Source organism: Anopheles marshallii, chromosome X, assembly GCF_943734725.1.
Source record: "Anopheles marshallii chromosome X, idAnoMarsDA_429_01, whole genome shotgun sequence".
Taxonomy (NCBI): Eukaryota; Metazoa; Arthropoda; class Insecta; order Diptera; family Culicidae; genus Anopheles; species Anopheles marshallii.
The window spans coordinates 17521858-17593637 of NC_071325.1; the positions used below are offsets into that span (position 1 = coordinate 17521858).

Sequence of the window (71780 nt, forward strand, 5' to 3'; positions counted from 1 at the left end):
GAGTTGAAAGTACCATTTACTGCGGAAAGTCTGAATTTAAGTGTTATCCAGTTTTCTCTTAACTTTTACCCTCTGAGCAGGAGAAAGCGGTTGATCTCAAGAATAAGCAAAGGTGTGCTAAGCTTGAATCCTTTAATTTGTCACAGGCCTTTGATTGAGTAGTCCAGAACTAGTGCTTTGCGTTTGCTTAAAATTGGTGAACAGTCCACTTCCCTCATTCTGACAAGCGGATAATTTTCCTCCCATTTCTGATCCACTGTAACGCGAGACTGGACGATCTCTCATGCATGCACCTGTTTGTCCTCAATCTAAATCCTCTCATCATCAGATTCGAAGTTTTTGCTGCGAGCAGAATGACCTGATCAAGGAGGACCGCTTATACTCAGGACAGATCGAACATCCGCGGACTACTCAGTATGCTCGCAAATAGAGTACTGGAGTGTTGTTGTTAAAAATATTAAAGAGACTTTGAAACATGAGAGTTTCTTTCGTCTCTAGAGTACTGGAGTGGAAGTTTGCAAAGTGCTATAGGACATTTTATGTTTGGAACTTATTGCTGCCAGTAATCGTTCTTGGCCATCATGTAAATTAGAAGCTCGTTTGAATCATGTCGTATATTTGTAAATATAGTGAAATAGATTTGCTAAAGTTAGCCAAAAGCCTTGAATGACTTCAAATTTTGTAACACGTGATTTCTTGAATCGATTGAAAATGACTCATTGTTCGAAATATCTGAGCGAATGTTCATGACACGTGTCCATTATGTTGGATGCTTATGTCCGAGAAGGTACCAAGGCCAACGGTTGATAATAAAACAATAAATATCGAAACATGACTAATTTTGTAGTAGCATCTATTGCATTTCCTAGAACTACCTTGTGACGTATGATTGCGTTGCGATCCCGAGCAAAAGTTATCAGAGTGCAGTTCTTTGTTCGATCGACGTAATGAATCAGAGATGTTTGTAAACAAGTCATATTTCATCTACCTGAAATAGACTTGTTTGGAATGTTTGAGTTGAAAGTACCATTTACTGCGGAAAGTCTGAATTTAAGTGTTATCCAGTTTTCTCTTAACTTTTACCCTCTGTGCAGGAGAAAGCGGTTGATCTCAAGAATAAGCAAAGGTGTGTTAAGCTAGAATGCTTTAATTTGTCACAGGCCTTTGATTGAGTAGTCCAGAACTAGTGCTTTGCGTTTGCTTAAAATTGGTGAACAGTCCGCTTCCCTCATCCTGATAAGCGGACAATTTTCCTCCCATTTCCGATCCACTGTAACGCGAGACCGGACGATCTCTCATGCATGCACCTGTTTGCCCTCAATCTAAATCCTCTCATCATCAGATTCGAAGTTTTTGCTGCGAGCAGAATTACCTGATCAAGGAGGACCGCTTATGCTCAGGACAGATCGAACATCCGCGGACTGCTCAGTATGGTCGCAAGTAGAGTCCTGGAGTGGAAGTTTGCAAAGTGCTATAGGACATTTTATGTTTGGAACTTATTGCTGCCAGTAATCGTTCTTGGCCATCCTGTAAATTATAAGGTCGTTTAAATCATTTTGTATATTTGTAAATATAGTGAAACAGATTTGCTAAAGTTAGCCAAAAGCCTTGAATGACTTCAAATTTTGTAACACGTGATTTCTTGAATCGATTGAATATGACTCATTGTTCGAAATATCTGAGCGAATGTTCATGACACGTGTCCATCATGTTGGATGCTTATGTCCGAGAAGGTACCAAGGCCAACGGTTGATAATAAAACAATAAATATCGAAACATGACTAATTTTGTAGTAGCATCTATTGCATTTCCCAGAACTACCTTGTGACGTATGATTGCGTTGCGATCCCGAGCAAGAGCTATCAGACTGCAGTTCTTTGTTCGATCGACGTAATGAATCAGAGATGTTTGTAAACAAGTCATATTTCATCTACCTGAAATAGACTTTTTTGGAATGTTTGAGTTGAAAGTACCATTTACTGCGGAAAGTCTGAATTTAAGTGTTATCCAGTTTTCTCTTAGCTTTTACCCTCTGAGCAGGAGAAAGCGGTTGATCTCAAGAATAAGCAAAGGTGTGCTAAGCTTGAATCCTTTAATTTTTCACAGGCCTTTGATTGAGTAGTCCAGAACTAGTGCTTTGCGTTTGCTTAAAATTGGTGAACAGTCCGCTTCCCTCATTCTGATAAGCGGATAATTTTCCTCCCATTTCCGATCCACTGTAACGCGAGACCGGACGATCTCTCATGCATGCACCTGTTTGCCCTCAATCTAAATCCTCTCATCATCAGATTCGTTTTTGCTGCGAGCAGAATGACCTGATCAACGAGGACCGCTTATGCTCAGGACAGATCGAACATCCGCGGACTGCTCAGTATGCTCGCAAGTAGAGTACTGGAGTGGAAGTTTGCAAAGTGCTATAGGACATTTTATGTTTGGAACTTATTGCTGCCAGTAATCGTTCTTGGCCATCATGTAAATTGGAAGGTCGTTTCAATCATGTCGTATATTTGTAAATATAGTGAAACAGAGTTGTTAAAATTAGCCAAAAGTCTTGAATGACTTAAAATTTGTAACACGTGATTTCTTGAATCGATTGAATATGACTCATTGTTCGAAATATCTGAGCGAATGTTCATGACACGTGTCCATCATGTTGGATGCTTATGTCCGAGAAGGTACCAAGGCCAACGGTTGATAATAAAACAATAAATACCTAAACATGACTAATTTTGTAGTAGCATCTACTGCATTTCCCAGAACTACCTTGTGACGTATGATTGCGTTGCGATCCCGAGCAAGAGCTATCAGAGTGCAGTTCTTTGTTCGATCGACGTAATGAATCAGAGATGTTTGTAAACAAGTCTTATTTCATCTACCTGAAATAGACTTTTTTGGAATGTTTGAGTTGAAAGTACCATTTATTGCGGAAAGTCTGAATTCAAGTGTTATCCAGTTTTCTCTTAACTTTTACCTTCTGAGCAGGAGAAAGCGGTTGATCTCAAGAATAAGCAAAGGTGTGTCAAGCTTGAATCCTTTAATTTGTCACAGGCCTTTGATTGAGTAGTCCAGAACTAGTGCTTTGCGTTTGCCTACAATTGGTGAACAGTCCGTTTCCCTCATCCTGATAAGCGGACAATTTTCCTCCCATTTCCGATCCACTGTAACGCGAGACCGGACGATCTCTCATGCATGCACCTGTTTGCCCTCAATCTAAATCCTCTCATCATCAGATTCGAAGTTTTTGCTGCGAGCAGAATGACCTGATCAAGGAGGACCGCTTATGCTCAGGACAGATCGAACATCCGCGGACTACTCAGTATGCTCGCAAATAGAGTACTGGAGTGTTGTTGTTAAAAATATTAAAGAGACTTTGAAACATGAGAGTTTCTTTCGTCTCTAGAGTACTGGAGTGGAAGTTTGCAAAGTGCTATAGGACATTTTATGTTTGGAACTTATTGCTGCCAGTAATCGTTCTTGGCCATCCTGTAAATTAGAAGGTCGTTTGAATCATGTCGTATATTTGTAAATATAGTGAAACAGAGTTGTTAAAATTAGCCAAAAGTCTTGAATGACTTAAAATTTGTAACACGTGATTTCTTGAATCGATTGAATATGACTCATTGTTCGAAATATCTGAGCGAATGTTCATGACACGTGTCCATCATGTTGGATGCTTATGTCCGAGAAGGTACCAAGGCCAACGGTTGATAATAAAACAATAAATATCGAAACATGACTAATTTTGTAGTAGCATCTACTGCATTTCCTAGAACTACCTTGTGACGTATGATTGCGTTGCGATCCCGAGCAAAAGTTATCAGAGTGCAGTTCTTTGTTCGATCAACGTAATGAATCAGAGATGTTTGTAAACAAGTCATATTTCATCTACCTGAAATAGACTTTTTTGGAATGTTTGAGTTGAAAGTACCATTAACTGCGGAAAGTCTGAATTTAAGTGTTATCCAGTTTTCTCTTAACTTTTACGCTCTGTGCAGGAGAAAGCGGTTGATCTCAAGAATAAGCAAAGGTGTGCTAAGCTTGAATCCTTTAATTCGTCACAGGCCTTTGATTGAGTAGTCCAGAACTAGTGCTTTGCGTTTGCTTACAATTGGTGAACAGTCCGCTTCCCTCATTCTGATAAGCGGACAATTTTCCTCCCATTTCCGATCCACTGTAACGCGAGACCGGACGATCTCTCATGCATGCACCTGTTTGCCCTCAATCTAAATCCTCTCATCATCAGATTCGTTTTTGCTGCGAGCAGAATGACCTGATCAACGAGGACCGCTTATGCTCAGGACAGATCGAACATCCGCGGACTGCTCAGTATGCTCGCAAGTAGAGTACTGGAGTGGAAGTTTGCAAAGTGCTATAGGACATTTTATGTTTGGAACTTATTGCTGCCAGTAATCGTTCTTGGCCATCCTGTAAATTAGAAGGTCGTTTGAATCATGTCGTATATTTGTAAATATAGTGAAACAGATTTGCTAAAGTTAGCCAAAAGCCTTGAATGACTTCAAATTTTGTAATACGTGATTTCTTGAATCGATTGAAAATGACTCATTGTTCGAAATATCTGAGCGAATGTTCATGACACGTGTCCATCATGTCGAATGCTTATGTCCGAGAAGGTACCAAGGCCAACGGTTGATAATAAAACAATAAATATCGAAACATGACTAATTTTGTAGTAGCATCTACTGCATTTCCTAGAACTACCTTGTGACGTATGATTGCGTTGCGATCCCGAGCAAAAGTTATCAGAGTGCAGTTCTTTGTTCGATCGACGTAATGAATCAGAGATGTTTGTAAACAAGTCATATTTCATCTACCTGAAAGAGACTTGTTTGGAATGTTTGAGTTGAAAGTACCATTTACTGCGGAAAGTCTGAATTTAAGTGTTATCCAGTTTTCTCTTAACTTTTACCCTCTGTGCAGGAGAAAGCGGTTGATCTCAAGAATAAGCAAAGGTGTGCTAAGCTTAAATCCTTTAATTTGTCACAGGCCTTTGATAGAGTAGTCCAGAACTAGTGCTTTGCGTTTGCTTACAATTGGTGAACAGTCCGCTTCCCTCATTCTGACAAGCGGATAATTTTCCTCCCATTTCTGATCCACTGTAACGCGAGACTGGACGATCTCTCATGCATGCACCTGTTTGTCCTCAATCTAAATCCTCTCATCATCAGATTCGAAGTTTTTGCTGCGAGCAGAATGACCTGATCAACGAGGACCGCTTATGCTCAGGACAGATCGAACATCCGCGGACTGCTCAGTATGCTCGCAAGTAGAGTACTGAAGTGGAAGTTTGCAAAGTGCTATAGGACATTTTATGTTTGGAACTTATTGCTGCCAGTAATCGTTCTTGGCCATCCTGTAAATTAGAAGGTCGTTTGAATCATGTCGTATATTTGTAAATATAGTGAAACAGAGTTGTTAAAATTAGCCAAAAGTCTTGAATGACTTAAAATTTGTAACACGTGATTTCTTGAATCGATTGAATATGACTCATTGTTCGAAATATCTGAGCGAATGTTCATGACACGTGTCCATCATGTTGGATGCTTATGTCCGAGAAGGTACCAAGGCCAACGGTTGATAATAAAACAATAAATATCGAAACATGACTAATTTTGTAGTAGCATCTACTGCATTTCCTAGAACTACCTTGTGACGTATGATTGCGTTGCGATCCCGAGCAAAAGTTATCAGAGTGCAGTTCTTTGTTCGATCGACGTAATGAATCAGAGATGTTTGTAAACAAGTCATATTTCATCTACCTGTAATAGACTTGTTTGGAATGTTTGAGTTGAAAGTACCATTTACTGCGGAAAGTCTGAATTTAAGTGTTATCCAGTTTTCTCTTAACTTTTACCCTCTGAGCAGGAGAAAGCGGTTGATCTCAAGAATAAGCAAAGGTGTGCTAAGCTTGAATCCTTTAATTCGTCACAGGCCTTTGATTGAGTAGTCCAGAACTAGTGCTTTGCGTTTGCTTAAAATTGGTGAACAGTCCGCTTCCCTCATTCTGACAAGCGGATAATTTTCCTCCCATTTCTGATCCACTGTAACGCGAGACTGGACGATCTCTCATGCATGCACCTGTTTGTCCTCAATCTAAATCCTCTCATCATCAGATTCGAAGTTTTTGCTGCGAGCAGAATGACCTGATCAAGGAGGACCGCTTATGCTCAGGACAGATCGAACATCCGCGGACTGCTCAGTATGCTCGCAAGTAGAGTACTGGAGTGGAAGTTTGCAAAGTGCTATAGGACATTTTATGTTTGGAACTTATTGCTGCCAGTAATCGTTCTTGGCCATCCTGTAAATTGGAAGGTCGTTTGAATCATGTCGTATATTTGTAAATATAGTGAAACAGAGTTGTTAAAATTAGCCAAAAGCCTTGAATGACTTCAAATTTTGTAACACGTGATTTCTTGAATCGATTGAATATGACTCATTGTTCGAAATATCTGAGCGAATGTTCATGACACGTGTCCATCATGTTGGATGCTTATGTCCGAGAAGGTACCAAGGCCAACGGTTGATAATAAAACAATAAATATCGAAACATGACTAATTTTGTAGTAGCATCTACTGCATTTCCTAGAACTACCTTGTGACGTATGATTGCGTTGCGATCCCGAGCAAAAGTTATCAGAGTGCAGTTCTTTGTTCGATCGACGTAATGAATCAGAGATGTTTGTAAACAAGTCATATTTCATCTACCTGAAATAGACTTGTTTGGAATGTTTGAGTTGAAAGTACCATTTACTGCGGAAAGTCTGAATTTAAGTGTTATCCAGTTTTCTCTTAACTTTTACCCTCTGAGCAGGAGAAAGCGGTTGATCTCAAGAATAAGCAAAGGTGTGCTAAGCTTGAATCCTTTAATTCGTCACAGGCCTTTGATTGAGTAGTCCAGAACTAGTGCTTTGCGTTTGCTTACAATTGGTGAACAGTCCGCTTCCCTCATACTGATAAGCGGACAATTTTCCTCCCATTTCCGATCCACTGTAACGCGAGACCGGACGATCTCTCATGCATGCACCTGTTTGCCCTCAATCTAAATCCTCTCATCATCAGATTCGTTTTTGCTGCGAGCAGAATGACCTGATCAACGAGGACCGCTTATGCTCAGGACAGATCGAACATCCGCGGACTGCTCAGTATGCTCGCAAGTAGAGTCCTGGAGTGGAAGTTTGCAAAGTGCTATAGGACATTTTATGTTTGGAACTTATTGCTGCCAGTAATCGTTCTTGGCCATCCTGTAAATTATAAGGTCGTTTAAATCATGTCGTATATTTGTAAATATAGTGAAATAGATTTGCTAAAGTTAGCCAAAAGCCTTGAATGACTTCAAATTTTGTAATACGTGATTTCTTGAATCGATTGAATATGACTCATTGTTCGAAATATCTGAGCGAATGTTCATGACACGTGTCCATCATGTTGGATGCTTATGTCCGAGAAGGTACCAAGGCCAACGGTTGATAATAAAACAATAAATATCGAAACATGACTAATTTTGTAGTAGCATCTATTGCATTTCCCAGAACTACCTTGTGACGTATGATTGCGTTGCGATCCCGAGCAAAAGTTATCAGAGTGCAGTTCTTTGTTCGATCGACGTAATGAATCAGAGATGTTTGTAAACAAGTCATATTTCATCTACATGAAATAGACTTGTTTGGAATGTTTGAGTTGAATGTACCATTTACTGCGGAAAGTCTGAATTTAAGTGTTATCCAGTTTTCTCTTAACTTTTACCCTCTGAGCAGGAGAAAGCGGTTGATCTCAAGAATAAGCAAAGGTGTGCTAAGCTTGAATCCTTTCATTTGTCACAGGCCTTTGATTGAGTAGTCCAGAACTAGTGCTTTGCGTTTGCTTAAAATTGGTGAACAGTCCGCTTCCCTCATTCTGATAAGCGAATAATTTTCCTCCCATTTCCGATCCACTGTAACGCGAGACCGGACGATCTCTCATGCATGCACCTGTTTGCCCTCAATCTAAATCCTCTCATCATCAGATTCGTTTTTGCTGCGAGCAGAATGACCTGATCAACGAGGACCGCTTTTGCTCAGGACAGATCGAACATCCGCGGACTGCTCAGTATGCTCGCAAGTAGAGTACTGGAGTGGAAGTTTGCAAAGTGCTATAGGACATTTTATGTTTGGAACTTATTGCTTGCCAGTAATCGTTCTTGGCCATCATGTAAATTGGAAGGTCGTTTGAATCATGTCGTATATTTGTAAATATAGTGAAACAGAGTTGTTAAAATTAGCCAAAAGTCTTGAATGACTTAAATTTTGTAATACGTGATTTCTTGAATCGATTGAAAATGACTCATTGTTCGAAATATCTGAGCGAATGTTCATGACACGTGTCCATTATGTTGGATGCTTATGTCCGAGAAGGTACCAAGGCCAACGGTTGATAATAAAACAATAAATATCGAAACATGACTAATTTTGTAGTAGCATCTATTGCATTTCCCAGAACTACCTTGTGACGTATGATTGCGTTGCGATCCCGAGCAAAAGTTATCAGAGTGCAGTTCTTTGTTCGATCGACGTAATGAATCAGAGATGTTTGTAAACAAGTCATATTTCATCTACATGAAATAGACTTTTTTGGAATGTTTGAGTTGAATGTACCATTTACTGCGGAAAGTCTGAATTTAAGTGTTATCCAGTTTTCTCTTAACTTTTACCCTCTGAGCAGGAGAAAGCGGTTGATCTCAAGAATAAGCAAAGGTGTGCTAAGCTTGAATCCTTTAATTCGTCACAGGCCTTTGATTGAGTAGTCCAGAACTAGTGCTTTGCGTTTGCTTACAATTGGTGAACAGTCCGCTTCCTTCATACTGATAAGCGGACAATTTTCCTCCCATTTCCGATCCACTGTAACGCGAGACCGGACGATCTCTCATGCATGCACCTGTTTGGCCTCAATCTAAATCCTCTCATCATCAGATTCGTTTTTGCTGCGAGCAGAATGACCTGATCAACGAGGACCGCTTATGCTCAGGACAGATCGAACATCCGCGGACTGCTCAGTATGCTCGCAAGTAGAGTCCTGGAGTGGAAGTTTGCAAAGTGCTATAGGACATTTTATGTTTGGAACTTATTGCTGCCAGTAATCGTTCTTGGCCATCCTGTAAATTATAAGGTCGTTTAAATCATGTCGTATATTTGTAAATATAGTGAAACAGATTTGCTAAAGTTAGCCAAAAGCCTTGAATGGCTTCAAATTTTGTAACACGTGATTTCTTGAATCGATTGAATATGACTCATTGTTCGAAATATCTGAGCGAATGTTCATGACACGTGTCCATCATGTTGGATGCTTATGTCCGAGCAGGTACCAAGGCCAACGGTTGATAATAAAACAATAAATATCGAAACATGACTAATTTTGTAGTAGCATCTATTGCATTTCCCAGAACTACCTTGTGACGTATGATTGCGTTGCGATCCCGAGCAAAAGTTATCAGAGTGCAGTTCTTTGTTCGATCGACGTAATGAATCAGAGATGTTTGTAAACAAGTCATATTTCATCTACATGAAATAGACTTTTTTGGAATGTTTGAGTTGAATGTACCATTTACTGCGGAAAGTCTGAATTTAAGTGTTATCCAGTTTTCTCTTAACTTTTACCCTCTGAGCAGGAGAAAGCGGTTGATCTCAAGAATAAGCAAAGGTGTGCTAAGCTTGAATCCTTTCATTTGTCACAGGCCTTTGATTGAGTAGTCCAGAACTAGTGCTTTGCGTTTGCTTAAAATTGGTGAACAGTCCGCTTCCCTCATTCTGATAAGCGAATAATTTTCCTCCCATTTCCGATCCACTGTAACGCGAGACCGGACGATCTCTCATGCATGCACCTGTTTGCCCTCAATCTAAATCCTCTCATCATCAGATTCGTTTTTGCTGCGAGCAGAATGACCTGATCAACGAGGACCGCTTATGCTCAGGACAGATCGAACATCCGCGGACTGCTCAGTATGCTCGCAAGTAGAGTACTGGAGTGGAAGTTTGCAAAGTGCTATAGGACATTTTATGTTTGGAACTTATTGCTGCCAGTAATCGTTCTTGGCCATCATGTAAATTAGAAGGTCGTTTGAATCATGTCGTATATTTGTAAATATAGTGAAACAGAGTTGTTAAAATTAGCCAAAAGCCTTGAATGACTTCAAATTTTGTAACACGTGATTTCTTGAATCGATTGAAAATGACTCATTGTTCGAAATATCTGAGCGAATGTTCATGACACGTGTCCATCATGTTGGATGCTTATGTCCAAGAAGGTACCAAGGCCAACGGTTGATAATAAAACAATAAATATCGAAACATGACTAATTTTGTAGTAGCATCTATTGCATTTCCTAGAACTACCTTGTGACGTATGATTGCGTTGCGATCCCGAGCAAAAGTTATCAGAGTGCAGTTCTTTGTTCGATCGACGTAATGAATCAGAGATGTTTGTAAACAAGTCATATTTCATCTACATGAAATAGACTTTTTTGGAATGTTTGAGTTGAATGTACCATTTACTGCGGAAAGTCTGAATTTAAGTGTTATCCAGTTTTCTCTTAACTTTTACCCTCTGAGCAGGAGAAAGCGGTTGATCTCAAGAATAAGCAAAGGTGTGCTAAGCTTGAATCCTTTAATTCGTCACAGGCCTTTGATTGAGTAGTCCAGAACTAGTGCTTTGCGTTCGCTTACAATTGGTGAACAGTCCGCTTCCCTCATACTGATAAGCGGACAATTTTCCTCCCATTTCCGATCCACTGTAACGCTAGACTGGACGATCTCTCATGCATGCACCTGTTTGCCCTCAATCTATTTGCGGAAAGTCTGAATTTAAGTGTTATCCAGTTTTCTCTTAACTTTTACCCTCTGTGCAGGAGAAAGCGGTTGATCTCAAGAATAAGCAAAGGTGTGCTAAGCTTGAATCCTTTAATTCGTCACAGGCCTTTGATTGAGTAGTCCAGAACTAGTGCTTTGCGTTTGCTTACAATTGGTGAACAGTCCGCTTCCCTCATACTGATAAGCGGACAATTTTCCTCCCATTTCCGATCCACTGTAACGCGAGACCGGACGATCTCTCATGCATGCACCTGTTTGCCCACAATCTAAATCCTTTCATCATCAGATTCGTTTTTGCTGCGAGCAGAATGACCTGATCAACGAGGACCGCTTATGCTCAGGACAGATCGAACATCCGCGGACTGCTCAGTATGCTCGCAAGTAGAGTACTGGAGTGGAAGTTTGCAAAGTGCTATAGGACATTTTATGTTTGGAACTTATTGCTGCCAGTAATCGTTCTTGGCCATCCTGTAAATTATAAGGTCGTTTGAATCATGTCGTATATTTGTAAATATAGTGAAATAGATTTGCTAAAGTTAGCCAAAAGCCTTGAATGACTTCAAATTTTGTAACACGTGATTTCTTGAATCGATTGAATATGACTCATTGTTCGAAATATCTGAGCGAATGTTCATGACACGTGTCCATCATGTTGGATGCTTATGTCCGAGAAGGTACGAAGGCCAACGGTTGATAATAAAACAATAAATATCGAAACATGACTAATTTTGTAGTAGCATCTATTGCATTTCCCAGAACTACCTTGTGACGTATGATTGCGTTGCGATCCCGAGCAAGAGCTATCAGACTGCAGTTCTTTGTTCGATCGACGTAATGAATCAGAGATGTTTGTAAACAAGTCATATTTCATCTACATGAAATAGACTTTTTTGGAATGTTTGAGTTGAATGTACCATTTACTGCGGAAAGTCTGAATTTAAGTGTTATCCAGTTTTCTCTTAACTTTTACCCTCTGAGCAGGAGAAAGCGGTTGATCTCAAGAATAAGCAAAGGTGTGCTAAGCTTGAATCCTTTCATTTGTCACAGGCCTTTGATTGAGTAGTCCAGAACTAGTGCTTTGCGTTTGCTTAAAATTGGTGAACAGTCCGCTTCCCTCATTCTGATAACCGAATAATTTTCCTCCCATTTCCGATCCACTGTAACGCGAGACCGGACGATCTCTCATGCATGCACCTGTTTGCCCTCAATCTAAATCCTCTCATCATCAGATTCGTTTTTGCTGCGAGCAGAATGACCTGATCAACGAGGACCGCTTATGCTCAGGACAGATCGAACATCCGCGGACTGCTCAGTATGCTCGCAAGTAGAGTACTGGAGTGGAAGTTTGCAAAGTGCTATAGGACATTTTATGTTTGGAACTTATTGCTTGCCAGTAATCGTTCTTGGCCATCATGTAAATTGGAAGGTCGTTTGAATCATGTCGTATATTTGTAAATATAGTGAAACAGAGTTGTTAAAATTAGCCAAAAGTCTTGAATGACTTAAATTTTGTAATACGTGATTTCTTGAATCGATTGAATATGACTCATTGTTCGAAATATCTGAGCGAATGTTCATGACACGTGTCCATTATGTTGGATGCTTATGTCCGAGAAGGTACCAAGGCCAACGGTTGATAATAAAACAATAAATATCGAAACATGACTAATTTTGTAGTAGCATCTATTGCATTTCCCAGAACTACCTTGTGACGTATGATTGCGTTGCGATCCCGAGCAAAAGTTATCAGAGTGCAGTTCTTTGTTCGATCGACGTAATGAATCAGAGATGTTTGTAAACAAGTCATATTTCATCTACATGAAATAGACTTTTTTGGAATGTTTGAGTTGAATGTACCATTTACTGCGGAAAGTCTGAATTTAAGTGTTATCCAGTTTTCTCTTAACTTTTACCCTCTGAGCAGGAGAGAGCGGTTGATCTCAAGAATAAGCAAAGGTGTGCTAAGCTTGAATCCTTTAATTCGTCACAGGCCTTTGATTGAGTAGTCCAGAACTAGTGCTTTGCGTTTGCTTACAATTGGTGAACAGTCCGCTTCCTTCATACTGATAAGCGGACAATTTTCCTCCCATTTCCGATCCACTGTAACGCGAGACCGGACGATCTCTCATGCATGCACCTGTTTGGCCTCAATCTAAATCCTCTCATCATCAGATTCGTTTTTGCTGCGAGCAGAATGACCTGATCAACGAGGACCGCTTATGCTCAGGACAGATCGAACATCCGCGGACTGCTCAGTATGCTCGCAAGTAGAGTCCTGGAGTGGAAGTTTGCAAAGTGCTATAGGACATTTTATGTTTGGAACTTATTGCTGCCAGTAATCGTTCTTGGCCATCCTGTAAATTATAAGGTCGTTTAAATCATGTCGTATATTTGTAAATATAGTGAAACAGATTTGCTAAAGTTAGCCAAAAGCCTTGAATGGCTTCAAATTTTGTAACACGTGATTTCTTGAATCGATTGAATATGACTCATTGTTCGAAATATCTGAGCGAATGTTCATGACACGTGTCCATCATGTTGGATGCTTATGTCCGAGCAGGTACCAAGGCCAACGGTTGATAATAAAACAATAAATATCGAAACATGACTAATTTTGTAGTAGCATCTATTGCATTTCCCAGAACTACCTTGTGACGTATGATTGCGTTGCGATCCCGAGCAAAAGTTATCAGAGTGCAGTTCTTTGTTCGATCGACGTAATGAATCAGAGATGTTTGTAAACAAGTCATATTTCATCTACATGAAATAGACTTTTTTGGAATGTTTGAGTTGAATGTACCATTTACTGCGGAAAGTCTGAATTTAAGTGTTATCCAGTTTTCTCTTAACTTTTACCCTCTGAGCAGGAGAAAGCGGTTGATCTCAAGAATAAGCAAAGGTGTGCTAAGCTTGAATCCTTTCATTTGTCACAGGCCTTTGATTGAGTAGTCCAGAACTAGTGCTTTGCGTTTGCTTAAAATTGGTGAACAGTCCGCTTCCCTCATTCTGATAAGCGAATAATTTTCCTCCCATTTCCGATCCACTGTAACGCGAGACCGGACGATCTCTCATGCATGCACCTGTTTGCCCTCAATCTAAATCCTCTCATCATCAGATTCGTTTTTGCTGCGAGCAGAATGACCTGATCAACGAGGACCGCTTATGCTCAGGACAGATCGAACATCCGCGGACTGCTCAGTATGCTCGCAAGTAGAGTACTGGAGTGGAAGTTTGCAAAGTGCTATAGGACATTTTATGTTTGGAACTTATTGCTGCCAGTAATCGTTCTTGGCCATCATGTAAATTAGAAGGTCGTTTGAATCATGTCGTATATTTGTAAATATAGTGAAACAGAGTTGTTAAAATTAGCCAAAAGCCTTGAATGACTTCAAATTTTGTAACACGTGATTTCTTGAATCGATTGAAAATGACTCATTGTTCGAAATATCTGAGCGAATGTTCATGACACGTGTCCATCATGTTGGATGCTTATGTCCAAGAAGGTACCAAGGCCAACGGTTGATAATAAAACAATAAATATCGAAACATGACTAATTTTGTAGTAGCATCTATTGCATTTCCCAGAACTACCTTGTGACGTATGATTGCGTTGCGATCCCGAGCAAAAGTTATCAGAGTGCAGTTCTTTGTTCGATCGACGTAATGAATCAGAGATGTTTGTAAACAAGTCATATTTCATCTACATGAAATAGACTTTTTTGGAATGTTTGAGTTGAATGTACCATTTACTGCGGAAAGTCTGAATTTAAGTGTTATCCAGTTTTCTCTTAACTTTTACCCTCTGAGCAGGAGAAAGCGGTTGATCTCAAGAATAAGCAAAGGTGTGCTAAGCTTGAATCCTTTCATTTGTCACAGGCCTTTGATTGAGTAGTCCAGAACTAGTGCTTTGCGTTCGCTTACAATTGGTGAACAGTCCGCTTCCCTCATACTGATAAGCGGACAATTTTCCTCCCATTTCCGATCCACTGTAACGCTAGACTGGACGATCTCTCATGCATGCACCTGTTTGCCCTCAATCTATTTGCGGAAAGTCTGAATTTAAGTGTTATCCAGTTTTCTCTTAACTTTTACCCTCTGTGCAGGAGAAAGCGGTTGATCTCAAGAATAAGCAAAGGTGTGCTAAGCTTGAATCCTTTAATTCGTCACAGGCCTTTGATTGAGTAGTCCAGAACTAGTACTTTGCGTTTGCTTACAATTGGTGAACAGTCCGCTTCCCTCATACTGATAAGCGAATAATTTTCCTCCCATTTCCGATCCACTGTAACGCGAGACCGGACGATCTCTCATGCATGCACCTGTTTGCCCTCAATCTAAATCCTCTCATCATCAGATTCGTTTTTGCTGCGAGCAGAATGACCTGATCAACGAGGACCGCTTATGCTCAGGACAGATCGAACATCCGCGGACTGCTCAGTATGCTCGCAAGTAGAGTACTGGAGTGGAAGTTTGCAAAGTGCTATAGGACATTTTATGTTTGGAACTTATTGCTGCCAGTAATCGTTCTTGGCCATCATGTAAATTAGAAGGTCGTTTGAATCATGTCGTATATTTGTAAATATAGTGAAACAGAGTTGTTAAAATTAGCCAAAAGCCTTGAATGACTTCAAATTTTGTAACACGTGATTTCTTGAATCGATTGAAAATGACTCATTGTTCGAAATATCTGAGCGAATGTTCATGACACGTGTCCATCATGTTGGATGCTTATGTCCAAGAAGGTACCAAGGCCAACGGTTGATAATAAAACAATAAATATCGAAACATGACTAATTTTGTAGTAGCATCTATTGCATTTCCTAGAACTACCTTGTGACGTATGATTGCGTTGCGATCCCGAGCAAAAGTTATCAGAGTGCAGTTCTTTGTTCGATCGACGTAATGAATCAGAGATGTTTGTAAACAAGTCATATTTCATCTACATGAAATAGACTTTTTTGGAATGTTTGAGTTGAATGTACCATTTACTGCGGAAAGTCTGAATTTAAGTGTTATCCAGTTTTCTCTTAACTTTTACCCTCTGAGCAGGAGAAAGCGGTTGATCTCAAGAATAAGCAAAGGTGTGCTAAGCTTGAATCCTTTAATTCGTCACAGGCCTTTGATTGAGTAGTCCAGAACTAGTGCTTTGCGTTCGCTTACAATTGGTGAACAGTCCGCTTCCCTCATACTGATAAGCGGACAATTTTCCTCCCATTTCCGATCCACTGTAACGCTAGACTGGACGATCTCTCATGCATGCACCTGTTTGCCCTCAATCTATTTGCGGAAAGTCTGAATTTAAGTGTTATCCAGTTTTCTCTTAACTTTTACCCTCTGTGCAGGAGAAAGCGGTTGATCTCAAGAATAAGCAAAGGTGTGCTAAGCTTGAATCCTTTAATTCGTCACAGGCCTTTGATTGAGTAGTCCAGAACTAGTACTTTGCGTTTGCTTACAATTGGTGAACAGTCCGCTTCCCTCATACTGATAAGCGGACAATTTTCCTCCCATTTCCGATCCACTGTAACGCGAGACCGGACGATCTCTCATGCATGCACCTGTTTGCCCACAATCTAAATCCTTTCATCATCAGATTCGTTTTTGCTGCGAGCAGAATGACCTGATCAACGAGGACCGCTTATGCTCAGGACAGATCGAACATCCGCGGACTGCTCAGTATGCTCGCAAGTAGAGTACTGGAGTGGAAGTTTGCAAAGTGCTATAGGACATTTTATGTTTGGAACTTATTGCTGCCAGTAATCGTTCTTGGCCATCATGTAAATTATAAGGTCGTTTGAATCATGTCGTATATTTGTAAATATAGTGAAACAGAGTTGTTAAAATTAGCCAAAAGTCTTGAATGACTTAAAATTTGTAACACGTGATTTCTTGAATCGATTGAATATGACTCATTGTTCGAAATATCTGAGCGAATGTTCATGACACGTGTCCATCATGTTGGATGCTTATGTCCGAGAAGGTACCAAGGCCAACGGTTGATAATAAAACAATAAATATCGAAACATGACTAATTTTGTAGTAGCATCTATTGCATTTCCCAGAACTACCTTGTGACGTATGATTGCGTTGCGATCCCGAGCAAAAGTTATCAGAGTGCAGTTCTTTGTTCGATCGACGTAATGAATCAGAGATGTTTGTAAACAAGTCATATTTCATCTACATGAAATAGACTTTTTTGGAATGTTTGAGTTGAATGTACCATTTATTGCGGAAAGTCTGAATTTAAGTGTTATCCAGTTTTCTCTTAACTTTTACCCTCTGTGCAGGAGAAAGCGGTTGATCTCAAGAATAAGCAAAGGTGTGCTAAGCTTGAATCCTTTAATTCGTCACACGCCTTTGATTGAGTAGTCCAGAACTAGTGCTTTGCGTTCGCTTACAATTGGTGAACAGTCCGCTTCCCTCATCCTGATAAGCGGACAATTTTCCTCCCATTTCCGATTCACTGTAACGCGAGACTGGACGATCTCTCATGCATGCACCTGTTTGCCCTCAATCTATTTGCGGAAAGTCTGAATTTAAGTGTTATCCAGTTTTCTCTTAACTTTTACCCTCTGTGCAGGAGAAAGCGGTTGATCTCAAGAATAAGCAAAGGTGTGCTAAGCTTGAATCCTAAATTAATTGCCGAAAATTTGCATTATGATCTTGAGAAAGAGCTATTACATTGCAGTTCTTTGTAATGATGATGTGATGAACAATACAAACATAAAACAAGTCATGTTTCATAAATCTTTAATAGAATATTATGGTAATGTTTCACTAATATGTGGTGTTAGCTGACTGCCTTTAATTCAGATCGAAATGTTTTCCATTTTCCATTCTCTCCAACTTCTTTAAAACATTCCGAAGGGTGTGAAAAGTGTCTAAATGATTATTTTTCTGGCATTCATTGGCAAAATGATTGCAGTACAATTTAAGCATGGATGATAAGGTGACATTTTGGATTAATAATCATCCGTGGTGACTGCTGAAATTTATCGCGTGGGAAATAAAAAAAGTCACGCAGGTATCAAATTACCTACATTTCTGTTCGTGCCTTCAATGTAAACGTTAATCGAGCGATAACGCTGGCCAAAAGCAACGTATTTGAGATGGACATAGGGCACTGTTTTTCTTAATTTAAAAAACTGAAACATTTCTTTGGAACATAACTTGTTTTGCGAGCGTGGCTTTTGCATGGAGGCTTCAATGTTACAACATCTCTTGCTCGCTATAAAAGTGATTTTTGTCGGTCAGACAAGTCTAAAGAATTTCGATTGATAAAGACCAATATTGATTCACCAGCTTGATAACGACTCCGCTGATAATAGGATAGTAATTACTGCATCACCCCCCTAGCATGATAATACGTACTTATCATCAAAATGAGTATTGCGTATAGAAAGATGACAGCATCGAAACTGATGGACTTTACGAAATTCCTAAAAATGTGGTGTGAAAGCTAATGCAAGAATCGCTATTATCACTGGGCGCACCCAGAATGTGGTATGGAATCTCGAGCTTTTTATAGTGCGCTTGCAGTGAACAATGAGGAGTAGCATGGTAATCGAAACCGAGCTGCGGCATGACGTCAGTCATTGAAGACATCATCAATGCCGGTGTTAGTGCCGGAAATCTGGAGCCAACGAAATTGGCTCAGTCTTATGCGTCGTACTTTTGTTATCTAGTATTCAAGTTGTGCTTACCCGATTGCCCACCAATACACCAGCTGCAACAAGTAAAATATCAAACATGCAGTATAGTCGAAAATGGGCAAGCGGGGATTGTAACTGCAAAACTACCGATCGATGTTCTCATTTTCTTTTTGAGATATTTCCATAGCTGCCTCTGCAGCACAATACTTTCCAACCTAGCGTACTTTCACGAGCCCGGCAAACAGCTCCGAAAGTTGCCTGGAGTTCTAACGGGAGATCGGACCAGTCAACGGCAAGGCAGCGAGGAATGTAGACCATGTACGCAGACGTCGAACGTTCGTTACTCTAACCGAACTGGAAGTGCTAAAAGCGACGGAGTTGAAAGCTTCATCATAAGTTCGGGTGCAAGAGAAGCTTACAAAAAAGAAGGTTTTCCGGGGGAACCTAAGTCAGAGATAATCTAGGCTCTCTAGGTGAATCGCCTGCGTGCCAGCACCAGGTCAATGGCATTGAAGCTGGTTTTTTATTATCATTTTTCCGTTGCATTTACTGTTTTTTGTTGTTGGTTGTAGAGATACCACAGGTAGACGTGCCTGCAAGGTGTGGAATGAGTGATTGAATATTGAAGGCGCATCGACTGTATCGCAATTTCAGTTTTGAGATTTAGCACTCCAATCAATCTGATTAGGCCAAAGCCAACCTGAAATCATGTGCGGTTTTTTGGTACTACGCGCATACATCTACGTTGATCATCTCTTACCGGCGTTGGCCGGTTGAACAATTTGTAACTGTGGCGCATAATCTGCAGTAGTATAGTCTTATCTTTTACGTGTACTATTGGCACCTGCCCAGTCACACAGCTTGCGGTATCCGACGCTGAAGTGAGAGAGATCGTTTGTTTTAGGGTAGCACTGTTGAGGTTCGGGCGGACGTGCGCTAAACGCGTAAATCCGCTTTTCAAAAAGGCAGAACCGAGAAAAACAAGAAAATTAACAATCGCGAACGAAGAAACAGATCCATGGACCAACGATAGACAAACATGGACGTAAGACCATCTTTCAGTGGTCCTAATTAGTGGAGCATACCGCTAACAGGAAAAAAATAACTGACGATAGGAAGAAAATCTCCCAAAAGCCGTACGGCTGGTTAAGCGTTAAGCGTGTAGATGGAGGGAGTGAAAGCACTGCATCGCTGGTACTCGCAACCATTTGCCGGTAAAACGCTCACACGCCAACCCGCCGGACGAGACTCTCGATAGCAATTCAACCGTAGTTCGAAACCTAATTAGAGCGTTCGCCCTACCATAAGGTTTGAAAGGTAGGTAAATAAATTAATATTTATTTTTGAAGAAATTAACTCACCTGTAGCACCTTGTTCCGCCAAATAGGGTAGCCAGCCCTTCTGGCCTAAATACGATTCCAGCTGAATGTTTTATTGGGCTGATAAAGTAGGTGCTTTCGGCTGAAATCTCTCTATTTCGTATACGGTTGCAACTGACTGGTGGTAATTTTCTCTTCAACCTCATTGGTAATTATTGCACTTTTCAACGTTTTTTGGGTGTTTTCTTCTTTTTATACAACAGAGGAAACGTATTCTGTTACTTACAGCCTCGTAACTGCACGGCTATTATACATAATTCGTGCTACTGTTGGTATTCCTGATCTAACTCACCGCGTTGAATAACGCTTTCGTACATCATCCTTGAACTAGAGTTCAAGATTTTATGTCAATGCGGTGCGTTGTACAATATTCAAACTCTTAGCAAACAGGTTAAGATAGCAGATAAGAACCACTTGCTACAAACACTTGTTGCTAAACGATAAGAACAGTAGTTTGCATAACGTTTGTTCATGTCCATGACACATATTTAAGAAAAAAACTATATAATTTCGCTAAATTAATTTTACTAGGAGCAATCCCTACAGTCACAGATAGTGTAGTTTTTTATTATTATAAATCGCATCCATATCTTTGGAGTTTGGCGAAATTGGTAAGAATTTTTTTTATTATGGTAAATGATAGGTAATTAAAAGTGATTTTTTATGATGTTAAAATATTACCTACAAAAGGGGTATGGGACAGTAAAATGATTCATGGTCTGGTAAACAATCTTACCACGATTGCTCAAGTGAGATCTAAATGAGCAGTCTGCCATACCATTGCATGTATCGAGTGGGACTTAGGTCTATAGTTATTTTTTAAAAATATTTTTCAAAAAGTTAAATTATCCGCAGTATAAATTACCCGCACGTGCTCTATAATGACCGATGTGATTCATCGAGTTAACAGTATTTAAATGTCGTATTGCTAATGAAATCATTCGTTCGGCGGTGTAAAAATATGCATATTGATGAAATGTGTGTTTTTTATGTTTGAATAAAAAAAAATGTTTTTTTAAGTATCGGTAGTGTGCACAAAATATCGAAGACGATGTATTTTTTTGCCAAATGATAATTGTTGTGTTGTTAGAAAATGTTGAATTTATATAAAATGATGAATATGATCTTCCTTGCTAACACATCTATCAGCTACAGTTGACGACAAATTCTGACGCGATGATATCATCAGTCGTCTCACCCACTTGACATTGAATACGTACATTTGCTTGGTGCAGTGAGTGCGACGGAAGGCAAATAAATGCATAGGACGTACCAGATCATAAAGCATATATCGGATTCAAATTTGCTTGAAAATAACATAGACACAGAAACAAGAGATGTGTTGTTCGTAAATCTCCAGCGAGATTTATGAATCTTCCATACATCGTGAGGATAGGCTCGATGTTTAATGTCAATGACACACCTAACTTAATTGGTCCGGTTGTATAGATGGTAGCGGCGTCGGTCTCTCACACTGCAACACCGATATCAAATCCCTTAGCAAGTATTAACTACTCGGTAGACGTGGTAAAATGTTCAATAATGTCTCGTGTCCACTGACTTAGGAGACCCGTGAAGCCATGAAGTAGTTTTAAAATGTTAACTTAATTATGCCTAATTTGCAGTAACCAACACTGGCTATCATGATTAATGTACGTAATTAACCATTAACGTTTCCAAGCATCTTGGATATTTGCTAACGGACTACATGGTTATCGAATGAATCACTAAACTATTTTGTGCAAAAGAAATAAAATGTGTTCGATAATGATTTATTAAATTCCTTGCCGTGCATCGGAAAATTTGTGCATTGCAAGGTTATTTATCGTTCTTTTGTTAAATTTGTGTCCAATGTTATTTTTGTTAGTGTGTACAGTTAAGGTAACATTAAGTGTGATAAGAAATGCGATAGCGCAAACATATGAAATGAAGAATTTTGGAATGTCGAGCATTAGATTAACGTGATTTGCTCGAGATAAATGAACTTCTTACGTGTAGAAGTTGTCCATTTTTTAATTTCTATTAACGTACAACTATTGGTGAAGATTGTTATTACAGTTCGTGTAGTGCCGACAAAATTCGGAACTCTGTTACCATCAATGAAAGCGTTCCTCTTTATACACGGGACCAACAAACGGAACGCGTCTGACAGTTCCACACGACCAGACTCTGATGACCCTGTAACACCATGCAGGTTTCCACCAAGCTGGCCTGATTTTGCCCTTTTATGTCGCGTCTGTTACGCTGGAACTATGAAAACCGTACACCCGTCCAAAAACAACATACGCAGACATTGCAACACCAATTCACGCATCCAGTGGTGCTGGTGCGGCCTAGTAGACCTTGGGCGGCTAAGCGTTCAATATGAACATGACAGCTTCCGAATATGGACGAAGGAAGACCATTAAATTTGCGACAACTTTCCAAAAAACCATTGTCGGATGGATGCCTTCGAAGGGGTGGAAAGTGTAATGGCGGTACGTTTACTGATATGCCGCAGCTTATCGCGTTTTGGCTAATGCTGTATTTACTATGCCCATATCCGGTTTAGCTCTAGCATGACCTTGTAAGGGTCATGATTTTTTCTGTATATTCCTACGTTCGAATTCGTCGCATGCTGCAGATAATCTTAAACAGATTAAAACCTGAACTATGAGTTTGTTATTCAAAGACGCAATATTAAAGTTTTATAGACATTACTTATCAGTTGGGAGACATGCAATACTTTTAACAATACTCGAATTCTATTTTTGTTTAGCGACAGCAAGCATCACCAAATCCTAAATAGACTATTTGCAGCAGCCAACTAACGTGTGATGAAGCCCACATTAACAGTGTACCAAATGTTGTATATCATACGTTTCTCGAGTTTTAACATTTGTCGCTGCCTCAAAACGTGAGCATGATAAAAACATATATCAGGCGCAACGCAATTGCATTCTCCTTAAATATCTTCAACGGTACGTGCGAAACGATTTAAACAAGCACATGCACAGGATCAACATGTACTGAACTGGTGTGACTGTTTTGTTCAATTGCAAGTGCAACATCTTTGCAAAACAACATGACTATGGTGAAATAAAAACTGTTACAAAAGGGCCTAAAGATGGAACGCGTAGAAGAAATACTGCTATAGCTGTACGAGCTGCTCGCTGCATTTAATAAACTAAATTAAGAACTGTAATAGCAAATAATATCAAGAGCTTCAGTTAGAATGTCTCAAATGTACATCACACAATAGAATTAAGATGGACTGGACCTTTGCAGGGCTGCTTTGAGTAGAGTATGTATTGTTTTAGTCGTTATTATAAGTTTAAAGTGAACGACGTGAACTTCTTAGAAGTTACACGTATTAATATAAGCCACATTGCACCTTTACACTACGAAAGCAGAAATCAATTTATACGTTGACTAAGACAATATTGAAATTAAAACTGCACTCTAACGCTACAGTTTATTCAACTCCGGTACAAATTAAGCGTTCATAGATTAAATATCGTTTATCCTTCCCCATCCAAGCCGATCCTTTTTAATTTCTGTACGCAACCAGGAAGGCACATTGTTTACTGGATGCGCATTGGGAAACCGAAGCGGACGATCCGGTCCATTAAACGGGTGCGTTTTGGCGAGCTTTCGTGCCAAATACTCTTTCCTTATCTGTGCCGGATCACGATATTTATCCATGTACAGGTTGAATGGTTTGCGTAACGGGAACCATTCCTGTTCCCTAATGTATGGTGCCGGAAAATCGTATTCGAAAACAGGGTGCTGCAACTGTAGCTTCTCGTGATAGAAACCAGGTAGACTGGTATCCCAGTCAGACTGGAAGAACGCCAAACCAGCGGGCGTAATACTCTCCTGATACTGGCGGTAGAAGTCGAGTGTGCGGAACGTTCGCTCGGGTAAATCATATGCATCCTTTCGTCGATACTGCGAGAAATCTATACGAGCATTCTGCTTGTATAAAACGAACACATGTCGATGGTAGCCGGTGCCTTTCGGTGGGAACGGTTGGAGGTATGGTATTAATTCTTCACCCTTCTTGATGTCCCCATTGGGAATGTTACTTCTGTAAGATAAAATAAAAAAAATAAGTTAAATACTATGGTTATACTCCAGTACGACCAACACTGAATAGCAGTATAAAGTAACGCAAAGATATATAATATTTAACAAATGTACTTCAAGACTGTATTGAACTGGATACATTTAGCTTCATGTATCAACATATTTTAATAACAATACCATGCATACAGCTACCAGCATACCAGTCCATAGTCCTCCGAAGAATGTCATGTTTTCCAAAAGCCAGCTTCAAATAAGCGATCTTGTGAGAATGGTTTTAAAGGTTCCCAGACTTTGGGGAAAATAACAATGTCTTCAACGATAAAACATATTGAATGTTGAAAAGTCCGCCAAAAAAGTGTTTCAACTCTTGTTTGATTCGGTAAATACGAGCCAAACATTGATGCAGTTACTAGAAACTAGGATAAGCAGAACTAAAAAAGCAGTTTTAAAAATGAACGATAAACGTTGTTGAACGAATAAATAAGTACTAGAATAAATATCCTAAAAATACTCATTGCTATTACGCCTATGAATGTAACGTATATGGTTGATGATCAAGATCGTGGATGAAGATGCTGATGTATTATGGAGCTCTTTAAAGAATACAAGAACAGTAAATAGAAACTGTCAAATTCAATTCGTTATTTTTTGTGCACAGTGTCAAAGAAATCTATACAAAAATATGATCTGCATGTGGGTCCGATGATTTAAAACATATTCGATTTCCAAGATATATTTCCAGGTTTCACATGAGTGATCCAGGTTCACGAGCAGTCATTCAGAAAGTATAAATAATTTGTTTTAACCAGAACAACACTGCTCATTAAATATATGAAATAGTTTTCCTTTTTAAAATATCACAAATAATTTTTTTCCTGTTTCTGAACATTTACTCCCTCTTAAATAGGAGGAGTTTGTCATATGTTCACACAATTATTGTTAACTAAATAAATTAAACTTAGTGAGGAGCTAGATAATTAAAGATTACAGTTTAACATGATGTTATACGTGATGTATGGGAAAAATAATAATGGCAATACTTACATGAACCAATGGCAGTATTCTTTCTCGCTGTCTTCAAAATGCCCATCGGGATTGGTTAGCAGTAGACACCACAAACTTTCCTTTTCCTCATTAGCTTTGTCGCCGGTAAATACAAATTTTCCGTCGAACTGGACATCCGGAGCTATTTGAGCTTCACTCGGCTTCAGAATATTTCCGTATCTTACGGGATACAGCAAATCGCCTACTCGGTACTGAATAGTTAGTTCTACACGGGGCACAAAGTAAGCAGATCCGAACAAATGCTCAAAAACACCGTAGTGCTCTGCAACGCGTTTTACGTGAAACGGTCCGCTTGTTTTCAACCAATCAGCACGCACATGTTCCAGATCAACTTCCACTGTAAAGAAAGGGACGGGGGTTTCAATTATCATTCTTGACCGACGAATTATTCTACATTTGCTTACATTTTCGCTCCCGTGATAGTCGTTCCAGTGCAGGATTGTTTCGTTGTGACTTTAAGTGCGCAAGACGCTCCGATAATTGTGACGATCTCGCCGGTTTTATATACGGAAATCCAATGTTTACGGGGAGTGTAATTCTGGGATCGCATATTTTTTCAGCTGAAATTCAAGAAAAATCCACCATATCCAGTAGATAGTGAAGTTACGAAACATTCTGATACTACAACAGTCGGATGCAACAACCAAATAAAATACCTTTCAAACGTTCCGCTAGCGTCCGGGCAACTCCAGGAGCTTTACCGCGCAGTGTATGACCATAGCGAACATCAAGCTTCTGTAGCACATTTGGTTTTAAACGCAAATTTCCACACGTTCGCTGTATTAGGTGAGCCATGTTTTGGTTCATATACTGGTGCGGATGTTTGGCTCAACGTTTTGACAGTACTGACCGGTTCAAGTATCAAGCTATGTTTACAAGGTACACCGGTGTTGACGAGTTTATTGGAAAGGAAATAATTTCTCATGTCTTTTATGTTACATTTTTAAAATCCATCTCATATAAGGGACATATATTGCAAAGACTATAGTTGAATCTACATACAAAATCTAAAAGAAAATCGGATGTTATAAAATATTCGGTAGCCTGACAACAAATACCTTATTGTGTAATTACCTTGTCTGAATTTGGTAGTTTGGTTGACATTTGAAGAATCCACCAGTTCCCATGAACCGAATCTGTTTTTGTTGAACGTTGCAGAACTTGCTGTATGTGTGCATATAACCTAATAATGTATGAAACAAATGTTGTTTAAAGAATTAGACTTTGAAACGTTGGAGTTTCTTTCATCTCTGTATGAAACATATGTTTAGCGGTAAAATCACAGGTCTTTACTGCAACAGTATCGTCATCGTAAATCTTTAATTCAAAACTTAACACATTGATAATTTAGTTTCTTCAATATACTTATTGAAATCTTACGTTGAAATCTTTCTCAAGAAAAGTTTAAAGTAATTAATCCACATAAACAAACGAATCACCCTTGGTTGAAACTAAGGTTATCTTCATTTTATTCTATTTTATATTTTATTTTAAAAAGCAAACCAGACATAAATTTTACAATATTTGAAAATATTACTGTCTAGTCCAATGTTACAAAAATAAAAACTGCTAATCATGATATGAGGGTCAATGATTACAGCTCTTGGGAGTGATTTTCGGAATGTACATTGAAAAGCAGGCACACAGGCATTTGGAAAAAAAAGAATCTATTATGGAATGAATGCACGAAACAAAGAAGAAAATTACATTGTTATTATAATCACATCCCGGATCACATATTGAATTTGACGAATTTCTTCGTTTAACCAGTTTGCACTTAGGTAACTTGGTAATATTAAAAGTACCGGTTTAATTTAATAGCTGTGGGTAATATTGTAAAGAATTTACAGTATGTATTTACATGTTTCATATGATGATACATTGCCATAATTTCTTGGAAGTATAAAAATAATATAAAATTGGAAGAAACGTTAACGAAACAGAGGAAAGCAATGTTATAAAAGTATCAAACAGAACAACCATTTACGTTGCACAACAAACCCGTTCAAATTTTTAGGGTGCAGAATGAATAACTGTAACAGTAATATTAACTTAAGTAATACTGCGATGAGGAAAACTAATATAATCGTTGAAGATTTTGTAGCATCTATTCTAATATTATGGCCATTTTTGGAAGATGGTATGTCCCTGCATATATGCATACCTGCATTCTATCAATATCATATATCAATTGTGTTACCTATTACGTTTTTTTTGCAGTCAACCATGTTCAAAGATTCGCAGTAGTGGAACAGTAAAATCTCATTTTTCTGCTTACATGAACGCGAATATTAACCAGTTTGATTTAAGGCAAAATTTGCTGAAACACCGTAGAAGATGATTCATATTTTGTAGTCTCTCTGTAAGGCATATTGTCTTATTTGATGTGACGTGGCCTGAACTACCGCGATTCCTTGGTTTGTTTAGTACATCTGTGCCATTTCTTATTCTATTATTTATAAAACGATCCAAATGAATCCACGAAACACTGGTTTTATAAAATCCAATTAATATGGCATACATGTTCATATGTTTTCTCTTCATCCACCAACATAGGCATCGCACCTTTTTGGTACCGTGCAGAACGGAATGTCTCTTATGTTACGGCGGCTTGTAAGTACCCTTCCTCTGCTTTGGTAATTGGCATGAATCTTTAGGCAATCATGCAATGGAACTGGTTTCAATAATTATTTTAGAAAACTGTGCGAACGAATTGTTATTCTATTTTTTCTCTCTTCATTTGTTACTGTATGTAACAACTTCTGATACAGTAAAGGTAAGGCTGTTTGTAGATTTCAATTACCAATAGCGGAATTATCAGTTCTGCGTATTAAGAGGCAAGATCTAACCTAGATTTTAATTCGGACCGGGGTGTGTTGTTGAAAAGTTTCTTCCTCGGTTACTCTATTTGACCGTTGCATCATGCTCACTGGGCTCATACAATAGTCACCAATTAAAAACATGAGTAGTATTTGAAAACAGAACAATCCTTACGCAACTAGAAAATCGATGTCTATGAAGCTACTAAGTTATTGTGTCCGGATAAATTAAAATATTTTAGAATTAAATATTTAAGAGAATGTCTGATAAAAATTAGATCTCCTCCTTTTTAATGTGCCTTTACATGAACCTGGATTATCTCAGTAAAACAAACAAAACAAAATCTTGAAATGAACCTAACCAACACGAAAATAAGTACATTCTAAGTACTACCTAAAAATTTCCTGCTAAAGACACGCGCTAATCTTTTTTTGTACGCTGGACATGATAAAATGTTGGCAAATCAAAAGAAGTTGGCAATGAACAACCAATTAACAATCAGTATATAGGTTTTTCGTTTGAAATCAATTTGCATACGATTTAAATTTGCAACTGTACGCACACTCAAACGTGTTTGGTGCTCGTCGCATCGGGAGGCGTGGCTTCATGCGTTCCCTTAAATGCTGGTAACAAGGGTCGGCGATCGTCTTTCGTCTTTTTTGGCTTTGGTCGATTATGCTTAGTATACCTATGGCAGAGAAAGAAAGAATCAAATAAAATACCTACTCAAACAATACATCGAATGTGAATTTTGCTTACCGATTAATCACACCATCCTCTTCGTCCATCATTTTGAGTATGATTACTTGGTCGTTAGAATCTATTGGAGCAATGGAGATGTCCCGTACAGCACGGAACTTACCACAATTATTCAAATGTTCGTTTTCAAGACGGAAGAAATTCCATACGAAACGACGAAACACTTCAAGTGGTGCCAGGATCGATGTCATTAGATCACCGCTGACAAGCTTATTTTCCGTCAGTGCATATGATACAATCCAAACGAACCGCAGTACCAGATCTTCTATGATCGCAAAATAATAGAAAAACTAAAAAATAGAAGAAAGAAATAAAAATAAAATAAGATAACGAATTCGCAACTGATACAATGTTACGGATAGTATATTGAAACATATACTCACTGGCATGGAATAAACAATCTCTTCGCGAAGGAAAGTATTCTCTCCGGCGTTCTTATCAAACAATCCCCAATCCATCTTGATGTCCCAAGTATATGCGTAGCAGGACGATACAACGGAGCTAAACAGCCATAACCAAAGGAAAACGTTATCCGAAGAGTCCTCATATTTATCTGAATAATAAAAGTTTGTTTTTAGGTTATATTGAATAAATAACATTAAAATCTAAGATATTATTACAACCCTGTTATATGAAACTTACAAGCATTAGCGGACCGTAATGTGGAAAAAATGACTACGCAGAAAGTTGTAGCATATTTGCCAGCATTCACCAAATGTGGAAAAGCCTCTCTGGAATCTCGATAACGGCGCAGACACTGGGCAAATCTAAACCATGCCGGCAAACAATTCACCAATGGACGGATTATATAGCTTTCCTCCATACATTGACGAGTATCTGCAAAAGATAATTATTTACAGACACAATAATTTATTAGCTAATTCATCTGCTAAAATTGGATTAAAATTAAGTTCAAAAATCTATTACATTCAGATTATCTAAAACTAGCATAAGTTAGTATTTTTAAGAGAGAATGATGTTTGATTATATTTTCATATGATTAAAACGAGGTTATACTCACTGCCTGCTTCTAACCAATTGCCATTCGTAGCGTAAAAACACGTAAGAAATTGGAAATCTAGTAGAGCTGTGACGAGACTATTTAACTGATCAGCCAGCCAGAAATCGGCAAAACCTACGTGAAAGAAAGGAGCTGCCACCATGCGGCCGATCGTTTTCAGCAACCAAAAACGCGCCTCGTAACGGAACACGCGCAATGGATTGACTAGGAATGCGATCATGATCACGGTCATAAAGAGTGGATTGACGTAAGGTGGTATGCTCAGACTTGCGCTGTACAGGAAGCTCAATAGACTCAGCGTCCATACCACACCGAAGATAGCCGCCATCTCCATCAGATGCTGCTCGGATAGATGGTTGCGAGGATCTAGCTCAAAGATGAGCACATGGTTTACACCGGACGAACGCCACCCATAGATATTAACGCCGATTAGAAAAATGAATTCAATTAGCAGTAATGGACCGCGGTACAGTCGGAAAGCGATCTTGAGATTCTCGCCAGTTGCGCTGTCATGAAAGACGGCAGATAAGATCACGGCGACAAACAGCACAACGAAGCTACCGCTGAACAGGCCCACCTTGAAGGTGGTCCATGGGCTTTGTTGCTCGCCTAAAGGTGGTACTCGTAGACGCTTCATAGCCCGTTGCCGATCGCCACCTTCGAGCTGGGTCGTTACTGTTGTTTCTGTGTCATTGATCAGTTTGTCAATGTCCTTGTTGATGAAAAAATGACTCATCTCGACATGCTCCTTCTGGTATCGTGCGCCGTTGTCCGAAACCAATATTTTGTCATGCTTTTTCAATATCTTGCGAAAGCCGGTATGATTGAGGTTTTGATAGTTCTGAAGCAGAATGAGACTGAGATAGAATTCGCTGAACGCGAGTTTTAACTCCTGTGCCTTCCGGTAGGGTAAATTGATTGGTTTATGACTGTGACCTTTGCTCTTGCTTTTTTGCTGGCTCTCGAGCGTAGTCCGTAGCTGGGTGATCAGGGCGGCATATTTACGTGTCGCCTCCGCTAACTTTTCCGAATAAAATGTGTTAATTTTTTTCAGCTCCTGATCGCAGTAGTGGTAAAAGTTTTCGTCGAAGTTTGCAAAATGTCGTTTTCTAACATCTTCCTCTACGCTGTCCAGCGCCGGTGCTTCTTCATTAGCGGTATACAGCATTGCTTTCATTTCCTAAAAGAAATAAATTACAATTTGATGTTACTTTATTCGCTTATAAATATGGATGTGTACAATTTTCTGTTTATTTCATACAACTACTACAACTACAATAATATAAATATTTAAATAAATAGGAAAGTGGGATGATGGTCTAATTTCGAACACTAAACAGTGGATTACATACCTCGTAGTTGATGTATTGTTTGCGCCATTCTGGAGTGATGTGCGCGGATAAGTGTTCTGCAAACTTCATCCTGACAGTGTCACGTCACGTTTCAGAAACTGCCGTGATCTCCAAAACACCTTTCGAATTCCACCAATGTTGATAAGCAAAACTGTGTATTATTACCCTACGATATACAATTTAAGTCCGGATTATGTGATACTCGTTTCAATACATCAGCTGCAACATTACATTACTTTGTATTTCTCGTTCCTCAAACAATTTCTCGTCTTGGTGGAGCAAATTAGTGGCCTGGTGTTACAATTGCATCAAGCTTCCGGTATAAGGAACATATGCAAGGAATAACTGAAAGACAGAAAATAATATTCTGAGGTTAATGAGCAAATTTAGTCGAAGCACCGTCTCATTCACAATCGTTTATAACAAAGAGTTCTCATTAGTTTCTAGAATATTTGTGTGAATATTTGGCCATATTTTCCCCTGATAAGCTGTGTATCTTGATAAAGTAATCTAGTTTATGAGACATTTGTTAATGGCCTCTTTCTTTTGTTGTCTTCTTTGGCTGTACTTCTTTTGCTAGATAGACAGACTATTTCTCTATTTTCTGCACCAGTTTTTATGTATTTATGTACGTTTGGAGAAATTGCTATGGATTCGGTAAGTTTTTTGTTCGTTTGTTTGTTTGTTTTTATTTGTGATGTTAAGCAATCTTTTTCAATCGCGCATGTATTAGTATGCTTTGATTTGTACTAGAGAATGGGTAGTGAATGATTAAACCCTTCTTCAGATTATCTCCCAAGAGATCAATATTGACAATTGTTCAATGTTCCATCAATTTATTTATTTAATTTCTAGTATGACGGCTTTCGCCGTATTATCAAAGAGATAGATCTATTCATTCTTAAATTGATTGTCAATTCTACCTGACAAGAATATCATACCGATATGATTGTTACCGAGTAGTGAGCACAAACCCTCATTCGTACAACCTTCATTGATCTACAGAACCTACCAGTTTATCGATCAACATGTAACACGGTCGTAAGAAAATCCTCTCTAAGCAGACCTTCATTACAATGCGAGTAATGACGACGACAACAGTCCTGCTGGCAGTGTATAGCCACGCTATCGGTTGTTTACTCGTTATGATGACATCTTTATAACTTCCATAACCCTCACACACACAAACCGTTCTTCAAGCTTTCTTTAAGCCCGAATGTGGGCGTTCTTCACGTGATGGTACCAGCAGCAGCAGCCGTGACCATCTTATCTCCTTGCACGGGCCGTTAATAGGAGGACGTTCGCGATACCTACGGATACTGATTCGAACAATTCAAATAACGCTCAAGCTATGGCTTGTGTATCGCCGGTTTTATAGACAACGATTTCAACATGTTCACTTCGTTTGAGTAATAGTCTTTCAGACTGCTGTTTTCGAAGATATAAAGATATTGTTTCGAAGATATATAAAAACAATTAACATGAAGGGGGAAATATAATAGCAGCAATGATTGCAATGCAGGGTGAATTTTTGCCATTAGTGAAAATGATTTGAAATTTTTAATACAGCTGCGTAAAAATATTATATAAATGAACACTTTAAGTTCAGAATTTAATAAATTTTGATTCTATTTATTATGTACTTCAAACAGTAATTTGGCCATGGCCCGGGATAAGGTGACCTTTTACTGTTTCGAGAAGGAAATGTATTCAAACGAATGTGAATTGTATCCTATATTAAGTTACCTTTAGTTATAAGCATCGACTTATTTTACCACGTATCCGAATATTCAGTCCTTGCTACGGGGGATTAGTCCGTATGGGAATTGGTTCGTTCGTGTGATGAACTTCGCCGCTACCATCATAGCACCGGGCAGCTCCATTTCATTTTTTTTTCATCCAAAATTTATGACATCCACATATGAACTTGTCCGTGTACCCTTCGTTAATTAAGCCCTTTGTTAAAAACCTATGCTTCTTGTGTTCTATCCAAACGACCTCTTGAGCATAGCGGAGTCTCGCTTCCATGGAGGAACTCACATCATACAATTTACAGCTCAATAATTTCGTAATGGTGTAATGGTCCAACAACAATTTTGCAACACATACTTATGAGCGGCCAATTATGAGCGACTTTGTGTCTAACAATCATCATTTGCGGTAAGTCTACCTATTGTTTTTAATATGAGCCATTAGGTATCTTATGCTTATCAACACCTGATAAATGTGTATAGAGTTGCTTTTCCAAGGGTAACCAAGTGTCAGAAATGGTCATTAAAAAAACCGAGAGGCCAATAGGTGTTATCGAGAATCTTTGGATAGGAAAGTTAAAAACACTGGAACATGCACTGATGTAGGCAGAACAGTATAAAAATCTATAATTTGCTGAAGTCAGCTGACGAAATCAGCAATAGACAAGGCTTAGCATGACAAAATTATTCTATAACAGGACAATGTTACACCTATCAAAGCAAAACTTATCATAATAATCGATCATGATAAAATATATATTACACAAACAAAAAGTCCTGTTCTGTTGGTATGAAATTTGTCTGAATGTATTTCATGTATGTATGTATTGTAATGTATGTATGTAATGTATGTATTGTAAGAATGTATTTTCCATTCTTAAACCCCCACAGTAGTTTCTATAATATGAGAAGGTCAAAAAATTACCTAATTCTTTTTTTTTATTAGAACGGCCTGGCTATATCGATTTATATTAACCACGTAGCCGGTTAGTCACAGTCCTTGCTACGGGAAATAGGTCCGGTCCGTTCGTGTGAAGACTAGCGCCGTTACCATCATGCAACCGGCCCGACTCATATCATAAACATAAAGAGATTAAAAAAGTGGAAGTATACAAATGCAAATAAATAATTTAAAATGCGCCTATTTTTAGGATGTATAAATACAATAATTACTAGCACTAATTTAAAAATATGCAATCTTTTTAGAAACCCGACACTGCATTAGCATTGAGACTAGTTGATGATATGTGAAACAGCACGACCATGGTTCACGCGTTCTTAAACCCCCACAAGACGTGATCAAAAGCAGCCGATAAAAGTAAATAAACTTAGTCAACCGTCCAGCTTACTACACCTAGCCCCAGATGTTCACTATGAGCGTGAGGAAATAGATTTTTAGGTTGAGGACCGTTCCACTCAATCAACTTCCACCCAGTACACGTAAGCACAAAAGACTTCTATTTTTTGTCATTCCACATTGCATTACAGCACAAAAAGCAAATACTACATCTTTCAGCAGAAAATATCACCGGTTAAATGGAGATAACAAGTATATCGCACAAATCAGTAACCATGTTGTCCGTGTGCAGTTTTTCGTTGGTGTTAACACATTGCATTACAAACAACATAAGCGGGCTGCACAAAAAATGAACTGCAAAAGTTGGAGGCGAAATGGTTTGTTCTGCAAACGAACTTATCGTATATTGCCTTCACTTCTCCATGCGGTACGTGGGACGTTTTCAACAGTATAACGGGTTACAAGTACCCGAAAAAATTGATTTTGTATTTAACTAATTGTCCGCTCTAGCACACAGCCATAATGCAACAAAGTATAGTGTATATAATTAGGTTTATGGGTATACCAGAGGAACAGTGAAAGCGATATTAGACGAACAAACGTAATTTGAGAGATAAGAAATCATGAACTAGGGAATTAAAAACAAAAATACCTGATGTCAGTTAACGAGGTATCTAAATTCTTTGTAATGGTAATGATACATTTTAAATTTGAAATACTAAATAAGGTCAACTAACAGTTCAAACGAAAAACTACGGTTGACCATCATAGTTCAAGCAGGATGTGAAGTAATGGTATTATTGGGAGAAATCGTACTATAACCAGTAGAAGGGTAGCTTTTATCCGTATGTGGAAAGTGATTAAGAACATTTTAGCTAAAAGGAATGCAATCACCTTCAAATCCCAGTGCTGTTTTATCGTTGTATTGATGCTTTCGTAAACGAATTGCACATGATATCATGTATCGTAACAGTTGCATCCGCTTGTTTGTTGCTTGACGTGACTGTTTGACTCGTTGCTAAGAAGGGACAGCAAGGAGAAGATAAAAACAGGTCCGGAATTCTGTCGTTTGTTCCGCTACCCTTCCTCAAACACTACTCCCATGTTTTTCGTTGCTTAGTTCCATTCAGATCAGCAGCACTTACAAAAGTGCAGACTTTAATCGGTTAGGGCCTAACGGGTGGTTCGTGGTTTGTGTTTCCTCCCACTAGCAGAATGAAAAAAGGAACTTGGACAACAGGTTTCCGGTGGTGAAACAGGCATACGTACGGCTCTCGTGCCATAAATCCGCAGCATACCTTCTTGTGGTTGCTTGTTGCTAACTGATATACAATTCATAGCCTTGTTGTGACTCACAAAGAGGCTTATTTATTCATTTATACCTTGTTGTATATTAATATAAAATATTTTAATGCAAAGGGAATCGATAGCGGCATGAACATGTTTTTGTTGCTAATACATGTATTTTTTTTAAATCGATGCTCAGAATAGACTATTTACCACATCTCAACAAGAAGTTCGATGAAGAGGTAATGAGAAAAATCGCTTGTAGATGAAGAGCAGATGAATTACTTTCTGCAACACCACGTCTGTCAACGGTAGTTTGGTCTACTTGCATGGGATCATATCTAATCATTGCATCCAATTCATAAATTCATTAATTCATAGCGCATATCTGAGGCTAGTAAAAACATCACAAACGCGTGTTCACACGATGAGTTGGACAAACAATTTCAATTGCGTATTTCAACTAATACCTTGTAAACGAGGAATCACAATCTTTCTGTCTTCTTGTTTCTGTGAGTACATGATATGACCATTCCTGAACCACACATTAGTCGTAATCGTCGTATATCACAACTAGTTGTTTCAGCCAAACACTTTTAGTAGTACGTTGTAACAAATAATGAAAATTTTATGTTTGACTTGGTGATAGTGTTAATAATAATTCACTTACTTACCTTGCATTTAGTAGAAACAGATTGATTTTAAGATGCGATGATCTTTTAAAGCGTCCAAACTGTGCAGCTTTCTATTGCGTCTGGACGAACACTTCGCAGCGAGATAGGTGAGTACCGGTTAAAATTTATGTATTCTGATTAGACATCCTTTTGCGACGAAAGCGTGCAATGGTGTTCTTATGCTACGTAACACGCCCGGTCCGTGATAACTGAGACGATTCTGTCGAAAACAATAAATAAGGTTCCATTGTGTGAGTGTGAACGATCAATGCACGGAATGCAAAACTAACGAACAGTCTTCTGATTGCCTGATTTCGATCAGAACAGTGACAACGGAGGCCACGCAATGGCCCAAGAAGTGAATTGGAACATTACCCGAACAAACACTGGATCGTATTAACACGATTTTGACGACACCGCCGTTTTTCCTGTTCAGCTGGTCGAGCTGCAGGACTGCTGTTTGATTGTGTTTATATGGTTTTATAATCAAATAATCAGACTGGCCCGCTTAATCCAGTGCGCGATTGTGTGGTTAGAAGTAACAAATTAAAAGGAAAATAACGTAAGCAAATAATAAAAACAAAACACAACTTAAGAACGACGGAAAATCACTTGCAAGCGCAGGAAGCTAGAAGTGCACTGTGCGAAAGGGTATACCACTGTCATTCCGTGCTAATGTTGAAACAAAATAACAAATAGTCCGAATATCACATGATGACGCTGGACTGACAGTTCTGATTTGGCGTTTCCGTTATTTGGCAAAACCAAACTAACCCATAGGTGTTAGGAATTCAACACACATTTACATACAAAAGCTGATTTTGTAAATTTACGCATCAAGGAATTTTATTCCAGTACCGATACCGAATACCGAGAAAAATCGTCCACGGGAGATTTGTATCAAGCTGTAAACTTGCTGGAATGAGACACCGTTTCGTACCGTTCAGTACTCTGTGAACTTCTACCGCCTCTTCAGGGTCCGTACATCATAAATGCCTTTTCATGCGTCACTGGAAAGGTCTTTATGTAATGTCAAAAACGAGAAAGCCTCTTTTGAACTTCCGCTTCGGCAAGGAAACACGAACTGCTTGCTGCAGGGTAAGAAAATAATGAAAATATATGTGTTATTAATGTCTTTTAGTTTCAGAAATTCCATCTCATAGGATGAGGAAGTAGTGAGCGATCGGATCTCAGGCTGTTGCGATATTAAACAAAGTGTAGAACACTTTAATTTTCGTTCTTGTAGAGTCTCTTGATATCCAAAGCCGCATGTTTGTGTGAATTAGTCTTTGGGATAAATTAAACTTAATTGTGTTATTTTCTTTGGTTACAGTGATCCAGTCTAACTATGGCTCCATCACGGAAGAACAAAGTCGTGAAGGAAGAAGTGCAAGTATCGCTTGGACCGCAGGTACGCGATGGTGAGGTAGTGTTCGGAGTGGCTCACATCTACGCGAGTTTTAACGATACCTTTGTACACGTCACGGATCTGTCGGGTAAGGAAACCATCTCCCGTGTAACCGGTGGTATGAAGGTAAAAGCCGATCGCGATGAAGCCTCACCTTATGCCGCTATGTTGGCCGCTCAGGTAAGGCAATTTCTTCCATTATCATTATTGTGTCGAATTTTTATAATAGAAATATTGTTTGTCTCCGACGTTAGGACGTAGCGGAAAAGTGCAAATCGCTCGGCATTACCGCCCTTCACATTAAGCTGCGTGCTACTGGTGGAAACCGTACTAAAACACCTGGACCCGGAGCACAGTCAGCACTCCGTGCGTTGGCGCGTTCTTCAATGAAGATTGGTCGTATCGAGGATGTCACTCCGATTCCGTCAGATTCTACTCGCAGGAAGGGTGGTCGTCGCGGTCGTCGTCTATAAACCCTACGCCTTTGGTTTTTTTTTTCCACGCGCACTGTCGGTGTATTTGGTATTCTACTTATTTTGCTATGATGTTTGTCTTATTTTGTTAACACGCTGGTATGTAGGTGTGAATTATGAAGAGCTTAAGTTCTTTTTCTGAACCAGCGTTACGAAAAATATTGGAAATGATTATACTGACATAAGGAATGCCAATAAATTGCAAACAACCATCTATTAAAAACCGCCAAATTAATGTCATTATAGCGCGTATATTTTAGATTACAACCTCATTCGAAATCAATGGCTCGTCTGTTAAGGATGTTGAAGTAAATCGCTAAATTCATGTGCCTAGCAATTGAACAGAATTATCAAATGAGTCTAAAAGAAAATTGCAATATCCATACTTGTATTTTACGTTAAAAATACTTCAAATACTTAAGTAAATTAAGAAGAATTCAATACAATATACGGGTCGGTCGTTCTTAAGAGAAAAGCAAATAAATCATCGCGTAAAGCTCTGTCATGTTATGTTAGCGTGAAGCTGTGTTGTATGCTAAAAGATTCCACTTCTTACATGGAATAATGAATCGCAATAACAACTAAAATTATTTCATCAATACTTCACCCGTTCTTCACCTTCACCAATAACTTCACCCGTTCTTTCTAATTTCTTCTTTCAATCCCTTTTCTTCAATTTCTAGATTCATCGGATGCTCATATTCGGCGGTGTGCAAAGCAACTAAAACGCAATAATATGATTAAGTATCAATACGAGGAAGACAAAGTACCTGCTTGTCGGAGACTCTGACCGTTATCCTCCACCAGGCGTATAAATAATCGTATAATTCAAAAAATCATAAAAATTCCTGAAATCGTAAAATAACTGACGGAATAATCATTACCACAAGTTGATTGTATCCTCGAACAACAACTTAAATGAAACAACGAAAGTGCTTTGTTATGGAAAATCGTACTTATTATGGGTTCCACAAACCAGGAGTTTGGAGTTTGTTGAAGCTAGAACAAAACGCAAATTGCGGCATATATCGCATTGACACATCCGGTAAACCTCTATGGTTACGAGTCCTGAACATTGCTAACGGAGGATGCCAATTTAATCGCCATATTCGAGCAGCGGGTGCTTCGGACTTTCTTTGGTGGTATTTGTTAGCAGAACGTGCGGTGAACAAACTAGCTGAAGAATAAGGTGTTTACCCGCGACTTTTTCGGCACGAGGTATATTGGAGAATACACCAGCTCGCTGACTGGACCATAAGGAATTCAACCCATCAGGCATCAGGTGTAGTAGAGGGAGGAGGAGGAGTCTGGACAGCGTTTCAAACTAATTCGTTACCTGGCTATGCTAGCACGACGCGCTCAATTATGCAATTAAACATTCCAGTAAAACGAAAAAAAAAATCATACAATATTGCCGATTCAATGCCTAACTATGGAAAAATCGTATTCCTCCAATTAAGTTGGTAGTTGCGCTTGAGTCAACTTATGTAAACTTATGTTAATGCCTTGATAGAATGTAAAATTGTTTTTGCTGAATTTCCGTCTTGCTTAAGTTGAATAACTGTTTGAAAAGATAGAACTATCAGTTTGGTGTTACTGATAAACAAACTAATGCGTATTTTTCTGCTGTAATTGAGCAGTTTTGCTACTATACATAACAATGTTGTATATGATACAAATGTAAAATTGTTGTTCATTTGGATTGAGTAAAATCCTAGAAAATATTTTGATCCATAAATGTTATTACTTGCTTCTTATCGCCAGCAATGTAGAAGGTAATCGCTTTATCGAACATAAACGGGCATCAGCATGATAATATTGTAGTGTATTTTTAAATTGCTGGTTGATTGTAGAATTGTTTGTACTGTTGCACGATGGTTGATTGGAGCGTTGATAGTTAGTTGTTCCCGCAATAAGCAACACGAAACAAAATATTTCAATACGAAATAGTTTTGATGGAAGAAGCAAACAGGTATTGTTGATTTGGTTCGGCTTTGTGCGGTCTGTAATGGAACAAGAACGATAAAATTTAACTTCGATGATTGGTACGACAATTTTCCTTTCCCGGCATACTTCACTTCACAGAGGAAAAATATAAAAAATGTGACGAAAGTTGGAGACTTCATTGGTGAGTGCAACTGGTACGATAGAATTTATACAGCCAAGATCGTTCGCGTTTTAATGCTTTTTATTGACGGTTCAACAATCCTTGTTATTGCCAAACCATATGCCAGTACAATAACATTGATTGCTGCCACTTTTAACTTCCATTTCGTACTCCCTCCTTTAAAGTAGCCCACGTGTTGACCCTGCACTAGATCAATACTTAGGCTGAGTTAGCATTCGGACCCCGGCGACGTCCGTACGTCTGAACTACGCTCGAGAAGCGTCTGTTATACTGGATGCGTCGCTTGGCACGGCCAGTCTTCTTCTTCTTCTTCTCTTTCTTTTCGACCTTGGGCGTTTGTCCTTTTACTTTGCCGGCACGAGCGAGAGAACCGTGAACCTTACCACCGAGCAATCGAACAGTGACATCGAGTTCGGCGGAAGTCAACTGAGATACAGTGACATCTTCAGCGAGTGGTGTGCCTTCGCAGTATAGATGAAGTTCCTGACCATCGACAGACTCAAGTCCGGCTAGCAGAGCCTATCAATATGTAAAGAGCAAATGAAAAACCTTAATCAATTAGTTCTATTTCAATACAAAATGTGTTATAGCTTTTCTCGTTCTTAAATTTGTGTTAGTATAATAAAAGAAGCTATTTGAACGGATGTTTAACAATTGTTAGAACGGTCAATACGGATAGCACAATCAAAGAATGTTACAACCGCTTCTTAACGTTATAACATAATTTAGGCAGATAATTCTTATTGGAGGATCAGTGAGTTTAATATCTCCAAAGATCCGCTGGAGTCTGCCGGTATAAAGTATAAGTTTTGTAAAACAAATGTTGGAATGTATATTTAACAGTTTTAGTTGTTGATTATTTTTGTTCGAAGTTATTCTGCATTCGCCTCATGCACAGACTTTCTTCGAAGCTAATTTAATAGTAGACTATTTTCCCAATTAAAATTCTTTTCTAAGAACTCATTGTAGAGGCCTGTTGTTTTTAGAAAATTTAAAAATTTATTCACGTCCGATTTACTGTTTAACGACACAAACGCAATATATACGCCCAAATCATATCTTTTTTTCTATTATTAGAGTTGTAAGAACAATTAAATACCACGGATAGCACACCAAAATAATGTTACAACCGCTTCTCAATGTTTTAGAAATATTATATAGGCAGATATTGTTGTAGAGGATCAGTGAGTTCAAATATCTGCAAAGATCCGCTGGAGGCTGCCGACAAAAAAAAGAATATCAATTTGCTATGTTAATGTCGTGAATCAAAGCTCCCTTCGATGATCATTGCTTGGATATCGGCGAAGGTCTCAGATTCAAAACGTCGCTCTTGCAGATGTTGTTATACGGCCAGTGGTAAATTGGACTACCAAATGGACGCTAGGTCTTTTTTGTCTGCTTGCTTGTTTTTCAGTTGCGCTTGAAGAATGATGAATGTCGTGAATATACGCTCCCCTTATATTTCGAATCAGGAAAAAGCAAAGGTCTCAAATTCATTCTTTTATTTTGCAATTATAACACTTATTATTGTGACCGATTCCATTTGACGGAAACAATATGTTGTATAGGTGCTTGCACGTTCGCTGTATTATTTTTTTTCAAGGATCTGTATTTGTAACGGATTAGACGATCTCAGTTATAACGAGCGAAAGCGTTATTATTGAGTAGATAAATACGCGTTACTCTTGCACAAACACTAAAGATAAGGCGCGATGGAGTACGCACCAATCGGGCCAAATGGATGTGCGTCATTAGAAAAGATCGTAACAAGAAAATAATCGGGTTGATGCATCAAGGTTTATCCGCAACTATATTCAATACGATAACCTGTAGCGAATTTGACGATCTCAGTTATAACGAGCGAAAGCGTTATTATTGAGTAGATAAATACGCGTTACTCTTGCACAAACACTAAAGATAAGGCGCGATGGAGTACGCACCAATCGGGCCAAATGGATGTGCGTCATTACAAAAGATCGTTACAAGAAAATAATCGGGTTGATGCATCAAGGTTTATCCGGAACTATATTCAATACGATAACCTGTAGCGAATTTGACGATCTCAGTTATAACGAGCGAAAGCGTTATTATTGAGTAGATAAATATGCGTTACTCTTGCACAAACACTAAAGATAAGGCGCGATGGAGTACGCACCAATCGGGCCAAATGGATGTGCGTCATTAGAAAAGATCGTTACAAGAAAATAATCGGGTTGTTGCAACAAGGTTTATCCAGCCCAACGATCTTTTCGTACGGTCTGATGGGTTTGGTATTGAATGCTTTGTTCAGTCTAGCAAATGTTCTTAGACCGACCTTTTTCACTTTTAATGTGTAGCGGTTTGGTACAGTTTGCAAGCGGGTCTAAATGGATGTATTTAAATTTGTACTGACGCAATCCTATACTACAGAATCCATGCCATGGAAGGGTGGGAAACGCAGCTCAAACGATCAGAATTTTCTCTAGCAGTGGTTCTAGGGAGTCAAGTCGATAGTTCATATATGACTCTGCTGTCCTCTGCAAACCGTTACGATAGCTTCTTGAATGCTTAATTAATTTCTTTTGGTGTACGAGAACACAATGGTAATAAATTATTGGTGCTTACCTTCACATGAGCAATGTTGTCACCCGGCTGAACGTCCAAGACGTGCGTGTTCAACCCACGTACGTGCAGCTGCATCTTTACTTTTTTAAAGGCTTATAAATAAATCAAACGCGTTGGTTTGACACTGGAATAAAGAAAAAAAAATATTACCTTTTAATACAAAACTGTTCAAGCAATTAACAGAGGTTGTTGCGCTTTTAACTGATGAAGGTATTCTGGTTCTTTTACCGAAGCATCAGCAAATTAGCTTCAATAGAAAACGCGTGTGGTTTTCCCGCATGCCGGGTCTAACAATAACAAATTTCGCATTCTAAGAGAAACTGGAATACCTTGAAATCTTAAAAACGTTGTTCTACATAATTTATTTGCTGATATTTAGGTATAACAACCACTAAATCTAATAAAATTCAACGACGCTTCCTGAGGACACGTACCCTGAGCGAAGTGCTAACTCGAAAAGAAAGAGGCATGGAGATTGTCAGAACGATCACGGAAATGGCAGTGACATATATATGCTGCAAAAGGCTTTTCCATGACCGGAGCACGCTCGCAACAAACGACACAATGTATTGCTGTCAATAAATGTTTGCAAAAAAATCAAACTTTAAATATATTGTTCTATTCAACATGTTCATATTCTACATATTCCTGTGGTTTTGTGAACGTTTATCTTGGTTGTAAAGTCAATAGAGAGATTCTCGATCAAGGCGTATTCAGAGATACGTGGGTTTAATAAATTTTATATTTCGTGGAATTTTGTACGTAGAACTGAATTTATATTTACATTTATCACAAAAACACATTACTATTTGTTATTATTACAGTCTTTTCCTGAGTTACGCGAATAATGCGTGCCAGAGAAATTCGTGTAATTCGAATTTTCGCGTTACTCGGATTACCTTTATAATATCGTTTTAGTTAGTATTCAGTGATCGATTTCTTCTTTTCACGTTACGAAGCACATTAATAATTAATATCTTCACGTTTATTTCAACAATTAGAGTGAATTTTTACGAATATTAATGTTTTAAAAATTAAAATGTATCGTATTTTTGGAAAAATTTGACATTTGACAAATACAAACTACAATTCCACATACAATTTTACACGAATTGTCAAAATTGTGATATTCACGTATCTCGAATTCGCGTAACTCGAGTGTCGCTTAACTTGGGAAAAGACTGTTTAAATATTATTCTTAAAATATTGCTGATTACAGCAATAATAAATCTCGAAATAATCATAGAAATATAAATTTTAAATGTGCTTCGTAACGTCGAAATAGGTATTCGATCCCTTAATGATGTTTTAGAGGAAACTCGTCGTGTTTAAACGATAAACGATGTTTTAAAATTGAACTCGAGTATATTCGAGGTACGTGGATTTCTCGGGGACGCATTATCCGCGTATTTCAGGTATTGACTGTATAGTATGTGGGATTGTCCGTTGACAGCATTTTCAGCATGTCAGCCTGTGTGGGGATGAAAAATGTTACCTGAGTCATTTGCTGACGTTTCGTTCCGCATTGACGTTTGACAATTGTTTACGTATGAAAGAAATTACACACGCTCGCACTCACAACTTCACTTGCAGCCGAACACATACAGCATTTGAAAAATCCGAGCATTTCTATAAAACAGTTAGAAAGTGTCTTTTTTCCTGGTTGAAAACAGACAGAATCAACGAAACAGATTCAACATATCAGCAATCCAGCGATCAGAACTAATTTTAAAGGAGCTGTAGGTTCACCACTAAATCCTCATATATCAATACCCTTTTGAAGTGGAGTACGTATGCGTGCACCCGATTTAGCAGGGGCACATGAAGGTTGGCGGCCGTGGTAGTGGAGGAGCTGGTGACGACAACGGAGAAAGCGACCGGTCGTAATTACTCCGTGTGGTAAACGATTCCGGTTTGCTGGTGTGTATAATAAAACCCTTGATTGTTCTTTGCGACGGTACCAAATCGTGGCGGTGCCCGGCGTGAATGCGAAACCATACGAAGATTTGGACACGTAGCCAAATAACTGGTCGTCCGGTAGAATGCGAGTGACAAACATACGAGGCGGTCGGATCTTCCGCATCGCGGTCGCTCTGACGATCGTGATTATGATATTGTACATGATAGCGACCTGGTCTGGAGTCGATCAGCACACAGTGAAGGATGTGTACAATGCGCGGTTCGTAGCGAAGCGAGGTGATGGCGATGGTGGCGTTCCTGTCGGAGAGGATCGAAGTCATCCGAAGGAGGTACCGCAACTGGTGGAGGGTTTGGGTAACTTCGAACCAGTGGATAAATCCACACCGGAGGGACCGGGCGAAGGTGGGAAGGCGTATGTGTTGCCCGAAGACCAGCAGAATCGTGCCACCGATGCTGAGATGGAATACGGTATGAATATTGTCGTGTCAGATGCGATTTCTCTAGATCGCACGATCAAGGACACGAGGTTGGAGGAGTGCAAGCATTGGGATTACCCTTATAATTTACCCCGCACGAGTGTTATCATAGTCTTCCACAACGAGGGCTTCAGTGTGCTAATGCGCACCGTGCACTCCGTGTTGAACCGTTCCCCGAAGCATTTGCTTCACGAAATAATCCTCGTTGACGACTATTCGGACAAGGAGGATCTGAAGGGCAAGCTAGAGCGTTACATTGAGCGTTTCGGCGGTATGGTGCGGCTGATACGAAACAGCGAACGAGAAGGGTTGATTCGTACGCGTTCACGTGGCGCTAAGGAGGCGACCGGGGAGGTTATCGTTTACCTGGACGCCCACTGCGAAGTCAATACAAACTGGTTGCCACCGCTTCTTGCACCTATTCATCGTGATCGCACCGTCATGACCGTACCGATCATCGATGGTATCGATCACAAGACGTTCGAGTATCGGCCTGTTTACGCAGACGGGCATCATTACCGCGGCATCTTCGAGTGGGGCATGCTGTACAAAGAAAATGAGGTGCCGCGTAGGGAGCAGAAGCGGCGCAAGCACGACAGTGAGCCATATCGCAGCCCAACACATGCGGGTGGACTATTCGCGATTAATCGTCGTTTCTTCCTGGAGCTCGGTGCTTATGATTCCGGTCTGCTTGTGTGGGGTGGTGAGAACTTTGAGCTAAGCTTCAAAATTTGGCAGTGTGGCGGCAGTATAGAGTGGGTGCCATGCTCAAGAGTGGGGCATGTGTATCGTGGTTTCATGCCGTACAATTTTGGAAAGCTAGCGAGCAAGAAGAAGGGCCCATTGATCACGATCAACTACAAGCGGGTCATAGAAACATGGTTCGACGGACCGTACAAGGAGTACTTTTACACACGAGAACCACTCGCCCGTTTCCTCGACATGGGCGACATTAGTGAACAATTAGCGCTGAAGGAACGGCTACAGTGCAAAAGTTTTCAATGGTACATGGATAACGTCGCTTACGATGTGCTGGACAAGTATCCGATGCTACCGGCAAACGTCAAATGGGGCGAACTTCACAACGTCGGTAAGGATATGTGCGTTGACGCGCTCGGTCGCCAGCCACCAGCCGTCATCGGTCTGCAGCCGTGTCATGGTCAGGGTCACAACCAGCTAATACGGCTGAATGGTGCAGGCCAGCTTGGTGTCGGCGAACGATGCATCGAAGCATACAACGCTGAGATAAAGCTTGCCTTCTGTCGCCTCGGTACTGTCGATGGACCCTGGCAGTACGACGAACATTCCGGCACACTGCTGCATAGAACGCACAAGAAATGCATGGGCTATCAGCCGCAAACCCGTCAGTTAGCGCTGATGCCTTGCGACATGAACAACGCGTACCAATCATGGAAATTTCAAGAAATTCAACCGCACTGGTAATAGCGTCAGGGTTTATGCTCTTATACAGTTGTTATCAGAGCATTAGGGCTTTCCTAATGGTGGAAAACGAGTTCTTAATATCGACAAAAACACAGATGTTGGTAAATAATTCTGTAAACTTCCGCTACTTTGGACTGACTCTATCATCCGTTCCCGTCATCACAGCATGATGTAGATCAATCAGTTGGGGGTAATTGTTTAGTTAAAAAAATTCTTCTGAAGATCTAAAAACATATTCTCACGGTATAAAAAAAATGTTACTAAAAATAGACTGCAATTGTGTGTACAGTTTGCTGATAGGTGTCGATAATGTCGATAAACAATGTCTAATAATGGTAGCCACAGTTTTGATGATTTCGGTAGTGTCTTCAATTTCTGTTCAGTTATCTTTAAACCAATTCGGGTCAAGGGTTTGTCTTACGTACGCAAGTTGATATAACTGCTCTTCTTGTGTTTGTGTTTGTTGAGCGTGAGGTAATGCAAATGTAAAAAAGGTAGTGAAGCATACGTTTCCGACCGATTCGATAGAGTACTGCATGATGAAAATAGTGAGAATTTATTATACAATTAGTGATACTTGAATAGATAACATCATCTCGGTGTGTGAGATGCAAAAAAGCGTTGAATAAAACAAAAAAAATCCATTTTGAAATTAAAAAATGTTTTGAAATATGATTGAAAACAAGTGATCTCGTACCACTGCACCTTTGGTTGATATGTTGATAGGATTTTCAGAACAAATCGAAGCGTCTACGTCCGGACAATGGACGTGTTCTGTAAAACATTATATACAACGCACTGCAATATTATAGTTACATACGGTACGAAGGAAGTATATTACACAGAAAATGGAGTGACTTAATTTCATGAACGCTATCGATATCGCTATATCATTATACGAACACACCCATTCCTTGTGACCGATTCAAATATTACTGCCGACATTCTAACGACAATTATGTGAAACCCTTATAGTTTAAGCCATAAAGATACGTTAGGTTTCCCATTAGATCAGACGGTTTAGTTTGATATTTATTTGTTACAATCAACGAGTGTTATGTCCTCAGTGGCATCGAAATGTTATCTATTAATGGCGTATTTAAGCACCGGCTTGGAGGTTGATCAAAAGATGGTACCGCGCGCGATACATGAGATAAACCGCAATAAAAGAAGCAATTGTAGAATTCAACACTGAAGAAATATACTCGAAGTGCTGTTAAAATGGGGAGGGGGGAATTTGGGGTGAGCCGCTCATTTAGGTGTAAGTATTAAGTGTAAGTGTGCACAAAAACTGTTGCATAGCCGCGGAAGATCCGGTAAAAAGTTTATTGATCATCGACATTGTATTGAATAATGAAAAATATTGATTTTCAATTACCGTTGCAGAGCGGCTAATAAAGGCGTTTGTTGTGCAATGTTTTTATAGAAACACATTGCTAACATTTTTGGGGTATATTACACCCAATTGTTTGCGCTTTTATCACGTGACGTGTTTTCGTTGATCTATCTGTCCGGTTCGTGTGAACTTCGTGTGCTTATTCGGTTAATTTATTGATTTTTATAGATGGCAAATAACCCAACCATCAGGTGGGATCTCACTAGTTGGCACGCATTCATATCCCAACCAGCGAGGTTCGATAGTAGCTGGTAACTTTGAAAGCCATAAATTACGAAAAAAATAATCTCAAGTGCAAGATCGAGTGAGAGATCCAAGCCATACTATCCATTCGTGTTCGGTGGGAAACGTTTCGCGGACGTCGAGGCGTCAAACAATGCTTGCGATGTCTAGGCTTAGGCTATGGCTCGCGTAAATGCAGCATGAAGGAGCGTTGTGCAACTTGCGCCTAGGATCACGGTACGTCGGTGTGTTCCGTCATCCCTACTGCATCCCCAAAAAGTGCCAACTGTGGTGCTGGTCACAAGGTCAGCGATCCAGTGCCCTAACAGAGCGCAATAATTTCTGTGAAATAATTTTACTATTTCCTCTTACAGTTTTTCAGGTACTATTACTCTATCATTGAATATAAGTTTTCCATTTTCGATGCCCAAATTATTTTTGACTTTGGCATAATCTTTTCAAGGACCCGACTCATTTTGACCAACCGTATTTTACATTCTCATACACCTGTTTCAATAGTATATCGTTCTTCTGGTACTTTCTTATAAGTTAAATGTCCATAATTTAATTTGAAGATAATACGTTCGATGGCACCTTGACTTCTTCTACAAATGATTCTTCTGCTAATTGTATCCTGCTTAAAGCATCCACATGACCCATGTATTTTCCCGGCCTATGTTCTATTTCATACTCGTAATTAGCTAGTATTAATGCCCAGCGGCTCAACCTAGCTACAGCTAAAGTATATGTAATTATGGAACTTATTAACTCCAAAAACAACCTAAGGCTTCCTTCTAAACCTGGGCATAGTTTCTTTACGCTTGAAAGTGCTATAATCACAACAGGCAGCTTTCCTGTCCGACGTGTCATAACAACGACACAAAAGAGTTTGGTGGCAGTCGTCAAGCACGACATTATATTCTGTTGCTGTTATGCAACGCCCAGTTGGACAGAAGAGGAATTCGCAGTGCTACTGGACAACCTGGTACTGTCAGCGACAGGCGCCAAGAAGTTCGTTATTGGAGGTAATTTCAGCGCATGGTCATTTTGCTGAGGCAGTGACAATAGGAAACGAGGAGAACCCCAGAAACGACGAGGTGAGCAATTGCTCACAGCCCTCGCTTGTTTGGATGTTGTCCTCTTAAATGACGGGTAACTACCAACATTCCAAACTTCGAACAAATCGTCGTTTGTGGACGTAACCATTGTCAGTGCTGAGTTTGCGCAGGGTGCAAGGTGGAAAGTGCTTGATACGCACATGCAGAGCGATCATCCAGATTGGATGCGTAGGGACCACTGGACACCAAAACCCCAATGCCACCATTGGGTTTAAGATCAAATACTTTCATACTGACATCTTCAAAGAGGCGTGGGCCCTCCACCTAGACCGTCAAGACGTTGTAGATGACTGGTCACTCATGGAAGCACTCAACAGCGCATGCGAAGCAGTCATGCCGAAGAAATCCCAAGCCACAAGGGGAATGCGAAACCAGTCCTTTTGATGGACGGACGAAATTGCGGACAATTGCAAGCGCAGCGATCCTTCAAATCGCCTCTTTATCATCAGCGCTTCGCCAAATACAAAGTCGCTAGAAGCAGACTCAACAGGGCTATCAAAGACAGTAAACGCAGTCTGTTTAAGGGCCTAGTGGATATGAAAGACGTGATGCCCTTTGGTCCGGCGTACCAGATCCTTATGTGGATCTTGAGGGGTAACAAAACCCCTATCGAGCGGGATCCGGTGCGCCTTAAAACTGATAGTGGATCACCTCTTTCCGAGCACGCACCAATGGAATGGCCTCCTTACGAGCCGGAGACCACCACGCCTCCGGTCCCCGTGAGCACACGCGAAATAATTGAGATTGCTCAAAGGCTACAGCCAAAGAATGCGCCCGGGCCTGACGGGATACCTAACGTTGCGCTGGCTGTAGCTATGAAGACTTAACCGAAATCTTCCAAGTTGCATACCAAAAGGCCTTTGACGAGGGGAAATTCCCCGATCAGTGGAAAAGGCAGAAGTTGGTCCTCATCCCTAAGCCCGGGAAGCCGCCGGACGAGGTCGAGTCGGCCCATTCTACTTATCGATGGAGCGGGTAAGGGATTAGAGAGATGTGTCATTAACCGACTGAATCAGCACGTCGGGTCTACGGGGGCCCTGTCAGATAGACAGTTCGGCTTTCGGCAAGGTAGATCGACGGTGGATGCGATCCTCAGCGTAGTCGCCATAGCGGAACAGGCACGGTCCAAGAACCGATACAGCAACCGCCATTGCACGATTATCACTCTGGATGTGAGATGCATTCAATAATGCGAGTTGGCTCGCCATAGCAGCAGCACTGAGAAGTATTAATGTGCCTAGGGGACTACTTCAGAGGACGAGTTCTGTCCTACGAAACCTGGGAGGGCACAGTATCGCGCAGAGTTACAGCGGGTGTACCGCAAGGGTCGGTCCTCGGGCCGACTCTTTGGAACATTATGTACAAAGGCGTCCTGTCACTACCTCTTTCAACAGGAGCGACATTGACTGGTTTCGCCGACGACATTGGACTAACGGTGCGAGGTAGTATGATCCGAGACATCGAAAGAACTGTGGAGGAAGTGATTGCAATAATATTCGCATGGATGCAATTAGTGCAGCTAGAACTAGCACCCTCCAAGACAGAATATATTCTGGTCAGCTCTCATCGGGGTCAGCAGTGTTCATCTGTCAGAGTGGGAGATCATGTGATTCAGTCGTCGCGCATTTTGAAGTACCTGGGCTTCATCATTAATGATCGCCTTGAGTACACTCAACACATTTACAATACTGTTGAGAAAGCGACATGGTATATTCATGAATATGCTGACACAGATGATGCGTAATAGATATGGTCCACGGAGTAGTCGACGTAAAGTCGTTGCCGCTACCGTCACGGCCGTGGTGCGCTACGCGGCTCCTGTGTGGGACAAAGCTCTACGTTTCGAGTGTCGCCGACAGTGGCTAAGGCGATTCTATCGAATTGTGGCACATCGTGTAGCAAGAGTTATTATTCCGGAGGTGAAAGCGTGGCTGGACCGGAAATATGGGGAGATAGATTTCTACCTTTCCCAGTTCCTTACAGGACATGGCATTCACAACGAGTTTATCCAGCGGATGAATTTCATCTCATCTGCCAAGTGTCCGATGTGCGGAGTAGTCGAGTCGTTGGAACATGCTATATTCTGCTGCTATGCGAGTCCGGGTTGAGCGAGCTATGAGTACAACCATCTCCCCGAGCAATATCATTGTTCTTATTACGAGCAGCAAAGATGCCTGGGTGATGGTCAATGGAGGTATCAGGGTCGTCATGGTCAGGCTTCAACAGCGTGCAATACGCAACGAACGCCGTCTTGCGCGAAGCTAAGGAGGGTCGGTTCATGTGTGGTGCATTTGTGTGTCACCTGAGCTGGCCTGTTATCGTTGTTAGTAAACTAGCTACCTTCGGATAGCCAAGTAGCCGGTTGATGGCTCCTGCTGTAGTGGATGATTGCATTGCAGATGATTGGTCCTCTAACCAAGGACCACAGTGTGCTGCCGTAGGAGACTCGGCTTTATCACCGGGTGTACCCTAAAGGACTGCTGGTGAAGTAATGCCTTATCGGCGATCCGTCAACAGTTCTGAGGATAGAGGGGCTTCTAGTCCATAGGTGCTGAGACAAATCGGGCAGTTTCATAACTCTAGCATACGAGCAGGCTTCCCCTTCTGGGAGGATGGTTCTCCATGAAGATCTTCCCCCTCAATAAAATAAAGAAGAAGAAGACGTCCGCTAGAGACAGTCATTTTTGCTTCAGCGCGTGTGTTATCTTTTAGTGTAATAAACGAGTTTTAATGTGTAATTGTCACGTTTTCATCAAAGTGACGACACAACATGGATGATATATTAGTAGGAAGTAAAACGGAAGAACAATATAAAGAAAACCTTTGCGAAGTGTTAAAAAGGCTTGAAAAGCACAATGTAGAGATAAACGAGAGGAAATCGGAATTTTCCAAAACGGAAATTGAATATTTAGGTTACTAAATATCTAAAAACGGAATTACACAAAACGAATCCAAAGTAAAAGCGATAAGTAATGCTTCAGTACCAACTGATGTTATGCAATTGCAATCGTATGAAGGAATGTTAAATTATGACAGTAGGTTCTTGCCAAATTTAGCAACTGTATTGAGATCAATGTATGAACTGTTACATAAAGATGCAAAATATTTGTGATCAAAGGAATGTTAGTCATCTTTTGAAAAAACAAAAACAATGTTAGTAGCTAGAAACATTTTGGAACCGTTCGATCCTAAAAAGCCTGTTGTATTAACAGTAGAAGCTCCTCCCTACGGTCTAGGGGCAGTATTGTCGCACAAAATTGGAGGTGTAGAAAAACCAGTGTATTTTGCGCCAGCGACACACGCCAGCAGCACTTTCAAGCGTAAAGAAACTATGCCCAGGTTTAGAAGGAAGCCTTAGGTTGTTTTTGGAGTTAATAAGTTCCATAATTACATATACTTTAGCTGTAGCTAGGTTGAGCCGCTGGGCATTAATACTAGCTAATTACGAGTATGAAATAGAACATAGGCCGGGAAAATACATGGGTCATGTGGATGCTTTAAGCAGGATACAGCAGATATTAGCAGAAGAATCATTTGTAGAAGAAGTCAAGGTGCCATCGAACGTAATATCTTCAAATTAAATTATGGACATTTAACTTATAAGAAAGTACCAGAAGAACGATATACTATTGAAACAGGTGTATGAGAATGTAAAATACGGTTGGTCAAAATGAGTCGGGTCCTTGAAAAGATTATGCCAAAGTCAAAAATAATTTGGGCATCGAAAATGGAAAACTTATATTCAATGATAGAGTAATAGTACCTGAAAAACTGTAAGAGGAAATAGTAAAATTATTTCACAGAAATTATGATGTTATAGTGAGGATGAAAATGACAGCAAGAAAATTAGTATAGTGGAAAAACATGGACAAGGATTTTTATAATGTCATTAGATTTTGTCAAATATGCCAGTCTTGCTGACGGATCTGCAGGAAGCGCGCTCTGTTAGGGCACTGGATCGCTGACCTTGTGACCAGCACCACAGTTGGCACTTTTTGGGGATGCAGTAGGGATGACGGAACACACCGACGTACCGTGATCCTAGGCGCAATTTGCACAACGCTCCTTCATGCTGCATTTACGCGAGCCATAGCCTAAGCCTAGACATCGCAAGCATTGTTTGACGCCTCGACGTCCGCGAAACGTTTCCCACCGAACACGAATGGATAGTAGCTGGTAACTTTGAAAGCCATAAATTACGAAAAAAATAATCTCAAGTGCAAGATCGAGTGAGAGATCCAAGCCATACTATCCATTAACACAAGATAACACACGCGCTGAAGCAAAAATGACTGTCTCTAGCGGACGTCTTCTTCTTCTTTATTTTATTGAGGGGGAAGATCTTCATGGAGAACCATCCTCCCAGAAGGGGAAGCCTGCTCGTATGCTAGAGTTATGAAACTGCCCGATTTGTCTCAGCACCTATGGACTAGAAGCCCCTCTATCCTCAGAACTGTTGACGGATCGCCGATAAGGCATTACTTCACCAGCAGTCCTTTAGGGTACACCCGGTGATAAAGCCGAGTCTCCTACGGCAGCACACTGTGGTCCTTGGTTAGAGGACCAATCATCTGCAATGCAATCATCCACTACAGCAGGAGCCATCAACCGGCTACTTGGCTATCCGAAGGTAGCTAGTTTACTAACAACGATAACAGGCCAGCTCAGGTGACACACAAATGCACCACACATGAACCGACCCTCCTTAGCTTCGCGCAAGACGGCGTTCGTTGCGTATTGCACGCTGTTGAAGCCTGACCATGACGACCCTGATACCTCCATTGACCATCACCCAGGCATCTTTGCTGCTCGTAATAAGAACAATGATATTGCTCGGGGAGATGGTTGTACTCATAGCTCGCTCAACCCGGACTCGCATAGCAGCAGAATATAGCATGTTCCAACGACTCGACTACTCCGCACATCGGACACTTGGCAGATGAGATGAAATTCATCCGCTGGATAAACTCGTTGTGAATGCCATGTCCTGTAAGGAACTGGGAAAGGTAGAAGTCTATCTCCCCATATTTCCGGTCCAGCCACGCTTTCACCTCCGGAATAATAACTCTTGCTACACGATGTGCCACAATTCGATAGAATCGCCTTAGCCACTGTCGGCGACACTCGAAACGTAGAGCTTTGTCCCACACAGGAGCCGCGTAGCGCACCACGGCCGTGACGGTAGCGGCAACGACTTTACGTCGACTACTCCGTGGACCATATCTATTACGCATCATCTGTGTCAGCATATTCATGAATATACCATGTCGCTTTCTCAACAGTATTGTAAATGTGTTGAGTGTACTCAAGGCGATCATTAATGATGAAGCCCAGGTACTTCAAAATGCGCGACGACTGAATCACATGATCTCCCACTCTGACAGATGAACACTGCTGACCCCGATGAGAGCTGACCAGAATATATTCTGTCTTGGAGGGTGCTAGTTCTAGCTGCACTAATTGCATCCATGCGAATATTATTGCAATCACTTCCTCCACAGTTCTTTCGATGTCTCGGATCATACTACCTCGCACCGTTAGTACAATGTCGTCGGCGAAACCAGTCAATGTCGCTCCTGTTGAAAGAGGTAGTGACAGGACGCCTTTGTACATAATGTTCCAAAGAGTCGGCCCGAGGACCGACCCTTGCGGTACACCCGCTGTAACTCTGCGCGATACTGTGCCCTCCCAGGTTTCGTAGGACAGAACTCGTCCTCTGAAGTAGTCCCCTAGGCACATTAATACTTCTCAGTGCTGCTGCTATGGCGAGCCAACTCGCATTATTGAATGCATCTCACATCCAGAGTGATAATCGTGCAATGGCGGTTGCTGTATCGGTTCTTGGACCGTGCCTGTTCCGCTATGGCGACTACGCTGAGGATCGCATCCACCGTCGATCTACCTTGCCGAAAGCCGAACTGTCTATCTGACAGGGCCCCCGTAGACCCGACGTGCTGATTCAGTCGGTTAATGACACATCTCTCTAATCCCTTACCCGCTCCATCGATAAGTAGAATGGGCCGACTCGACCTCGTCCGGCGGCTTCCCGGGCTTAGGGATGAGGACCAACTTCTGCCTTTTCCACTGATCGGGGAATTTCCCCTCGTCAAAGGCCTTTTGGTATGCAACTTGGAAGATTTCGGTTAAGTCTTCATAGCTACAGCCAGCGCAACGTTAGGTATCCCGTCAGGCTCGGGCGCATTCTTTGGCTGTAGCCTTTGAGCAATCTCAATTATTTCGCGTGTGCTCACGGGGACCGGAGGCGTGGTGGTCTCCGGCTCGTAAGGAGGCCATTCCATTGGTGCGTGCTCGGAAAGAGGTGATCCACTATCAGTTTTAAGGCGCACCGGATCCCGCTCGATAGGGGTTTTGTTACCCCTCAAGATCCACATAAGGATCTGGTACGCCGGACCAAAGGGCATCATGTCTTTCATATCCACTAGGCCCTTAAACAGACTGCGTTTACTGTCTTTGATGGCCCTGTTGAGTCTGCTTCTAGCGACTTTGTATTTGGCGAAGCGCTGATGATAAAGAGGCGATTTGAAGGATCGCTGCGCTTGCAATTGTCCGCAATTTCGTCCGTCCATCAAAAGGACTGGTTTCGCATTCCCCTTGTGGCTTGGGATTTCTTCGGCATGACTGCTTCGCATGCGCTGTTGAGTGCTTCCATGAGTGACCAGTCATCTACAACGTCTTGACGGTCTAGGTGGAGGGCCCACGCCTCTTTGAAGATGTCAGTATGAAAGTATTTGATCTTAAACCCAATGGTGGCATTGGGGTTTTGGTGTCCAGTGGTCCCTACGCATCCAATCTGGATGATCGCTCTGCATGTGCGTATCAAGCACTTTCCACCTTGCACCCTGCGCAAACTCAGCACTGACAATGGTTACGTCCACAAACGACGATTTGTTCGAAGTTTTTAATGTTGGTAGTTACCCGTCATTTAAGAGGACAACATCCAAACAAGCGAGGGCTGTGAGCAATTGCTCACCTCGCCGTTTCTGGGGTTCTCCTCGTTTCCTATTGTCACTGCCTCAGCAAAATGACCATGCGCTGAAATTACCTCCAATAACGAACTTCTTGGCGCCTGTCGCTGACAGTACCAGGTTGTCCAGTAGCACTGCGAATTCCTCTTCTGTCCAACTGGGCGTTGCATAACAGCAACAGAATATAATGTCGTGCTTGACGACTGCCACCAAACTCTTTTGTGTCGTTGTTATGACACGTCGGACAGGAAAGCTGCCTGTTGTGATTATAGCGGCAGACTGATCTGTACAATAAGTGATGTTGTTATTGTGCGAGTATCCTCTCGCCGGATCCGCCACTAGCACCACGTCTATTCGTTACTCGGCCGCCGTTTGCCACATTAAGTGGAACGAGGCCACACAATGGTTCTGGTTATGTTGCAGTACCCTAACCATTGCTCTTCCTATACACTACATGGCGTGCAGGCATAGCTCAAATGCCCCGTGCACAAACACTTGAAGCACCGTGCCGTTCGCCGAGCCTGGAGAAAGTGGCAGACACTCCAGCCTACCTGGCGTCAGAGATGAGGTCGGTCGAAGTGCATCTACAGGTACGGCGCCGGTTGTTGATTTGCCAAGTGGAGGCGGTTCAACTGCATCTGGCGCTCAACCACGTTGGCCGTCCTTCGCTTGGCCGAAGTTCCATTCCGTTATCAACACCTCCAGTGGTAGCTGCTTCGTTACCGCTGAACTGCTACCAACTCGTCGTCTTAGCTGGTTAATATGCCTACGGAGTAAACGGTCATACTGGTAAATGACCTCGTACATTATACGTCCGCAACGACGAATGACCTTTCCTGAGATCCACTTCCATGAATTATTAACATACTGTTTTGCCTATACGGTATCGCCACGCCGGAATCTACGAGCTGACTGATCCTGCGGTGAAGGAGATTCTGCACGTGGTGAAGGAGGTCGCAATAGTTCTAGAGCTGTTCTTATTGGATGACCAAACATAACTTCAGCTGGACTTTTCTGCTGTTCCAATTGTGAATTTGGAGTCGATCGATACGTCATGAGGAATAGGTCCAAGGCCTCTTCTAACGTAGTTTCGGCCGTTTGGATTTTCCTCAAAGCACGTTTCACCGTATCGACGAATCGCTCCCGCCTGTCCGTTGGATTGTGGATGGAACGGGGCCGTTGTGAGATGTTCTATCCCGCTATGCTGACAAAATTCCTTAAATAAACCGCTGACAAATTGCGGTTCGTTATCGCTGACCAAAGTTGCTGGCATGCCGAAACGTGCAAACAAGCTTCTCAATATAGCGATGGTAGCTGATGTGGTGGTGCTTGATGTTTTCACTATTTCCGGACACGCATACGCTCCGCAATTTACTACGTAGTGTTCTATATCGCTGTCCAAATTTGGCCAATTCAGGTAGCTACGTGCGATTGCCTTCATCCTTTGTACTCCTGGATGTCCTCGATGAAGTTGGACCAGACAACGAGTGCGCAAACTTTCTGGAATCACCACCCTCTCTCCAAAAATAATACAACCATCAATTGTTGTCAGGAATTCCCTTCTGGCATGAAGCTGCGCAACATTAGTTCCAAAAGAAACGTCTCTAGGCCAACCGTTCTGCACGTACTTGTACACCTTCTGCAGCAAGGCATCCTGTTACGTGGCAAACTGGACTTCTCTAAAACGAAGAGGGAAGGCGTTTAATGCTTTTATGGTAACTGACCTTAGATCTTGCTCCAATTCCACACTGGCGATTATGTATTCAGCTTCCGGCTTAGAGTGGTCTTGTATGAGTCGCGAAAAGACATCAGCGTTTCCAAATGCGCATGTAGGTATGTATTCGATGTTCATGTCATATAATTGGAGTGTAAGTGCAAATCTTTGCAGGCGGTTTGCAGTGTACGTCGCGATTCCCTTTTTGCTGCAGAATATGCGTACTAATGGTCGGTGATCAGTTTGTAAGGTGAAGTGGCGGCCATACAACATCCAATGAAATTTGGTTACCGCAAATATTATGGCCAGTCCCTCTTGGTCGATCTGGCTATATCCTTGTTCTGCTTTAGTGAGTACTCTTGAGGCATGCTGAACAACACGAATGGAGCTGTCGGGATATTGATGGCTTATCGTAGCTCCTAAACCCACTGACGATGCATCGGCTGATACGATTATCTTCTGTGTTGGGTCGTAGTGCGTTAACAGTAGTTTCGATGATAGCAATGATTTGAAAGTCTTAAACGTTTGCGAACATTCTTTCGACCAGTGAAATGGTGCGTTGGTTTCTAATAATTTAATAATAATAATAATTTCCAAAGGGTAGCGTAGGTTCCTCATATTTGGCACAAATTTGCCGTAGTAGTTAATAGCACCCAAAAAAGATCGTACTCCTGTGAGGTCTGTTGGCTCCGGCAGTTTTGTGATAGCCTCTATCTTCACTGGATCTGGGCGCAAACCATTGACGTTGATGATGTATCCCAAATACTGAATTTGTTTGACCTTAAACGCATATTTCTCCGCGCGAATAGTAAATCCGTATTCTTCGATTCTCTTCAGGATCTCCGATAACTTAGCATCGTGTTCTAGCTCCGTTACACCTCCGACAATGATGTCATCCATGTAGCCTGCTACGCCTTCGATGCCAGCTAACATCGTGTCTACTATCTGCTGGAACGCAGATGGAGCTATTTTGATACCTGGAGGCAATCTATTGTAATTGTAAAGTCTCCGATGCGTATTTATGGTAAGCAGGGAGCAAGTGTCTGGTTCCGCTACCCCAATCTGATTACAAAAGTAGTTCATTGGAACTGCTCCTAAAGAGAAAATGGTTACCAGGTCCGATCCTAGTAGCGCCAATTCTGCTCTCGACACTCGAATTGTGGTTCGCTTCACTTTACTGCCGATGGACACGTGTGAGGTGTATTCCCCTTTCAGTTCAAGGGTGTCGCCTGAAGCTAAACTGTTACTGGCACTAAGTCTGGTCTGCCCAACTGCTTCCACATACGCTGACTTATCACGGAAATATCGGAACCTGTATCCAGCTGTAATCGAGCTGGCTTCTTTCCGATTAGGATGTTAACATATTTCCTGTTCTGTTGTACACCGCAAACGTTCACCTGGACCACTTTCGATGCTGCAAATTTGTGGCGATCGAACTTATCACGTTTATCACGGCGATTGTAGGTAGAGCAAAATCCCTCGCGATGGCCAACGCGGGCACAATCTCGGCATTTATGCGCTTTTTATGTGGATATCAGGATATCGTTCGGTATCCTGATACGAAGAGACATACGGAAGAGACGAATTAATTGTTGACAAAGTTCCGCCAGCTGCTCTAAGGTTGCATCTTTTCGTTCCTCCAAGTTAGTTAGTAGCTTAATGCGAATGTCTCGGTCACCTTCGTCCTTCAAACCACACACGAGGACGAGACATATAAACTGCTCTTCTGTCATCGACGAAAATTCTGCTTCCACACATGCACGATTTACGCGGCAGGTAAATGCTAGTAAGTCCTCATCTCGTTTTTTCATTGTGTTAAAGCACTTAAAACGCTTGCACAGGGTAGACTCCATTTTGCCGAAAAGCACAGTAAGCTTTTCCACCATTTCGGCAAACGCGAAGTCACAGGCGGATCGTGGCAGGATATAATTTATGAAAAGAGCGTGCTCAGTAGCGCCTAACTTACGTCCCAGTAGGCGGACTTTCGATGCGTCGTCCAGGCGAGCTGCGTCCTGCGCAAAAAAATCCTCATACCTCGCATACCAAGACTTGAACGTAAAGCCTGCATCGGCGTTGTAACGGAACTCCGTAATGTTACTAGCAAGAGCTTCGAAGATGAGCTCCGGGTTGCTGGGCTTGGGCGATGGATGCTGTTCGGGCTTTTGAGTTTGCGGCGGGGAAAGCTGCTGTTGCACTAATTGTGAAAGGAGCGCTTTTTGCTGTGCTAGTTTTTGAGTCGGGGCGACGGTTTATTGCGCTGGTGGATGCTACCAGAACGCGGCGTTCAGGGCACCACCACCGACACGGTTCCTCGGTGATCGGCGTTTCTTCTGAACTGGAGCGTCGTTTTCGCGAATTTTCATTTTTAGCATGCGTACCGTATTCGTGAATCCTCGTCACCAGTTGTTGTTCAGTCACTGCGATGAAAACTCGTTACCTGCCTGCGTTTTCGATTTCTGTACCATCGGCTTGCACTGCCACAGAAACCTTCCATGCCTCCAAATTTATGGACAGGTACTACAGAATAATATATGATTCTTGTGTATACATTTCCTGGTGTAATGCCCTTCACCACATAACCAACATTTCATTATTGGACTGGAGTTCATGTACTCTGATCTGATTTTATTTGAATCCTACAGGTTTGCTTTTGTCTTCTTTGACCTTATGGTAATGCGAACGCTCTCCACCCGATTTTACTGTCAACACCTTTTCACTTGCTTCGGTAGCAATCATCGCACTATCTGCCTTAACACGTGCTAATCGTTGGTATTCGTTTGCAAACTGCTCGAACGTTTGTTGGTTTTCTCCTCCATCAGCGATAACAGCTTCTAACGTAACTCACGATCACTGTCATCCTTTAAACCGTATACCATTACAATACACTTAAACTGATCTTCTGTCATCGATGTGTATTCTGCATCTACACACGCTCTATTCACACGACACGTGAAAGCCAATAGTTCTTCCGAGCCTTTTTCGCTGAATCTCAACAAATTAGATGACTGTTGACGCTGGGTTTGTACAATCCTCGTCATCGTAATCGCTATGGTTTTTTTAACAGAATCAAACAAAAACTGTATTTCAATATAAAATATCTTAGTCTAAAATTCTATACTTAATTTTTATAATTCTTCACTTAAGTCTACATCGAGATTTTGACTAACTGCATTTATGTAATTGACGATTCGGATTCTACGATCTACACTCAACCTGGCAAAGTCTAAGGAGTTGAACTTGATCATGGTGGCCGGGATGAAACATAAATCGAGTGCCGCATTCAAGGAACCAGCTTCATCCCCATTATATCGTCGTTCCGCGTCCCATGCCGTGACTACAGTCCGGGAGAAGTCGATTGCTGTACATCAATCATCATGCCTATTGGGTTGCTCTGACCGACACCCACTGTGCACATGCCCGGTATTTGACAGAAAGTTAGTCAAGGATTGTCGAGATATCTTTATCTTTATTAACATTACTCTGCCTTTAATGGCTCAACAATGTACCCTAATACAAAACTAAAACTAATGACAACAAGTAAAATAAAATCAGAGAATGACTATCGAAAAACTCAAAACGGAAACAATGGGAACTGGTAAAAAGAACAACAAAAAGGAACATGTAGAGATTAACATTGGGAACGACCGCGAGAACGGAAGGAAGCTAAGGAAGAGTTAAAGTCAAAATGATCAGAAAAATGATTAGACCACGATGACGGAGAGCACGGCAGGGAACATAGAAACAAATAGTAGAAAGAAGATCAGGAGCATCTGTAGAGCCGAGCCGCAATCCACTCACAATCCAGCTTGCCCTAAATGACGTCTTTGACTTAATGATTCAATGCCTAAAAGCTGACAACGCATATCACATGTGGGTATGGGTTGAGTTCTGTAATAGCGTCGAAACACCATCCTCGAAAAATAACGCTGTACGCTCTCGATTCTAGAATAACCTTCAATGCTACAAGGAGCGCTAGCATATTCAAGAATAGAGCGAACCAGACTGCAATATAACGTCCGTAGGCAGAAAGGATCTCTAAAATCAGAAGTAGCACACATTATGAAGCCTAATGTCCTGTTTGCTCTGCACAAGACATCATCGAATTGCAAGTGAAGTTCAATCTCTCGTCAAGTATAACCCCAAGGTCGCGAACAAAGGAAACATGGGTTAGAGAAACATTCGGGAGTTGGTAACTAAAAGAAATGGGAGAGTTAGAATGGGAAAAGGAGATTATAGAACATTTATCGGTACAGAGAAGGAGGAAATTGGACGAACACCAAACAGCAAACGAGTCGTGAAAGCATGGAAGAATGCCGCAGTCAGCAGAAGTAGAAATAGGAAGAAAGAACTTAATGTCATCAGCATACAGGAGACGACCATTAGGTAGTAAGACACTACAGACGTCATTGATAAATAAGGCAAACAAAAGAGGACTTAGCACACTACCTTGAGGCACACCCGACCAGCAAATTAAACCTCTGGATATGCTGGGATTAAGCTTCACTCAACCAACAACCGAACTGCTAAAATCTAGTTTGAGTATTTTTGCCAGTAGGAGATCGTGGGAAATACTATCAAAGGCTGCGGGAAATTCAGTGTATATCACGTCCACCTGTAATCCAGCCTCGAAATTGCGAAACACTGTGGAGACAAAAGATAAAAGAAAAGTTGTAGTTGAACGACCAGGCATAAATCCGTGTTGCTTTAAGATGATAGCAGAGCTACAGCAAAAGTGAAGAACTGGATAAATAGAGAGCTCAAATAGTTTTCCCGAAGCGCATGTTTGAGTAATTCCGCGGTAATTAGAAATTAAATTACGGGTGCCTTTTTTGAAGATCGGGAAAAGCCAGCAGGTTTTCCAGATAGCAGGAAATACTCCAGTCGATAAAGAAAGATTTAAGATTTTAGCAAGGTAAGGAGAGAGGGTTTTACGACAATTGATTAACACTGAAGCAGGTATGCCATCAGGACCCGGGGTAAAAGATGGGTTAAGTTTGGACAACGCATCGTCGACCATCTCCATACTTACATCGCGCAAGGAAAGGCAAATTAAATTACTAGGTATATAATCCAAAGCACGTGTAATACGAATTGAATTACTGATCGGATCCTCAAACATACTAGAAAAGTGGTCAGCAAACAGCTCACAGATGTCAGCTCGGCAAGAAGCAGTAAGAAAATTAAGACGCATTACTTTGGACAAAGCATTTCAGTTTCTACGAGATTTAATGAACTGCCAGAAGGAACAGGGATGAGAGTGGAAACGCAACTGAATTCTATGTAAATATGAATCATTACGCGCTCTATTATATAAACGATAAGCCGAGGCTGCAAATTTAAATAGACGCAGGGTATAGAAGGAAGGGGATCGGCGGTAAGCACGAAGCAATTTTCTCTTGTCTTTTTTCAGATGGCGTAGAGCAGGGGTCTCCAAACTTTTCAGCACGCGGGCCGCATTGGTTGAAACTACCTTAACGTGGGGGCTACACATTAAACTAAGGGTCGTTCACTAAGATATTTTGCTGAAGATGTTTTCTTACCTCAATTTCTAGTGTTTAATGTTGCTAACTATAACAGTAAATAATATTTAGATTAAAATAAATTATTATAACTTCACAATTCCTTAAGATAATAACATTAGCAAATGTGTCGCGGGCCGCATTGGAGACTCTCGAGGGCCACATGCGGCCCGCGGGCCGTAGTTTGGAGATCCCTGGTGTAGAGTGTTGTCTGACCACGGAGGTTTAGGAGGGGGATGAAGTGTAGGACAGCAGAATTGAAGGACAGATGAAACAAGGGTATTGAAAAATAGCACAGCCTCGTTGACTGATGTACATTGACAAAAAAAAAAGACCAGTCAGCACGAGAAAGGATAGAGTTGAGTTTACGATAATCCGTTCGACGAAAGTTAAGACGACTAACATTAGACATAACAGAGCGCATGGACCGGTGGTCACTTGTAGAGTGGGATTCCGTAACAGATACTTCGAAAGGCGGATGATGTGTGTCAGTAGGCACAAGCGATGAAGTGGCAGGATAAACAGAGCAGCAGGCAGCAGCAGGTAGATTAGCTAGTACCAGGTCTAAGCAGCGGTGATAGTGGTGATAGTATCGGCATCTAATACAGGTGTAACGTAGGACCGCAATGCGTGATCCCGTCTGGTCATAACTATCACTGTATAAATTCTACTCGTGAGTAACGGAGCGTTACTACAGGGTAGGTATAGGTTTTTTTCAATGAGAAAGTTAAAAAAATTAAATTTCCAATGCATTTGTGCTACGTAAGCTCGGTCGTCAAACCCTGTATGCAAACTAGATTGTTGTCGTTTTTGGTGGTCGTACAAATCTAAGCTTACTTGGATGATATGAATATGATTTGGTTTAAGATAAATTTACGTTTATTGCTAAATGTTCTGCAACAGGCTCGAACAAAAGCTTTCTTGGAAGAATATGCCGATTCTAATTTTAATCTTCTTCTTCTTTGGCCCGCTCTTATTGTTGAGCACGTCGTGCTGACATGGCCTGGTCACCAATGCGTTTCCAGGAGACTCGATCCAGGGCTGCCGCTCTCCATCCTCTGCTGCACCCGATATCCGACAGGTTCTGCTCCACCTAATCCAGCCAACGGGCTCGCTGCGCTCCTCTGCGTCTCGTGCCGAACGGGTCGCCGACGAGGACCTTTTTGGTGGGGCACGAGTCCGGCATCCTCATGACGTGCCCCAACCAGCGTATCCTTCCGGCCTTCGCCACCGTGAGGATGTCAGGTCCCCCAAACAGCTCAGCAAGCTCGTGGTTCATTCTCCTCCTCCACCCGTCATGCTCCAAGATACCGCCAAAGATCGTCCTTAGCACACGGCGTTCGAAAACACCGAGTGCATTGGCATCCTCTGTGAGCATGGTCCAAGACTCATGACCATAAAGGACAGCCGGCCGTATCAATGTACGGTATATTGTGCATTTCGTGCGCAGGAGAAGGTTTCTGGATCGTAGGAGTTTGTGGAGCCCGTAGTAGGCACGATTCCCCTGAACAATGCGCCCTCGGATTTCGCTGCTTACGTTGTTGTCCGAAGTTATGATCGTACCGAGGTAGCAGAACTCCTCTACTACCTCGAGATCATCGCCGTCGACCGATACGCTGCTTCCCAGCATGGCCCTATTACGGTCAGAGCCTCCGGCAAGCAGGTACTTTGTCTTCGTCGCATTGATCAGCAATCCAATCCTTGAGGCTTCGCGCTTCAGTCTGGTGTACGCCTCGCACACCGCCGCAGATGTCCTTCCGATGATGTCGATGTCATCCGCGAAGCCAAGGAATTGGATGGAACGGGTGAAAATCGTGCCCCGCATATCGAAGCCCGCGCTTCTCATGACACCTTCCAGAGCGATGTTGAACAGCAAACAGGAGAGTCCGTCACCTTGCCTCAATCCCCGGTGAGACTCGAACGCATCCGACAGCATGCTCGATACTCTCACCTTGCACTGCACCCTGTCCATGGTGGCCCTCAACAGCCTCACCAGCTTTCCCGGAAAGCCGTACCGCTGCATGGTGTTCCATAGCTGCATCCGATCTATGGTGTCGTAGGCCGCCTTAAAGTCGATGAAAGGTGGTGCGTGGGGATTTGGTGCTCTCGGCATTTTTGGAGGATCTGCCTGAGAGTAAAGATTTGGTCGGTCGTCGATTTTCCTCCAACAAAACCGGCTTGATAGCTCCCGACGAAATCTGAGGCAAGTGGGGCAAGTCTGCAGAAGAGAATTCGGGACAGGATCTTGTAGGCAGCGTTCAGGACTGTAATGGCACGGTAGTTCCCACAGTCCAGCCTGTCGCCCTTTATGTAGACTGGGTGGATGATGCCCAGCTTCCATTCCTCCGGTAGTTCTTCCTGTTCCCAAACTTTCACAATCAGCTGGTGCATACTGACGGCAAGCCTCTCCGGCCCCATCTTGAAGAGCTCGGCAGCTAGGCCATCGCTGCCTGCTGATTTGTTGTTCTTCAGCTGCTTGATGGCACTAATTACCTCTTCCAAAGATGGCGTGGGCACCTCGTCACCTACACCAGACCACCGCCACCAGACTGATGTGCTGCTCGATTCTGCATTCTGCCCCCAAATCGGGGTCTCCTGCCTGTGCTCCGTTAAGATGTCCGTCGAAGTGGCACTTCCACCTGTCGATCACCTCTCGTTCGTCCGCCAGAATACTCCCCTCTGCATCGCGGCACATTGTGGTGTTGCGGACATCACCACTCCGCGCCGCGTTCAGCATCCTGTAGAACTTACGAGTTTCCCTCGACTGAGTAAGCCGCTCCATCTGCTACTCTTCCGACTCCCCCAGAAGACGCTTCTTCTCCTGAAACAATCGGGTCTGCTGCCTCCTCAGTCGTCTGTAGTTCTTCACGTTCTGACGAGTTTCCCGTTGCAGCATTCGGGCGCGTGCTGCATTCTTCTCGGATAGTGCTCGCCTGCACTCATCATCGAACCACTCCTTTCTCTGGCTGCGTGTCACGTAGCCGACATGTCGTTCCGCTGTTTTGCTGATGGCACGCTCCACTTTACGCCAGTGGGCTGTGGGGGACATCGTGGTGACTGCGTCGTCGTCCGGCAGAGCCTCCCCGAGGGCTGCCGCGTAGTCCCCTGCCACATCAGCTAGTTTCAGCCGGTCCGTGTTTAGCCGCGGGGTAGGCTGTGACCGTGACTTGTTACCCACGGACAGTTTTTGGCGAAGCTTAACCATGAGTAGGAAGTGGTCCGAGTCGACGTTTGCACCCCTGAGAGTTTTGACGTCGATGATGTCCGAGAAGATGACGATCTTTACATCGTGTTTGGGGCAGCGATCATACTCCCTCTCTAGCTGCCCGTAGAAATCGTCTTTATCGTCATCAGTGCTCCCAAGGTGCGGACTGTGCACGTTGATGATGCTAATGTTGAAGAAACGGCCACGTATCCTCAACCTGCACATTCTGTTAGTGATCGGCCACCACCCGATCACCCTCTTGCGCATCTCACCTAAGACGAGGAACGCCGTACCGAGCTCGTGCTTATCTCCACCACTCTGGTAGATCATACAATCGCTGCGATACGGACGCTCCATCACTCCCTTCCAGCGCACCTCTTGAAGTGCTACTATTTCGAAGCCACGGGCCCTCACCTCGTCCGCGAGTATTCGGGTACTCCCAGCGGACGTGAGGGATCGGCAGTTCCATGTCCCGAGTTTCCAATCGTTAGTCCGTTTTCGTAGCGTAGGTCGGTCATCGTTTGGTCCAATCGGTATGTTATATTGATGGCTGTTCGTTGCGGTAATACAGGGGGTGGCTTGCAAGGCCTCTCCCCCCGCCACCTGTCTCGTCGGTGGGCCGACGCACCCTAGCTGTTTAACGTCCCGTAGGATGCCAGGACAAGGGGGATGCCTATTTGACCAGGCTACCCCCTCCCCTTCTCAAATTTAGCCAACTTTTCCCACCTAACAAAAGGGGTTGGGTTTCCCCGTATACCCAAGCTCGGCTATAGGATAGAGACTGTTACCGTTCTGTACGACGGGGACGTATTTGAGTAAGAGTAGGGGCAGGAGAGCCTATGTAACCTTCGAGAGGTGTCGGATCCTGTCCCGTACCGGAGGTGTATTGCTACACAACCGTCAACAGAACCTCTAATTTTAATACTTTCAGTAAATACTGCCTTGAAATTCTACAATATTTTAGAAAATTGTTTAATTCATGTCAAAACTTTAAACTACATAATTCATACCATAATTCTCACCAAAATACATGGTGGATATACAAAATGAATGAATCGCATAGGCAGTGCTATACGATAAGGAACAATCGTATATTTTTACGAATCATTCATAGCGACAAGCGAGTTAGACTATTCTGCTCAGTAACAATTTTTCGAAATTCAATAGATGTGGTGTGAGTGTCGAGGCGGACTAAAAGAGAAAGAGAAATTGTGAAATCTATAAAAAAAAGAGGATAGCGGTTCTGGGAGGGAGTCGCTTACAGGAGCTTGACGAATAAAGTGGCAAAACAGATCCGCTCTGAGTGATCCTCATCGTGGTGTTCTACTCATTACTTTACATGGGGGCTCAACCGGGATGTGATTTGGTTTGGATGATGTGAAGTACATCGTCGTGATTAAGTTGTAAAAGTTGTTGAACAAGTTGGAGAGACGTTGAACTATTTCACAAATTGTGTGGATTTGTTGGAAAGTTGTTAAAGTGTTGCGTAGTTTTGTTGTCAGTTGTACGCAGTAGTGACACATCATGGATCCTACAGAAAAGATCGCGGAATTGGTGAGTGACTTTACTCGCACCGGCATCGTAAAACAATGCGAATCACGTGGATTGTCTACGACTGGCACCAAAGAGGAACTGGCCAAGAGCATTGTTGAGCACGACGCTAAAGAGGAAGCAAACGAGACAGTTTTTGAGGACACGGAAAGCGATGATAAAATCAAGATGACGATCATCAAAGTCATCGGAACAGTGCGTGGAAATGAGAGACGATAAGCGCGTATACTCGTTTCGTGATGTTGAAGAAGCAAAAGATGCGTATGGGGACGATGTAAAGAAGGACGTGAAATTATGGATTCGCGAGTTCGAGGACATAGCGAAAATGGTGAAGTGGACAGATGATCAGAAATTCGTCATGTGTCGAAAAAAACTAACGGGGACCGCACGCAGTTTTATTCAAACGCAGTGTGGAATAACGTCTTATACCACGTTGCGCGATGCGCTGATTCGGGAATTTGGAAAGATAGTGTGTGCAAGTGACGTGCACAGAGAGTTAGCGGCCAGACGAAAGAAGGAAAAGGAAACAATGCTAGAATATACATACGCAATGCAGCGAATTGCTCAGGTCGTGAAGTTGGACGAAGTGAGTCTGTGTGAGTATATTGCGGACGGAGCGACCGCAGACGCAAGGGAACGTGCGTCATTATACGAAGCAAAAGATCTCGACACGTTGAAAAGCAAGCTGGATTACATGGAAAGAGCCAACAAAAAGGCAGACGATAGGAAGAAACTATCGAATAAGTCTTATAGAGCAACAGAGAAGCATCATTGTTTCAATTGTGGTAGTATCGAACACAAGCTGGCCGAGTGTCCAACCAAGGACAAAGGACCGAAATGCTTCCAATGTGGTATTGTGGGGCATCGGGCGTCTGAGTGTAAGGACAAAAGAAATACGGAGAAGAGAGGTCTGAAATGTTTCGTGTGCGACACGTTCGGACACTTAGCGAAAGAGTGTGTGAAGCGAAATGTAAAGAACGAAAACTCGAACGTTAATCTAGAAGGTGCGCAAAAAGATAGCACTATTGTTATCGCTATCGAGAATATAGAATTCAATGCTTTGTTCGACAGCGGTTGTCTTCCAAATATACTATCGGTTCAGGCGTATCTAAGAATTGGGTCTCCAAAACTCTCGCCAACCACGATGGTTCTTACCGGCTTCGGGGGAAAGACAACAAAAGCATATGGAACAGCGATCGTCAACATGACGATCGATGGTGTTGGGTGTGAGGGTCTAACGTTTCATGTCGTCCCAGATCAGACCATGCCATATGAAGCAATTTTGGGAAGAGCGTCGCTAGAACATTTCGGTGCTATAGTGACCACAGAAGGCGTGAAGATAGTACCAAAAGAAGAAAACAGTGTAATGGCAATTGGTTCCACGGAAGGTGATATCGATGTACCACCTCGCTATTACAATACCGTGAAAAGTCTAATCGATGAATATGAACCAGTAAAGGAGGTAACCAGTGTAGTAGAAATGAAGATTATTGTGGAGGATGATACTCCGATCCGTACGACTCCTCGCCGGTTCGCTCCAAAAGAAAAAAAAGTGATAGAAAACACTCTGTTTGAGTGGTTGAAGGGAAACATCATACAAGAAAGTGATAGTGACTATGCAAGTCCAGTCGTTCTGGCTCGCAAGAAAGATGGTTCTATGAGAGTTTGTGTGGACTACCGCGAATTAAATCGAAAAGTTAGAAAGGATTGTTTCCCAATGCGCAACATGGAAGATCAAATCGACCAACTTCAAGCGGCGAAGGTGTTTACAACGCTGGATCTGAAAAACTCGTTTTTTCACGTGCCGATCGAACAGTCGAGTCGGAAGTATACCGCGTTTGTAACACACACGGGTCAGTACGAGTTCCTGAGGGCACCGTTTGGTTTTTGTAATAGTCCAGCTGTTTTCGGTAGGTTCATAGCGAACGCGTTCCAGGAACTAATCAAGGGTAATAGAATAATGGTGTATGTGGATGATGTGATCATCGCTAGTAGTGACGCAAAGGAAAACATAGAAACGTTGAAGGATTTGCTGAGTGTAGCAAAACGCAGCGGAATTGTATTTAATTGGACGAAATCACAATTCCTGAAAAGTGAAGTGGAATATTTAGGTTATGTGATTCAAAACGGTGTTTATCGCATAGCACCTAGCAAAATAAAATCGGTTAATTTCTTTCCGATACCTAAAAATGCGAAAGAACTTCAACGATTCTTAGGATTGACCGGTTACTTTCGTAAATTCATTGAAAGATATGCGTTGATCTCGAAACCACTAACGGACCTACTGCGTAAGAACGTTGATTATGAATTCCGTGAAAAACATCGTGAATGTTTTGAACAATTGAAGAAATATTTGGTTTCAAGTCCGGTGTTGAGCATTTACAATCAGAATGCAGAAACAGAAGTTCATACGGATGCGTGTAAAGAAGGCTTCGGGGCTATGTTACTGCAAAAGGGTGATGATGGTCAACTTCACCCCGTATGCTACATGAGCCAGCAAACGTCGAGTGCGGAAAAGAACTATAGCGCTTATCATTTGGAAGTGTTAGCAGTGATGCGAGCAGTACAAAAGTTTCGGGTATATTTACTCGGAATTACGTTCAAAATCGTGACTGATTGTTCGGCGTTCCAACACACATTCAAGGCGAAGGAACTGTCGGCACGCGTTTCCCGATGGGCGTTGATACTGGAGGAATACGAGTACACCATAGTGCATCGGCCAGGTACGGCAATGAGACAGGTCGATGCATTAAGCAGAGCGCCGGTGATGGTAGTGACCAGTGACCCGCTCATCGAGATGATGATTACCGCTCAGCAGAGAGATGACCGCATTCGAGCTATCCGTGAATTGGTGAAGACGCAATCGTATGACGACTATTGTATGAACGGGGAATTATTGATGAAATTTGTTAACGGACGAGAGGTGGTCGTGGTACCTACCGATATGCAGGGAGAAATAATCAGAAAAGTTCATGAGAATGGTCATTTCGGTGTAAGAAAATTAGAGGATGTTATTAGTCAGAACTATTACATCCCAAACCTAACTGAGAAAATCAAGAAAAAAGTAGAATGTTGTGTAACTTGTTTGTTAGCAGAACGAAAACGAGGCAAGCGTGATGGATTATTAAATCCAATAGCAAAAGGAGACGTACCTTTCGATACCTACCACGTTGATCATGTTGGACCAATAGAGGCAACAAATAAACTATACAAATATTTATTTGTTGTGGTCGACGCATTTGCTAAGTATGTTTGGATCTATCCAACGAAGACTACAGCAGCTCAAGAGGTGATTCAGCGTCTAAGAAATCAGAGTGAGTTCTTCGGGAATCCAAGGAGAATAGTTAGTGACAAGGGAAGTGCTTTCACCTCTAATAGTTTCAAGCAATACTGCCAAGATGAAAATATTGAACATGTCGAGATTGCAACGGGTATCCCGCGTGGGAACGGGCAGGTAGAGAGAACGAATCAAGTAATTTTGACATTGTTAACGAAGATTAGTGTGAATGACCCTCGGAAGTGGTATAAGCATATCGGTACTGTACAAAAATGGATCAACGGTAACATGCATCAAAGCACAAAAATAACGCCATTTGAGGCAATGTTTGGAGTCAAAATGCGAAACACACATGATTTACAAAT

General features: G+C 41.5%; 6 protein-coding genes across 6 annotated transcripts in view; 3 read left to right on the top strand and 3 right to left on the bottom strand.

Annotated features, from left to right (window-relative positions):
- Window positions 1-23370: 23370 nt before the first annotated feature.
- Window positions 23371-25809, bottom strand: LOC128708862 (39S ribosomal protein L38, mitochondrial). The gene is made up of 4 exons (XM_053803845.1): window positions 25671-25809; window positions 25419-25574; window positions 24994-25351; window positions 23371-23950 (listed from the first exon to the last, which is right to left on the bottom strand). The coding sequence occupies exons 1-4, from the start codon at window positions 25807-25809 to the stop codon at window positions 23371-23373; spliced, it is 1233 nt and encodes a 410-aa protein (XP_053659820.1).
- A 2589-nt stretch (window positions 25810-28398) lies between these two features.
- Window positions 28399-31035, bottom strand: LOC128709925 (xenotropic and polytropic retrovirus receptor 1-like). Its single transcript, XM_053805332.1, has 6 exons — window positions 30967-31035; window positions 29615-30794; window positions 29236-29430; window positions 28977-29146; window positions 28594-28883; window positions 28399-28522 (listed from the first exon to the last, which is right to left on the bottom strand). The coding sequence occupies exons 1-6, from the start codon at window positions 31033-31035 to the stop codon at window positions 28399-28401; spliced, it is 2028 nt and encodes a 675-aa protein (XP_053661307.1).
- Window positions 31036-37323: 6288 nt separating this feature from the next.
- LOC128713946 (40S ribosomal protein S14a) lies at window positions 37324-37856 on the top strand. Its single transcript, XM_053808824.1, has 2 exons — window positions 37324-37563; window positions 37638-37856. Exons 1-2 carry the CDS (start codon window positions 37324-37326, stop codon window positions 37854-37856), a joined length of 459 nt encoding a protein of 152 aa, XP_053664799.1.
- A 2323-nt stretch (window positions 37857-40179) lies between these two features.
- On the bottom strand, window positions 40180-42663 carry LOC128713691 (FAU ubiquitin-like and ribosomal protein S30). Its single transcript, XM_053808557.1, has 2 exons — window positions 42589-42663; window positions 40180-40503 (listed from the first exon to the last, which is right to left on the bottom strand). Exons 1-2 carry the CDS (start codon window positions 42661-42663, stop codon window positions 40183-40185), a joined length of 396 nt encoding a protein of 131 aa, XP_053664532.1. The 3' UTR covers window positions 40180-40182.
- Window positions 42664-44630: 1967 nt separating this feature from the next.
- On the top strand, window positions 44631-46427 carry LOC128707718 (N-acetylgalactosaminyltransferase 7). Its single transcript, XM_053802680.1, has one exon. The coding sequence runs from the start codon at window positions 44631-44633 to the stop codon at window positions 46425-46427; it is 1797 nt and encodes a 598-aa protein (XP_053658655.1).
- A 21916-nt stretch (window positions 46428-68343) lies between these two features.
- Window positions 68344-71780, top strand: part of LOC128711007 (uncharacterized) — a 3789-nt gene continuing 352 nt past the window's right edge. The window contains exons 1-2 of the mRNA XM_053805876.1: window positions 68344-70197; window positions 70783-71003. Of these exons, the coding sequence (XP_053661851.1) occupies window positions 68344-70197; window positions 70783-71003 (2075 nt within the window). The remainder of the gene's footprint in view (window positions 70198-70782; window positions 71004-71780) is intronic.

Excerpts from the sequence above, each read along its gene's own strand:
- LOC128707718 (XM_053802680.1), top strand. The coding sequence starts at position 44,631 with ATGCGAGTGACAAACATACGAGGCGGTCGGATCTTCCGCATCGCGGTC.
- LOC128713946 (XM_053808824.1), top strand. The coding sequence starts at position 37,324 with ATGGCTCCATCACGGAAGAACAAAGTCGTGAAGGAAGAAGTGCAAGTA. Across the intron at positions 37,564-37,637 it reads CCGCTATGTTGGCCGCTCAG|GACGTAGCGGAAAAGTGCAA; the intron begins GTAAGGCAATTT and ends CTCCGACGTTAG.
- LOC128709925 (XM_053805332.1), bottom strand. The coding sequence starts at position 31,035 with ATGAAGTTTGCAGAACACTTATCCGCGCACATCACTCCAGAATGGCGC. Across the intron at positions 30,795-30,966 it reads AACAATACATCAACTACGAG|GAAATGAAAGCAATGCTGTA; the intron begins GTATGTAATCCA and ends TATTTCTTTTAG. Across the intron at positions 28,884-28,976 it reads AGATTGTTTATTCCATGCCA|TTTTTCTATTATTTTGCGAT; the intron begins GTGAGTATATGT and ends TCTATTTTTTAG.
- LOC128713691 (XM_053808557.1), bottom strand. The coding sequence starts at position 42,663 with ATGCAGCTGCACGTACGTGGGTTGAACACGCACGTCTTGGACGTTCAG. Across the intron at positions 40,504-42,588 it reads ACAACATTGCTCATGTGAAG|GCTCTGCTAGCCGGACTTGA; the intron begins GTAAGCACCAAT and ends ACATATTGATAG.
- LOC128708862 (XM_053803845.1), bottom strand. The coding sequence starts at position 25,809 with ATGGCTCACCTAATACAGCGAACGTGTGGAAATTTGCGTTTAAAACCA. Across the intron at positions 25,575-25,670 it reads GCTAGCGGAACGTTTGAAAG|CTGAAAAAATATGCGATCCC; the intron begins GTATTTTATTTG and ends CTTGAATTTCAG. Across the intron at positions 25,352-25,418 it reads ACTATCACGGGAGCGAAAAT|TGGAAGTTGATCTGGAACAT; the intron begins GTAAGCAAATGT and ends CTTTCTTTACAG.